At 46.1% G+C, this 72089-nt stretch overlaps 1 protein-coding gene across 1 annotated transcript; it reads left to right on the forward strand.

Moving 5' to 3' along the window:
* Positions 1-13335: 13335 nt before the first annotated feature.
* Positions 13336-44747, forward strand: LOC115465046 (cytochrome P450 1B1). Its single transcript, XM_030195447.1, has 3 exons — positions 13336-13544; positions 13975-14976; positions 42792-44747. The coding sequence occupies exons 2-3, from the start codon at positions 13982-13984 to the stop codon at positions 43414-43416; spliced, it is 1620 nt and encodes a 539-aa protein (XP_030051307.1). The 5' UTR covers positions 13336-13544; positions 13975-13981; the 3' UTR covers positions 43417-44747.
* Positions 44748-72089: the final 27342 nt, after the last annotated feature.

The raw sequence follows: 72089 nt of genomic DNA on the forward strand, positions 1-72089 counted from the left end.
GCAGAATGGTTCATTATCTGTGCAGCACGGAGAGCACAGAACCACTGCTGGAACGAGAGAAGAATATTCCTGCTGTGGGTATGTGCAAAAATAGACCGGGGGGGGGGGGGGGGGGGGAGAAATTTTTAAATGCCTAATGCCAGTACTGAAGAGTGCCAGAGGGCCCATACCAAAGACTATATTTGGGATCGCTTGACATGGAGTCAGAGGAGCCGGAAAACAACGTGCCCATCACTATCTGGGACGTGGGTGAACAGGACAAGCTGCGGCCCAGCTGGAAGGATTACCCGCGACCCAGCCAGCAGCAAACAGCGACCAAGGAAGGGGGAGGAGTACTCCTTCCCTGCCTAGGAATCGCTGGAGACTGGCTGCCAAACTAACGAAACAACCGCACACCGACGCACCACCTCCATTATTCGAAAGGCATCCACTCTATCTTCAACAGAAATGCAAACTAATAATACAAAACAAAGAATACCCGTTTTCTCACGCAGCTACAGGTAAATCCCCACCCCTTCCTCTTCCCCTTTTGCCAAAGCGGCCGTGCCCAACCATCCCCAGCCTCAGACAAGCCGTCTCCCACCTCGGGGATTCCCCGAGCACCCGGAAAAAGACAGCACAGCTTCCCGCAGCGCATGTTCCAGCATTCCCCTGCAGCCGGCCTGAAATGGACCAAACATACTGGATCACCACCCGATGGCCCGAGACCGTGCTCCTCTCCCTTCTGCCAACTTAAAACAACCATCCCCGTCCTCAGGCAAGCCGTCACCCACCTCCAGGATGCCCAGAACCCCAGCCCAATGGAAAAAGATGGCGCTGCTTCCCACAGCACATTTCTCTTCCAGTGTTCCCCTACAGCAGCCCTGAAATGACCAAAAAATACCGACAGACCAAGAACGTGCTCCTCTACCTTCCGCCCATCTAAAAAAACACTGCTGCCTCAGCACAACACAAAAAAAAACGGAAAAAACAATCCACCACTCAGCAAAGGCTGACCCCCCTACAACCACATTTACATTTCACCAACAGAAAGACCCCCTCCACAAACCTCCTTGACAGACAAAACCACACACACACAATAAAACAGACACACACCCTCAAAGCCACACACCAATCCATCCCACTTTGCCAGCATAGCACAGCACATCCCCCAACCCAAGCAAAAAAACAAAACAAAAAAAAAGACACACATCAACAACCTGCACACACACACCCCACCCTCACACACTCACACACACACACACACAAAATAACTCTGTGACATACACACACACACACACAAAAAAAACCACATGCTAGCGCCCGTTTCATTGGTTTCGGAAACGGGCCTTTTTTACTAGTGTTCAGATATAGCAGAATTAGAAAAGGTTCAAAGAAGAGTGACAAAATGATAAAGGAGATGGAACTCCTCTCATATGAGGAAAGGCTAAAGAGGTTAGGGCTCTTCAGCTAGGAGAAGAGATAGTTGAGGGGGAGATATGATTGAGGTCTACAAAATCCTCAGTGGGCAATAGAATGGGCAAAAGTGAATCGATTTTTTACTCTTTCAAAAAGTACAAAGACTAGGGGACACTCAATGAAGTTACATGGAAATACTTTTAAAACAAATAGATTAAATATTTTTTTTTCACTCAATGAATAGTTAAGCTCTGGAACTCATTGCCATAGGATGTGGTAACAGCGGTTAGCGTATTTGGGTTTAAAAAAGGTCCTGGAGGAAAAGTCCATAGTCTGCTATTGAGAAAGGCATGGAGAAGCCACTGCTTGCCCTGGGATTGGTAGCATAGAATGTTGCTACTATTTGGGTTTCTGCCAGGTACTTGTGACCTGGAAGTAGGATACTGGGTAGATGGACCATTGGTCTGACCCACTAAGGCGATTCTTATGTTCTTATGTAACTGTCATTCTGGTCCTTTCCCACAGCTAACCAACAAGCTTCAGGACCTTCTGGAGAAGAAGGTGCAGTCCTGTCCCTAGTTCCCAATCCAAGGAGGTGGAAGAGGGGCTGGAGGAGGAAGGCCACCAAAAGAGGAAGCAGAGGCTACTGCAGTGCCATCTCTCCCAATTGATTTACACCATCCCTCCCAATTATCCTTCACTAGAATACCCTCCCGCGGGAGGTGGTGGAGATGAAAACGGTAACGGAATTCAAACATGCGTGGGATAAACATAAAGGAATCCTGTTCGGAAGGAAGGGATCCTCAGAAGCTTAGCCGAGATTGGGTGGCGGAGCCGGTGGTGGGAGGCGGGGCTGGTGGTTGGGAGGCGGGGCTAGTGCTGGGCAGACTTCTATGGTCTGTGCCCTGAAAATGACAGATACAAATCAAGGTAAGGTATACACAAAAAGTAGCACATATCAGTTTATCTTGTTGGGCAGACTGGATGGACCATGCAGGTCTTTTTCTGCCGTCATCTACTATGTTACTATGTTACTACTCCCTCTACCTCTGCACCCCCTCCCTGTCAACCATCTTGCTCAGCTTCCTCTGCCCCCTATCCTCCCTACCCATTTCTGACTGTCCTGCTGTGCTACCCCCAAAAGAGGAGGTTGAGGATCAGGAATCTGTGCTCATTTAAGATAGTGAGGGGATGCAGAGCCCCCAGAAAGCTCCCATCTCATTCCCCTCATGCAGCCAATGCACCATCCTTTGTGGCAGCTCATAAGTACATAAGTAATGCCACACTGGGAAAAGACCAAGGGTCCATCGAGCCCAGCATCCTGTCCACGACAGCGGCCAATCCAGGCCAAGGGCACCTGGCAAGCTTCCCAAACGTACAAACATTCTATACATGTTATTCCTGGAATTGTGGATTTTTCCCATGTCCATTTAGCAGTGGTTTATGGACTTGTTCTTTAGGAAACTGTCTAACCCCTTTTTAAACTCTGCTAAGCTAACTGCCTTCACCACGTTCTCTGGCAACGAATTCCAGAGTTTAATTATGCGTTGTGTGAAGAAAAAGTTTCTCCGATTTGTTTTAAATTTACTACACTGTAGTTTCATCACATGTCCCCTAGTCATAGTATTTTTGGAAAGCGTGAACAGACGCTTCACATCCACCTGTTCCACTCCACTCATTATTTTATATACCTCTATCATGTCTCCCCTCAGTCGTCTCTTCTGCAAGCTGAAAAGCCCTAGCCTCCTTAGTCTTTCTTCATAGGGAAGTCGTCCCATCCCCGCTATCATTTTAGTCGCCCTTCGCTGCTCCTTTTCCAATTCTACTATATCTTTCTTGAGATGCGGCGACCAGAATTGAACACAATACTCAAAGTGCGGTCGCACCATGGAGTGATACAACGGCATTATAACATCCTCACACCTGTTTTCCATACCTTTCCTAATAATACCCAACATTCTATTTGCTTTCCTAGCCGCAGCAGCACACTGAGCTCAGTCTGCACTGGTGCAGCAGGAGATGGCATACTAGCTGCACTGGTGCAGGAGATGACTTGGCAGCATGAGTTCCTGCACCAGAGGCTAGGAGCCATATAGATCACTGTGTGATTATGGATCACTCTCTAAGACATGTCAGGGACTCTTGTGAACCTGATATTTGCCTTAGAGAGCACTGGCATCGTTCCTATACACCTTTCTCACGTCTCCTAGGTCCTCCACCTCTTGATGTCTGTCCTCCTCTACATTACAATTGCGGGCCTCTCTCCTTCCCCCCACAAGTATATTTTATTAAAATAAAAATGTTAAAGTTTGTAATCAGAGTTGTCAATTGTCTCTATTGGTAGCTAATGATACCCCACTCTCTCTGCCATGTCCACATGCACGCACTCTAGTACAGAGCATTAATGATGGAATGAGACCCGTGGGACCTGAGGCAATTCACATGTACCGTAGTCCTTCCCTCTCCAAAATATTCATTCAAGCCCCTTATGGCACTCCTTTCTAGAGCTCACCTCTGCCGAGGTTCACATGACTCTGGGCATAGGGAGAGTAAAAAGAAATACTATCTCTGAACCCTCTGTAATGCTTGCAATGCACAGCTAATACTCATCACCCCAGTTCACAGACTGGTGTATCCTGTGGTGCCTAACCACAAGAGCTTATATACTGTAGATCTCCAGAGGGAAGCTTTCTTTGGCACAATGTAAGTTCTACAGCGACTGTTAGCAGCAAATTTGAGAGACTGAGATCAAACTCCCAGTGGCGTACCAAAGGCAGGGCGGTGAGGGCGGTCCGCCCTGGTTGCATGCTGCAAGGAGGTGCAGGGAGCAGCCACATGGCTGTTGGCTCTGCCGGTTACCTGCTCCCTCTGACGTTACTTCCTGTTCCAGGGCAGGGAACTGGCGGAGCCGACAGCCACGCGACTGCTCCCTGCACCCCCAGGAGGTGATGCGCTGGGGGAAGGTGATGTGCAGGGGTGTGTGATGCTGGGGGGGGGGGGGGGGGGGTGCGCAGCAGCGATCCACCTCAGGTGGCAGCCAACCTAGGAATGCCACTCGGATACTCCACATGCCCTGATGTAGGATTGTGGTTTATTCCTGTCATGGTATGTCCAAAACTAACCCATTTGGAGAAACTGCTCCCAGATCAGCCTCTGGGTGCATGGTGAGGCTATGGTGTGTGAAGGCAGCACCTATATCTTGTGGCAGTGCAACACAAACTGATTTATCTGTACTGTGATTGCACAACCCACAGCCTATGTAAGCCATGGCCATGGCACCATTATCACCCCTTCATTCATCACCGTCCATGATGTGGAGGGGCATTTTCGAAGGACGTCCAAGACAGAAAACTGATGTCCGAGTCAGCACTTCCCAAATGGACATCCATTTCACATGTATATTCGAAAATACATGAGATGGATGTCCATATGCTGGAAACATTCAGCATGAACATCCATTTTACAAACTGGAACATCCAAATTATGAACAGGGAAAACAAGGGACATGTCTGTAATGCAGCATTCTTTGAAAATGGCCACACAGACATCCACACAGAACAGAGAGTTGGCCTAATGGTTAGTGCAGTGGATTGCGAACCAAGGGACTCAGGTTTAAATCCCACTTTAATTTGTAATTATGAGCTCTCCAGGAACAGCTACTTTACCTGAATGTACACCACTTCTATAGCCTTTAGGCTTGTATGTGGCTTATATGTAATGCCCCCTTGCAGGGCGCGCCTGGATCCGGGGCCCAAACTAGCTGGAGCCTCCCGAAGGCAGTATCCATTGGTCCCTTACTCACTTGGCGCTCAGTGCCTCCACCTGGGGAAGAAAAGTGTTAGCGGGTGGGATTACCCTCTTCTCTCCCCAGGAAAAATCCAAAAGACGGCTGTGAACAGGGCTGGCTAATAAATTAAACAGGTTTCATTGAACTATTTACTCTGTATACATCCTATGCATCTAAGGAATGAGGATTTCTTATCACATCAATTTAGTTATCATAAACAAACACCAACAAATTTCAACAGTCTTAACCCAGTACTTACGCACTTAAACCAACAGCATTAGTCTATAACTCAGATCTTTACAAACAGTACATTATAGTCTTTCACACCTTTCAAACCCTTTCAGTCTTGCTTACTAACAGGGGCGGCCCAAGGCAAGATGCCACCAGAGGCAGTGCTGAGATGCCGCCCCTCCCCACAGGCCAAGTTCTGGCATCTTCCTCCTTCCTTCTTCCAGCCCCTTCCCCAAGTTTGCCTTCTTTCTCCATTAGCCTGCGGCAGAGGTAGCAATTTCCATATGCTGCTCTGCCACTGGCCTCGTCTCTACTGCATATGCCTCTCAGTGTTGCCAGGTGGAAAATTTTTTTCCCACCCAATCCAACGTAAAAACAGCCCAAAACCCGCCCAAACTCAAACCTCGCCCCTGACACCCCCACCCCCGCGTCATCACCCCGCCCCTGCCGTCATCAACCCCGCCCCCGCCATCACCGGCCCCGCCTCCCCCGTCACCGGCCCCGCCTCCCCCGTCATCAGCCCCGCCTCCCACGTCATCGGCCCGCCTCCCCCGTCATCGGCCCCGCCCAAAACGTCACTAACCCCGCCCCCCGCGGCCGAAAAAACCGCCCGAAAAACCGCGGAAAAGAAAAAAAGAAGCCCAAAAAACTGCGACCCGCCGCGGGCAAAAATTTCCTGCGGCGGGTCGCGGAAAACCGCCCAATTGGGCGGGAAAACCGCCCATCTGGCAACACTGATGCCTCTGAGGAAATAGGAAGTTACATCAGAGAGGCGGGCCGCAGTAAAGAGAAGAGGCGGGTGCCGGTAGCAGGCAGCATATGGGAATCACTGCTGCCGCCACCTTTAAAAAAATGTAAAAAGAAGGTAAACTCAGGGAACAGGGTGGAGGAAGGAAGGGGGAGATGCCGCTCCTGAAGAGTGCTGCCTGAGGCCTCCACCTCAAGTGGCCTAATGGTCAGGCCGCCCCTGCTTGCCAAAGTAATAGCTGTAAGCAGAGCCGTGGTACCCATCCCTACCCGCTCCCCCACCCCACCCCGCAAATGTAACTATGTTCAAAAAGCCACATTCCTGTGCAACTCTACTAAGGCAGGCAAACTGTCAGTTATGAACTCAGAAATAATAAACCTGTTTATGTTTTAAAGAACTTTAACATGATTTCTTTTCTCTCCTTATTCTCAATAAAACCCATCTAAAAGTGTGTGTGTGTGTGTGGGGGGGGGGGGGGGGGGGGTCATAGATATTTAGGTATAGTAGATATTTTTCTGTTTCTGAAGGACTCACAATTACATTTAAAAAAACAGTTAAATTGGGATTTGACCCTGGGTTCCTGGATTACAGACAGTCCACTACACTAATCACTAGGCTACTCAGACTTGCTTGTGGTCTTGTGGTTTTGTTAAGAATACCTATAATACGTGAAGCTCTCATAGAGCCTGGTATCCCCTTTCAGATTCACTTTCAGGGGAGAGGGAGCAGGATATCAGCCACTGGAGGATTAAGGAGGTGTCATGCCTCCAGTGCACAGCTGCTCAATCAGGGTACCTCTTTGTACCCTGAATATGCCTGAAACAGGTCTAAATAAGGATGTTTTTCTTCATAGACACAGACATTTCTTCCCCTTTGGTAATCACTCTTGGATGTCCAGATTTCAGACCCTCCCTAATCCCGCCCAAAACATGTCCACAACATGCCCCCTTGCTATTTAGACGTACTGCAGTGTTGGATGTTCCTTTTCTGCCTTTGCAAAATCGATACTTGGATGTTTCAAGCACATGGATGTCCATTTCAGCCTTTTGAGATGTCCATATGCTTCAAAATAAAATGCCATAGAGGGGCATAATCGAACGTGAACGCCCATCTCCATGGGCGTCTATCTCCAAGAACTGATACGTGAAGGGGTGGGACAGACCGTATTTTCGAAAAAAATGGGCGCCCATCTTTTTTTCGATAATACGGTTTATGCCGGGCAAATGCATCGGATTTGAGCTGGGCGGTTTCGTTTTTCAGCGATAATGGAAATCAAAGGTGCCCAGCTCAAAAATGAACAAATCCAAGGCATTTGGTTGTGGGAGGGGCCAGGATTCGTAGTGCACTGGTCCCCCTCACATGCCAGGACACCAACCGGGCACCCTAGGGGGCACTTGTAACAATTAAAAAAATAAAGTAAAATACCTCCCAAGTCCATAGCTCCCTTCCTTTGGGTGCTGAGCCCCTCAAATCCCCCCCCAAAACCCACTGCCCACAACTCTACACCATTACCATAGCCCTTATGACTGAAGGGGGGAACCTAGATGTGGGTACAGTGGGTTTTGGGGGCGGTTTGGAGGGCTCCCATTTACCAGCACTAGTGTAACAGGTAGGGGGGATGGGCCTGGGTCCACCTGGCTGACGTCCACTGCACCCACTAACAACTGCTCCAGGGACCTGCATACTGCTGTGATGGAGCTGGGTATGGCATTTGAGGCTGGCATACAGGCTGGAAAAAAAAGTTGTTAAAGTTTCTTTTTTGGTGGGAGGGGGTTAGTGACCACTGGTCATCCCCGATTCCCTCCGGTGGTCATCTGGTCATTTAGGGCACTTCTTTGAGACTTCTTCGTGAAAAAAAATGGTCCAAAAAAGTGACCTAAATTCGCGCTAAAACGCCTTTCTTTTTTTGATTATCAGCCGAGGGCGCCCATCTCTCCTTGGCCGATAAACACGCTCCAGTCCCGCCTTCACCACACCTCCGACACGTCCCCGTCAACTTTGCCCGTTTCCGCGACAGATTGCAGTTGAAGACGCCCAAAATCGGCTTTCGATTATACCGATTTGGGCGCCTTTGCGAGATGGGCGCCCATCTCCCGATTTGGGTCGAAATATGGGCGCCCATCACTTTCAAAAATAAGGCCGATAGTATCTTTCCCATATACAGGCTGTGTTCCAAAGTAAACTCCACTAAACGCGCCCCCATCTACAATTCTCCAGACCTGTGGACACACTGGTTACATTGGTCCAAGTGAAAGGAAATGTTTGTGAAAGAAACAGAGAAGAACCCTTACATAAGTGCAGGGGTGGCCCAAGGCAATCTACCGCCTGAGGCAAGGATGAGATGCTGCCCCACCCCTATCTGGTCACGGTCTGGCATCTTTCCCCTTCCATCCTCAACCTTCTTCCCCATGTTTACCTTTTTTTTTTTTTCAAAAGGCGACAGTAGCCTTTAAAGGTAGATGGGGGAGGGGGAGGGAGGAAGGATGGTCTGAGAGACCCGTGTATGGAAAGAAATAAGCTGGAGATGTGAGAGACACTGCCTCTAGCCAAAGGAGCAGGCTTTGGCTGCTGCAAGGGAGCAGGTGAGACAGGCTTTTTTGGTACCCTTGAGGCTTTGCACCCTGAGCCAGTGCCTCACTTGATCTATGCCTTGAAGTGGCCCTGACCAGCAGCACAACACATCATGCAAAGTTCCAGGTCAAAAGACACACCTTTGCTATTTAGGTGTAATTTCTTGGCACATATTTTACACATCATCCACATGTGCCATTTATGGAATAAGTTTTACGTGAGTGGATGACAGACCCACCTACCCACCCTAAATATGCCCTCTTTCAGGGTGCATACATATACACAACAAACTGCAGATACATGCACCTGTGTTATCTTTAGAGAATACTGCTGAGCGCATTTCTGGCTTTCAGGCACCCTGATGTTGGTTTTGGGTACGCAAATGGTGGCTCACTTATAAAAGCATATTTGTGCACCCAAAATAATGGGGATAATGATCTGGAGATAGGAGTGACAAGTGAAATGATAAGTTTGAGGACTACACAAATATATTCAACATTCTTAAAATGACAGAGGATTGTGAGGATTTGCCAAGGATCTTAAGAGGCTAGGAGAATTGTGCATCTAAATGGAAGATGTAATTTAATGTGGACAAATGCAGAAAGAGAAATACAGGGGAAAATGATCTCAACTACAAAAACAAAATGCTGGGCTATGAGTTAGGAGAGGGTGGCCTAGTGTTGCCAATACCCCATCTCAAAAAAGGACATATAGAGGCATATTTTCAAAGCACTTAGCCTTCCAAAGGTTTCTATGGAACTTTGGAAGGCTAAGTGCTTTGAAAATGAGCCCCATAGTAACTAGAAAACAATTAGAGAAGGGCACGAAAAATGAAAAAGGAGATAGAACACCTCCTTTATGTAAATAGGCTACACAGGGTAGGGCTGTTCAACTTGGAGAATTGACACTGAGAGAGGATATATTAGACGTTTATAACATTATAAGTGGGGTGGAATGGCTAAATAGTGAGCAGTTGTTTTATCTTTCAAACAACACAAAATCAAGAAGGTACTCCATGAAAGTAATGAGCAGCAAATTGAAAACAAATCATAGAATTTTTTTTTCACACAATGTATAATTAAACTGTGGAATCTGTTGCCAGATTATATGGTCAAGGCAACTAACAGTGGGGTTCAAAAGAGGTTCAGACAAGTCTAAGTCCATAACAAATTATTAGCCAGATAGACTTGAAAGAGCCATTGCTCATCCTTGGAAATGAGTTATGAGAAAGAGATCTAAATTTTGGAATCAGTCAGAGTCTTGTGACCTGGACTGGCCATTGTCTGAGATGGGATGCTTAACTTGATGGACCTTGGTCATACCCAGACCCAAAAATGAGCCCAGGCCCACAAACAACACCCCCACCAATGACTCTCCCAGCCACTAGTGCCAACTATTGTCAACACCATGTCTCATCTAAGTCCCCAGTTACAAGAAATAGAGAAAACAAACTGAGTTAAGTGCATGACTTTTCCTGTTTTACATTTGTCTATAAAGATTATTTTGCAAGACTATTACACAGATGCCACTGCATGGTTAAAAGAGTATGATTTTGTGGCAAAATCAAAAAAGTAAAAACGAAGAAAAAAAAAATCATTTTTACAGAGGACTAATAAACTAAAAAGTAAAATAATTATTAAAATAAAAAAAATGTTATGAGTTTTTTTAGACCAATGATGAAGGCCACAACCCCAGTAAAAGACGCCGAAATCATAGTAAGCGTTTGGGTGTTTTGAGGTCTTTTCCTCGTTTTTTACAAAAATTAGTACCATATATCTTTGTATCAGTACTGGACTCTTCATTATTTTGTTTGTTCATCTAAGTCCCTGCCATCAACCATTCCCAAACTAAGACCTCCCCAAGCCACCAAACCAGCCTCATTCAAGACCCCATATAACTTACTAATTGCACTGCCACAAGACTCCCTCATCTACTAATCTCACTCCCAATCTTCACCTATTAACTGTATGTCCACTAAAGCCTCATCAATTAATCTCTTCATTCACTATCCCACCCCCTACTCAAGCCTCCCATTTGATGTCAATTTTGTCAACATCAAAGGTAAAAGGAATGGCACAGATTGAACTCTTATGGTACAATGCCCTGCAATATTCAGGGCACAGACTCACATGAGTCCAGCTCAACTAGCTTCATTTTGAATATTGTTATCACTGAGGCAACAGGTAGCTGGGCTTCCTCCTGCCTCTAATGCTGATATACAGAGATCAGAGAGGTATGTTCAGGGGGGAGAGGATTGAAATGTCTTCTGAAAGAAAGTATCTTGGGGGCTTGAGTGGGGAGGGAGCTTGATTTATGATGGCAGGTTAGTGGAGCTGCTGATTAGGTGAGGGAGGGTTTGAGTGGGAGGTGGGTGGTCATCTGATAGGAGGTGGGGATGAACTGGTTGCTGGGAGAGCTTGAGCTTAATGGGTCAGTAGGATTGACAGAAGGGTTCCTGTTTTTGAAACTTTGAGTGGGAGTAGATTAGGAATGGATTAATATACGGGGAGTTTTAGTGTGGGATAGATCTAGAGGGTGGACCTTCTCTGTTGTGGTGGGCCTTTGATCCAGGGCTGTTGGCTCTGAACTGAAGGTGTTGAGTCTGGGGCTTTTGAGTGGGGACCAAAGGGCTCTTAGAGGGGGGTGGAGATAGTAGGTAGGGGATATGGTTATTGGTACATAGAGTCTTCAGTGGATGTCTGGAATAGGGGTAGAGTTAGTGGATTGGGGTGGGCGGGGGCTTGTGAAGTAACAGGTTCTTAAATATGATGGGTAGGATTATGTGGGGTCCACTGAACCCATTTAGTAAAGTGTAGGAGATTATTTGTTTGCATTGCCAAGCCCAATTTTAAATGCAATTGTGTGTGGGGTGTATGTGTGTGTGTGGAGAAAGGAAGAAAGAAAGGAGTGGAAAAGGTTGTCCTGTCACTAAGTCTATGCAAATCTTTGTGTATAAAGGATGAGATTTCAGGTGGGCATCAAGCTCATGATAAATTATATTGTGCATGGTGGGATGTTTTTTGCTGGGCTGCAAAGCCTCTTTTTTTGGAGAGTGAGAGGAGGGAGTTTGTATGGATTCCTGAGTTTGTATAAATGTTACTGAGTATTGGGGATAAGGAGTATCTTCTGGGCTTCTGAGGAGTCTTGAGTATATAGTTTCAGGGCCAGGACTGTGAAATCCCAGATCTATGGTTCTTGGATCTAGGGGTCTCGAGTCTTTTGGGTTTAAGGCTCTGAGCCCAGGGTTCTTCTGCCTAGGGGGCTCTGTGACTCAGACCTCAGGGATTTGGGTCTGAGGCTCTGGGAGTCACAGGTCTAAGGTCCAGCCTGTGCATATGGGGGCTCCCAAGTCCAGGGCTTGCTGGTTTGGAAGACCTGGATCTCAGGGCCAAGGATCTGGACCTGGGACTCTCAGCTCCAGGTATTCCAGGACTCAGGGTTCTTGGACTGTGGGTCCCTGTGGTCTAGAAATTTCTGACCCCAAAACATTGGACAATCCCTATATCTGAAACATCTGCATCCTAGAAACTTGTTCCCCCACACATTTTAGTACATTTTCTTCAGGATCAAATAGTCATTAGCTTACTGCAAGGATAATAAAGCTAATTTTTTATATACACCATAAGGAAATAGTTTTTCCCAGCCAGTTCACTACAGCAGTACAATCCTTTAATTTATAAGGAGTTTGGAATGGGAACATAAAATTAATAAAGTCTGAAAAATCAGTGCAAATATTTTTTTTAATTTTATGTTTATTGAAAATTTAACATTATTTAATTACATCAACAAAAAGTTGTCCAGAAACTAGGTTAATACAAGGAAATTCAGTACGGCGTAAAAATAAATCTCTAAAGTAACAATAAATGTATTTTTAAACCACCGGGATCAGTCGACCGCGCACTTCAGTCCTCATTTGGGTACCTTTTCTGAGTTCACCCCTATTAAATGTGTTTTCTGGTTTCAACTGCCCTGTTTTGTTTTCTTTGTTCCTAACTGGGGTCATGTAATTTGTGAGCAAAGCGTTTTGTAAGGCTGGAAGGACCAGACAGATCAGCGGATTTCCAGTCTTTGCAGGAGCTCACGCAAGGGGAACTTCGCACGCAACAGGAAAACTCGGAAGCTATAATAAAAGCACTAAGCAGCTGGGGATTGGCAGGGTTTGAACACTCCTGTGATCCTTTAATCACATGTGTATTTGTGAAGGAGCCCCTTCCTGAGACGTTCTCAGGAGGAATCACCTCACGTAAATAAATAGCCAAAGTAGCTAGCTGGCAAGAGGAACGGAGGTTGGGGGAAGATAGGAAGGCAGGAAAACTCTAATCATGAATAATTGCAGCTGCGGCACGTTAACGGATAGCAAGAAGATGCAATACTGAGGACTGGGAGTTGGGCGGTGATTCGTCCTGGGACATTTTACCAGCCTGAGCATTTCTATATAAATGCCGTGGACGTGCAGTGCCATTTGGAGTAGAGTATCTGCGATCTCATCTTTTCCGCGCACTAGGGATGCGGAGAGGCTCTACACACTACTCCCTAAACCTGCGGATGTTGTGGGGAGAAAGTATTCATGCAACCTATGCCATTTTAACTGAAGGAGGGGGAAAAACGGTCCGGGCTGCGCATCAGATGTGCAAAATAAGAAAGTAGTGTGAGCTGCTGCAAGTGTTTGCCGAAGAGGTATTCGTGATGCAGAAGGCGTTTTACTTGCAACCCTCAATGAAGTACTAAATACCAAAGGACACATTTCGGCATTTGCAGTGTTTGTCTAGTTATTGCAGTGCGCAAGTCAGAAGCAGTGGGAAAAAAATTGTAAGTATATTATGGGCTCTTTGCCATACTACCCCCCCCCCCCCCCCCCGTTATTCTCTTTATCAAGAAGTGTGCTATAGGTGCAGACGTTAAACAGTACTTATTATTTTGGAAGAACGCTTCATTTCCACTTTTGTTTCATCAGTTGTGATTACGAGTCAACTTTATGTCTTAAATCACATTTCCACTTCGCTATACATTCTAATTACGCCCAGAATTTCCCGAACAAGCGGCAAATGGGTGGTTGTGGCTCTTCTGCAAACCATTTGCTAGGTAGTCCGGCTGATCTTTTCATCGGTTATAGAAAAGCACCATTTAACGTACAATACTCAAGAAAGCATCAGCTATACTACCTGACAAAACGGTTTGCAAAACCAGTAAAAATGCATGAACTATTTAATACACTAATCTATTTTTTTTCCTGCACCAGATCCAATATGGCCAATGAAAAAGTGTACGAAGAGCTGTCCAGACCAGATCTGCATAACGTTTTGCTATTGTGCCTGTCGCTACTACTGGCTGTCCACGTCTGGAGATGGATGCAGAGGGCAGGGAAGAGAATCGGGCCCCCGGGTCCCTTCCCCTGGCCTCTGATCGGCAACGTCGCCCAGCTGGGCAGGAGCCCGCACATCTCTTTCGCTGGCATGGTGCAGAAATACGGAGCCGTCTTCCAGCTGAAGCTGGGCAGCCGGAACGTGGTGGTCCTAAACGGGGAGCACGCCATCCGGCAAGCACTGATCGGGAAAGCGGCGGACTTCGCGGGCAGACCGGACTTCGCCTCCTTCAGGGTGGTTTCAGGGGGCAGAAGCCTGGCCTTCGGGGGCTACGGCGCGCAGTGGACAGCACATCGGCGCCTCGCCCACGCCACCGTGCGCGCCTTCTCCACCAGCAACGCGCGCACACGCAAAGCCTTCGAGCGGCACGTGCTGGGCGAGGCGCGCGAGCTGCTGCGCATCTTCCGCGCGCGGAGCGCGGGCGGCGCCTACTTCGACCCCGCGCCCAACAGCGTGGTGGCCATCGCTAACGTGATGAGCGCGCTCTGTTTCGGGAATCGCTATAGCCACGAGGATCCGGAGTTCCGCGCGCTGCTAGGGCGCAACGAACAGTTCGGGCGTACGGTGGGCGCCGGTAGCCTCGTGGACGTCATGCCCTGGCTGCGGCTCTTCCCCAATCCCGTGCGCACCCTCTTCGGCAACTTCGTGCAGCTCAACCGCGAATTCTACGGCTTCGTGCACGACAAGTTTGTGCAGCACCAGCGCAGCTTCAGGGACGGGCTGGTCCGGGACATGATGGACTTGTTCATCCAGGCGCTGGCGGGGCGTCCGGGGCTCCTGCAGAGGGAGTACGTACCGGCCACCGTCACCGACATCTTCGGGGCCAGCCAGGACACCCTCTCCACGGCGCTGCAGTGGCTCATCCTCTTCCTGGTCAGGTAAGATCTACATGAGGTTCAGTGCCAGTTCTGGACTGCGAAAAGATCACCCCTGCCTCCCCAATAAAACCACTTGTAGATCGTAGGTACCAACAGTTAAAAAAAAAAATAAATAAATGGGGCGTTCCAACTTCCAAACACGGTACGAACGTACCCCTTTCCTGGACAAAATGAGGGCGCTTGCGGCTTGCTAATTAATATTAAAGCTGCTCGGGGCGTAGCCAGACACCCAATTTTGGGTGGGCTTGGGCCCAGGGAGGGTGGGCAGAATAACTTAGCCCTGTCCCACAAGTGATTTGGTCTCTTCCTTTCTCACCTGCATGCCATTTGGTCTCTCAAACATCCTCCCCCCCTGGCATACAGCAACTAATACACACTGCTCATGTTGGCCCCACAGCCTTCCCTCTGATGCAACTTCCTGTTTCCGCATAGGTGGGAATACATCAGAGTGAAAGCTGTGGGGCTGGGGCGAATAGTATGTATCAGTCGCTGCAGGAGAAGATCTGCTATTTACAAGGTATGCAGGAGGGACAGTTGTTGGGAGTTTTTGGCTGGTGAGGCTTAGGGATCCCTGCCAGCCACATCATAGGTGTGCTTCTATTGGGTGGACCTGAGCCCAGAGTGGGTGGGCCTGGGCCCATCCAGGCCCACCCTTGGTTACACCATGAGTGCTTAGCATCCACTGAGCTGTACATTGCCCTTTTTCTTAAATCGCGCTCCTTAAAAAGAACAGAGAGCTTCATTAGCATTGGAGTGTGTGAGGCTGCCTTTTTTAGGTATACTACTGTGGCGTGATTGTTGTTGTTGATCATAGTGGATGGAGCACAGACCCAGAAAGCTTGTTTTTTTTTTTTTTTTTACGTTTGCTAGAGCACCTGTTGTTTTTTTTTTTTTTTTTACGTTTGCTAGAGCACCTGTTGCTTTTTTTTTTTTTAAATGAGAATACACTTCTTCTAGCTTAGAGATGAAATCTCACAAAGATATGTGAACTGTCAAAAATAAAAGTAAACTGATCTGAGGCACAAAAACCACGGGGAAGAATTAAAGTTGGTGGCTGCTCTTTTCACTCATAAAGCCTGATTGCAGTTCCTCCTCATATAAGCTTAAAGCAGGCAGGTTAAGAAGTCCTGGTGGTACACTTTGCTGCAGCAAGAATGTCGATTTTTTATTTTGCATATACTAACCCATCTAAACCTTACATTTTAATACTCTTTGCAGTTTTCTGGAAATATACAATAAGGGGACACTTGTGTGACAAGTCCAAAAAGGCACTTACATTATATAAAGTTAGTATAGGTGTTTGGCATTATAAAATAAGCTTCCAGGTCTGCCCTTGACTTCTCCAAATGGGGTGCATAGACATGCCTGTTGCCTAAAAATATGTACATATATCACACCCTGCTGCCACTCAATCCATACTGCACTCCAGGATTCCTTTTGCATATGTTTAAGGCCATTCAAGTGCTGTGGGTGTGTAAGTGTAGAGGGGCATAAACATGGGTGTGGCACCAACTTGCCGTATTCTATAACTTAGAGTGAAACATACTGGCAAATAAAGGCCAAATGGCCCATGATCCTCTGTAACCACTAACTCTTCCTTTTCCTAAGGGATCCCACATGCCTGTCCCACGCTTTCTTAAATCCTGACAGTCCTCGTGTCCACGACCTCCACCGGGAAGCCATTCCACTCTTCCACCACTCTTTCCGTGAATGAATACTTTCTTAGATTCCTCCTAAGCCTATTTCCTCTTATCTTCATCATATGACCCCTCATTCCAGAGTTTTCTTTCATTTGAAAAAGGCTCGCTTCCTGTACATTAATGTCCCTGAGATATTTAAACGTCTGTATCGTATCCCCTCTCTCCTTCCTGTCTTCCTGCATATATCTGTTGAGGTTCATAAGCATATCCCTATATGTTTTATGTCCAAGACCACTTACCGGTTTTGTAGCCGCTATAGGCAGTGTAGAGGTTCACCAAATTTCAGCACCAAAACCTAAAACTCACTTCCCTGCCCTGGTGGTCTAGTGGTCTCTTTAGGGGCAGGAACCCCACTTGGTCCTGCCCATTGCTGCTGCTTCTCCACATAATAGCTGCCAAGACTGCTGCTAGAGGGCCTGTCAAGTTCACTCCTGCCCCCAAAGAGACCACCAGGTCTTCCTAAGATAGCCCAGGGAGGGCCTATGAGTGAGTGGTTGAGTTGGGGGGGGGGTGGATTCAGGAGGGGGGGCTTTTTGATCAGGGGGTAGTTTCATTTAGTTTGTTTCTGCCGAAAGCATCCAATTTTTGTTACACATTTAGTTTTGGCAGAAACCAAAGATCCTGGGTTTGGTCGGGCTCTAAGGCAATGGTGTACTTAAGTGTGCCAACAGATGTGAGCCATGGACCTGGTGTAAGTGGTAGGGTTTAAATGTAGGTGTACCAGTGTGCTCAGTGTAGAGATGCCAGGCTATAGAATGTGAAACAAGCTTTACATGTGAAAAAGTTGGTGTGTGTGTATGTGTTTTTTTATATATAAAATTACCCCATTAGTGATACTTTCTTCTTAAGTAATCCCTATAATACAACTGTTTGAATCAGTGGCGTAGCTACGGGGGGCCACAGGGGCCTGAGCTCCCCCAAACTGGATCTGTGCCCCTGGTTTGGCTAGTGGGGGTCCCCAACCCCCGCCAGCTGAAGTGTTTTTTCCAGCGCTGGTCTCTCTCTCTCTTCCCCTCACATCATGTCTAGCATGCTCGTTTTTAATGAGATTGAGCAGCACATGCTCAGTCTCATTGAAACGGACATGACGTGAGGGGAAGAGAGAGGGCAGGAAATGCGGCGGCGCTGGAGACCAGCGCTGGAAAACATGCTGCTGCTGCTGCTGGCGGGGGTTGAGGAGGACCCCATCAGCCAAGGCATGTGCGGTGGCAGCGATGCTTCTGCTGGTGGGGGTTGGGGACCCGTCAGCCAAGGTATGTGCAACAGTGGGGGGGGGGGGGGGGGGGGGGGGTGGCAGAGAGGTGGACCAAAATGTGCTCTGGCCTCCTTCCACCTCGAGGTCTGGCTACGCCCCTGGTTTATATAGTGTAGCTAGTTAACATCTGCCAGATGCAGTATAGGAAACTTCTCTGAGGATTTGATATTGGGTTTGTTGGATCAGCTAATTTTTTTTTTTTTTTTTTAAACTTCAGAAGCAGAGCAGTATTTTTAAAAAATTTTTTAAACCAAAAGAAATTTAGATCATTTCCTCTTTTAAACGTAATCCCTTCTGTGATGGGATTTATAGAACACTGCCCCTCACCCTTAAGAAAGCTCTCTTTATAACTAACTAGGGCCACCTTAACAGCACAGGTCCTGCTGTGGGAGGAAGTGAGCCAGGTGGGGCGGAGTTGAAACAGGGGAGTTTGGAGGGAAGGGCCAGGCAGATGCAAGGGAGGCTCAGGGGAGAAAGAGGAGAAGCCCCAAGGTATGCCCTGACAAACATCCACATACTGTGATGGGGCTGAGGTTACTAACTAATTGAACTTTGTGAGTTTGCTGGAGGACTGGCCAGAGCTAGACCTGACAAATCAAAGAGAACTGCAAAGCAGTGTTTGGGGTGTGGCAACCCCGCAGCCATGGGGTGTGTTTGAGCCGCTGCCAGGAGCTGACTTACTGCTGTTTCCTGAATCGCCAGGGTTTTCCCCATTCTGTGTCTCGGGCTTTGTGAAGCAACAGGCCCGAGATAGTATATGACAATAAATACCAATAACTTTGCTCTTGAACCAAAGGGATTTACCCTTGCTACTACTGCTCGGCTCTGTGAAGAAACAGGCCAAGGAATTTTGTTTCTTGTGAATACATTTTTCTTTTTGCATGTTACCCTTTTTGTGCCCATGCCCAGGGTCTCACAAGTTGTGCCAGTGGTGCAATTCTGCACTTGTCCTGCAGAAGGAAGCTGGATCCTGTCCTCCGGAGTTCTGGCCCAATTGTAGATCTCGCGGAACAGGCAAAAGTCAGGGGAGGACGTTTAGTTAGCGCCAGACAGGCAGGTTTTTTTAGTTTTGTTTTTGTGTACAGTTTGGGGCGAGCTGCTTACAGTAAACCATGGAGAAATTACTCCAGGTCTTGATGGAGGGCCAGCAGCAATAACAACAGGTACAGCAGCAACAGCAACAATTTATGTAGGCCCATTTCGAACAGAGGCAGCAGCAACAAGAAGTCCAGCAGCAAATGTTTTGAAGCTAATAGAGCTACAACAAGGCTCTCAGGCCCAAGCTGGGATAAGCACCGAGTCACCCAGTTTATTGGCAGTTCCTCCAGTTTCCATGTTGAAGAAAATGGTACTGGAAGATGATCTGGACTACTTCATGACTAATTTTGAGAGGACCATCAGCTTTGCTGGTTGGCTGGAAACGTCATGGACAGCAAACGTCAACCGGAAGCAGCCAGATGGTGTTCTAGGATGCTAATACCATGGGAACAGCTACCTATGTGGCGGTGAAAGCAGCTATCCTGGAGTGGGCAGGCTGTACCCAGAGGCCTATCTGCAGCAGTTCCGGAAGGGTTCCATGCAAGCTAAAGAAAACCCCAGGAATTTCTTTTGCCACCTCAAGGAGTTCGCCTGGAGATAACTGCAGCCGGTGGGAAAGATGGAACCGGAGATCGCAACAATCATCCTCCTGGAGCAGTTCTGGATGGATTACTACGGACCATGAAGCAGTGATTCGGCTCCCAACCTGTCCCCCCAAAGTGCCTTAGAAGCAGCTGAGGCTGCCTACCAAGCGCAGCCCAAGTCAGAGCCTGACAAGGAGAAGAAGCAAGCTGAAAACCCTGTGAGGAAACAGGAGAGACCCGGACCAGACAATCCAAGGGTTCAGAGGCCAGGCCCTAGCCAGGGATCTCCAAGGAAGGGCTTAGAGTGGTGGAAGCCCTTATCCCCATGAACATACTGTGGGCTGTGAATACCATGGGCCCTATTCACGGTTACTACTACTACTACTACTATGTAGCATTTCTATAGCGCTGCACAAACATAGAAGAAAGACAGTCCCTGCTCAAAGAGCTTACAATCTAATAGACAAAAAATAAATAAAGTAATCAAATCAATTAATGTGAATGGGAAGGAAGAGAGGAGGGTAGGTGGAGGCGAGTGGTTACAAGTGGTTACGAGTCAAAAGCAATGTTAAAGAGGTGGGCTTTCAGTCTAGATTTAAAGGTGGCCAAGGATGGGGCAAGACGTAGGGGCTCAGGAAGTTTATTCCAGGCGTAGGGTGCAGCGAGACGGAAGGCGCGAAGTCTGGAGTTGGCAGTAGTGGAGAAGGTAACAGATAAGAAGGATTTATCCATGGAGCGGAGTGCATGGGAAGGGGTGTAGGGAAGGACGAGTGTGGAGAGATACTGGGGAGCAGCAGAGTGAGTACATTTATAGGTTAGTAGAAGAAGTTTGAACAGGATGCGAAAACGGATAAGGGAGCCAGTGAAGGGTCTTGAGGAGAGGGGTAGTATGAGTGAAGCGACCCTGGCGGAAGATGAGACGGGCAACAGAGTTTTGAACTGACTGGAGAGGGGAGAGGTGACTAAGTGGGAGGCCAGTAAGAAGCAGATTGCAGTAGTCTAAACGAGAGGTGACAAGGGTGTGGATGAGGGTTTTGGTAGATTGCTCGGAAAGAAAGGGGCGGATTTTACGGATGTTGTAAAGAAAGAAACGACAGGTCTTGGCAATCTGCTGGATATGAGCAGAGAAGGAGAGAGAAGAGTCAAAAGATGACCCCAAGGTTTCGAGCTGAGGAGATAGGGAGAATGAGAGAGCCATCAACAGAAATAGAAAACGGGGGGAGCGGGGAGGTGGGTTTGGGGGGGAAAATGAGAAGCTCAGTTTTGGTCATATTTAATTTCAGGTGGCGTTGAGACATCTAGACAGCAATGTCAGACAAGCACGCTGAAACTTTGGTTTGGATGCAAGGTGAGATATCAGGGGTAGAAAGGTAGATTTGGGGGGAGTCAGCATAGAGATGGTAGGAAAAGCCACGGTTGCGGGAAGGATACCACCTTGTCTGTTTCGGATGTGGAAGAAAGAGTCGTATGGCCAGAGACTGCCCCGGATATAGGGGAGGGTGCTATGGATGTGAATTTGTTGGTCACTCATGACCTGCAGTTTTGTGGAAGCTGCTCATTGAGGAACCAGAAATTGTGTACTCCCAGTGGACTGGAGCTAGGACATATGTGCCAAGCACTAGTAGACTCCGGCAGTGTCAAGTCCCTTGTCCGGAGAGAGGTACTCAACTGATCATAACTAAACTATGAGCAGATTGTGACCTTGGCCTGTGCACATGGGGACCAGAGGCAGTATCGGACAGCTCAAGTGTCCTGTACAACACCTGTTGGGAAGGCTCATCTGGAGGTAGCAGTTCTAGCATGGCTACCATACCCAGTAGTGTTGGGCAGGGATTTTCCCAACTTCAGCTACATCTGGGTTGGATGATTGATGGTCCAAAGAAGGAGGAGGAGTCTTTCCCAGAGATCTTCCCACTAGAGGACCCTGATCTACATGTGGGAAGTCCAAAGTTGCCCAAACCCCACCACTAGTGGAGGCTGGAGAAACTGCAGAGGTCACTGAATTTAGGAGCAGCTGTTGATGGAGAACCGGAGGAGGACGGGTCGGGAAAACCCCGACCCGTTGGATATGCTACCCGAATGGAGTAGTGAGGGAACTACGGGGAATTTCAAAAGGGTAAGTCCAAGGATGAGTCACTTAGGGCGGCCCGAGCTAGGGTAGTTGCAGTGAATGGGAAACTCATGGGCAACTAGGACCCCTCTGAAGTAGCACCCCCTTATTTTGTGGTAAAGAATGACCTGCTGTATAGGGTGGCCAAGTCCCTGGAAGGGGAAGAGGTGGAGCAGCTAGCCCATAGTCATTTCCTAGGGGGGGTCACGTGGGATAGGAGAAAACCCGGGAAATGGTTTTAGCCTGGTTCTTCTAGCCCAGGGTATTTAAGTAGGTAGAGCTGTTTAGCCAGTCTTGTCCAACCTGCCAGCTGAGTAGTCCTGCGAGGGTCCCACCGGCTCCTCTCCATGCCCCTTGTTGATTCCCCATTTAAACAGATAGCGGTGAACTTTTGTGGGACCTCTGGAACGTACCACCTGAGGCCATAAGTATATTCTGGTCATTTTGGATTATGCCATCCGCTATCCAGAGGCCATTGCATTGCAAAATATGAAAGTTACAACAGTGGCTAATGTGCTGTGGGAAGTTTCTCTAGGATAGGGATTCCGGCAGAGATATCGACAGACCAAGGCACTACTTTCATGTCCAGGGTGATGAAGCAGGTGTGTGCCCTACTCAAGGTGAAGATTTTACGGACCTCGGTCTATCACACACAGACAGATGGCCTGGTCGTGCATTTCAATAAGACTTTGAAACAGATCCTGAGGAAGTTTGGGGCTGACAATGGGAAGAAGTGGGATTCCCTACTCCCATATATATTGTTTGCCATCTGAGAAGTGCCCCAGAATTCGACAGGGTTCTTTCTATTCAAATTGCATTATGGGAGAAGGCCTAGAGGAGTCCTTGATGTAATCCGAGAAGCTTGGGCAGAAGAATCCAGTCGAGGGTAGAACTTGGCTGAGTATGTACTCACCATGCAAGAGAGGCTGAAGAAAGCAGGTGACTCTGCCAAGCTTTGCCTGGAAAAGGCTCAGGTGGGTCAAGCCCAAGCCTACAACCAAAAGGCCATTCAGCGAACCTTCCAGCTAGGGGATAGAGTCTTAGTCCTTCTACCCTCTACTGAAAGCAAGCTGCTGTGTAAGTGGCAAGGACCTTATGAGGTTGTGGAAAAGACTGGGCCTGTCAACTATAAAGTGGCAAGAGGAACAAGATGAATATCTTTCACATCAATCTATTGGTGGGTCCCTATGACAACAGCCCTAGTGCAGAGTGATAACTTTGGCCCAGAAGTCACAAGAGACTCTGGATCCATGCTAGGCCGGACCTATGTTGCTGCTGACGACATTATTACTGAACCCAGGAGTGGTGGTTCGGTAGCATTCCTATCGAATCCCGGAGGCTCGGCAGGAAGCGATGCTGAAGGAAATCGCTGAAATGTTAAGAATGGGATTTATCGAGGAGTCCATAAGTAATTGGGTGTCACCCATTGTATTGGTACCAAAACAGGATGGGAGCATCCGGTTTTGCATTGATTTCTGCAAAGTGAATTCAGTGTCCAAGCTCGAGGCCTATCCAATGCCAAGGGTGGACGAACTCATTGAGCGACTGGGAGGGGCCTGATCTTATTTCAGCTCTAGTCCTGACCAAGGGATATTGGCAGGTACCTCTTACCAGAGCCACAAAGGAAAAGATAGCCAACTGATTCTTCTGTCGGCTTCTTGCTTTTGATATACCTACAAATTTTTTTACTATGTTTTTGCCTCCAACACAATCTTTTGTTTCAAAGTCCCTCTTTGCCTTCCTTATCAGCGCTTTGCATTTGACTTGCCATTCCTTTATGCTACAGTGAAACCTCTGTTTTCGTCGATAATTCATCCGAAAATTATCGACGAAAACCGAGGCAACAAGCAATTTTTCTTTTAAATGAATAAACAAGACTAATGTATATGTTTTGATCTTATGTAACCTGCTTAGACTCTTTATTGATATTAGCAGGATATAAATACACTGAATAGAATAGTACAGGCACTCAACCAGCTGTAGTAGTAGTGTGGCAAAACGACAAAAATTTGGTCAAAACCTAGCAGGGACTTTTATACAGGCACTCAACCAGCTGTAGTAATAGTGTGGCAAAACGACGAAAATTTGGTCAAAAACCAGCAGGGACTTTTATACAAGCACTCAACCAGCAGCAGTAGTGTGGCAAAACGACTAAATTTTGGTCATAAAACAGCAGCAGTGTGATCCCACAACCGGAAACAACATCCCAGAAGAGCGTCCCAGAAGAACGACACGGGAGAATGCAAGATTAGCTGCGTAGGCACACTGATGAAATCCGAGGCGATCGACGAAAACTGAGATGAAAATTTCGCAAAAGAAATCGAAGATAACCGAAACCGAAGTAAACGAAAACTGACGTTTCACTGTATTTCTTATTATTTTCAGTTAGATCCTTTCATTTTTCTGAAGAATTTTCTTTTAGCTCTAATAGCTTCCTTCACCTCACTTTTTAACTGTGCCGGCTGTTTGGCCTTCTTTCCTCCTTTATATAATACACCATTCTTCTCATTTTATCATAGTCCCCTTTTTGAAAGTTAAATGCTAATGTATTGGATTTCCTGTGTGTACTTACTCCAGAGCCGATATCAAATCTGATCATATGATCACTGCTATTAAGCGACTCCAGCACCATTACCTCCTGCACCAGATTATGTGCTCCACTAAGGGCTGGGTCTACAATTTTTCCTCCTCTTGTTGGCTCCTATACCAGCTGCTCCATAAAGCAGTCCTTTGATTTCATTAAGGAATTTTACCTCCCTAGCATACCCTGATGTTACATTTACTCAGTCAATATCAGGGTAATTGATATCACCCATTATTATTGTGTTCCCCAGTTTGTTAGTCTCCTTAATTTCTGATAACATTTCTACATCTGTCCATCCTGGCCAGGTGGATGGTAGTATCACTATCCTTTTCCCTTTTACACATGGATACATGTGTATGTTAATTTGTTTTTATGCTTACATGTTTTTAGGATGTTTGTTTTTGTGGGTTTTTTGCTTATTTTTACTTTCTCCTATCCTATCAATTATGGTGGTCTCTTAATTTTAAATTGGATTGTAAAGTGTATTTTTAAATTGGATTGTAAAGTGTCTAGGTCATACAATGGGCAGTGTAGTAAATTTAAAATAAACTTGAAAACAAATCTCTGACGAGGTGTGCAGGATGGAAGAGAGCTCCATAGGCAGGTTAGTTAGCCCAGAATATGGGAGAAAGGAGCCACAGGAATAGAATGAGTGAAATCCAAGCAGAGTAAACAATTGGGGGAGGGGGAACCGTAGTGGGGTTCACCCCAAGGAGTATGACCTGCTTCTTGGGCATGTGGAATGCTGCTGACAACTTGACAGCTTCCAGGTCTTAGTTGCAAATTCACGTGGTGCATCAGGAAGTCGGACAGTGAATGGGTGACAACAAGAGCTTAGGGAGCATAGTGCACCTATAATCTCTCTATATAAAACGCACCTCCAACGTTCTGAAGCCTCCACAAGTCCCAACGTTTTAAATGCATGGTGGTGAAACCCGGAATTCGCCCATGAGTGTTGGCCCCGCCCCCTGCATCAAATGTCCTGACGTTGAGGGCGGACCAATGACAATCAACCAATCGCATTGCGAACCCGTTACTAAGCGACGGAACGTGACATAAGACACATTGCGAAACAATGAAAACCAGCAGCACACAGTTGCTACGCGACGTCAACCGCAACGCTAAAAGGACCATATAGATCTCTGCTCTCCACACAAACAATGGACACGGAGGGCATAGGAAGGAAGGAAGGAAGGAAAAAAACCCAGTACATACATACACACTCTCACTCTTAACTGGCTATAATGAGCAACTGACCTGCCACTATCACAGGGACTGCTAGCATCTTTCTCTCTCTCACACACACACACGGGACACAGAGGGGATGGAAGACCAGGAACGAATCATTGGGTATGGAGGGGGCGGCAGGGGAGATAAGGCAAGAACTGCCTCAAATGTTTGTGCTGTGCTATGTACAATTATAATGCTGTGTCTTCATTTTGACCCTACCCTTTCACACTCTCTTTCACACAGACGCGCACACACACACTTACACTGTCTCTATCTCACACCCACACGCACCCACACACATATACACACTTTCTCACACAGACACGCCTCAAATGGTTCAGTTGTCCTATGTAAAATTTCACTGCTGTCTCTTCATTTTCACCCTACCTGTGCACACTCTCTTTCACACAGACACACACACTTTCTCTGTGTCACGCACAGACAGACACACATACATATACACACTCTCACTCTCTCTATAGCCTTGCTAGCGCCCATTTCATTTGTTTACGAAACGGGCCTTTTTTACTAGTAGAAAATAGTACACAAACGTAATGTACTGTTATAACATTGATTGCAAAGATCTGTGGGGACTAATCACAATTACTCTGCCCCAGGTAGAGAGCGGGCAATGAGGGAAGGTAATAAGATGACAAAGTAGAAATTTAGAACTCTGTGCCCCATCCATTCCAATCTCCCTCTTACAGATACAAATTCTTTGTCCTAGATAATGCTGAAAAAATTGGACACAAGGCTCAGATATTATTAAAAAAAAAATAGAAAAGCTGGTTTATTGGAAATATTGGCAGCAGTAAACTTATCTTGTAGCAGTAATAGTGTGAGAAACAATTAATTTGTGCAGAATTGCTCAAAATGATAGTAAAGTACTGAGTTTTAAGTACCTGTCTCCCTGGCTAGTAAGTATTTTCTGTCTCCAGCAGGTGGATAGACATGTGCCACAGGCTCCTGGCTTCTGGATAGCTCCTGTTCAGGCTTGGCTGGTTCTGTAGAGCTGGGGGTGCTATGGCTATATGGTTCCACCTTTAGGGGAGGGTACCTGGATTTAAACATGCTGTGCACTGGGGTATGTGCAAGGCTTTGTGCATGGTTAACTTATGCAGAAAACTCATTTTTTGCATGGCGGACCTACAGAATTGTGCACTAAACCCTATAATTCTGTAAGTTGCTAAAAATTGTTTGTGTAAAATTTGGGTGTGCACCCAACTTATGCTTAGTGTTAATTGACTAAAGAGCTAATTATCACCAACAATTGGCTTGTTAAGCCATTATTGGCACTAATTAGATTTAATTGGAACTTACATGCATAAATTTAGGCACATGTCCAAACAAGAGGATGCAGAAATGGGAGGGTAATGGGCAGAATAAGGGTGTTCCCAACATTTATGTTCAGAGTTACAGAATGAGGGAGGATACACGCTTAATTTAGGTATATACATTTGCACCGCATTTCAAGTGGTGCAAATGGCCACGCCTAAAGTTAGGCATGATTCCTGGGCGTAAGTGCTATTCAGTAAATTGCACTTACCTTTTAAGCAGAGTTTATAGAATAGCACTTTTATCGGCATCAATTTGTTTTGCGCTATATGTAATATTCACCCCTAAAGCTGAGTTAATGGTGCATAAAGCTTAGTGCACTCTTCTGCATTGCCTCTCTCCCTCCCCTCACAGATTGGAAATATACCAGCACAGAAACTCATTCCATATTAAGTTTTTAACCCTTATCCCCCCCCCCCCCCCCCCCCCCCCCCCCCCCCCCCCCCCCCCCCCCCCCCCCCCCCCCCCCCCCATTTTATGCTATGAACTGCATTGAACTGTAATACCTGAACCTTTTAGGTGAAATGTTAGCTTTCAAACTTACTTTTTGGCTAGGATCCAGGAGAGACTGCTGGAATGTTAAATGTTGGGATATTTTTCTAGCGGCTTCATCTTGTGATCCACATAGGTTGTCTGTGACCTATTTCTAGGTCCACAGGTTGAGTCATTGCAGTAGAGGGTTACTATTAGTGAACACCAAAGTTCTAGGAAAGCTGCCAAAGAATATATAAGATGGTTTAAAAGAAAAATAAATAACTCCTAACAGAGGGTAGGAAAGGCAATAAAATAGTTGCATAAGAGCAAGGTGAGGTCAGGATCGCAACCAGGATCAACACAAGCCACCAGGTACCTAAGATAAGGAGCCCACATAGTTTACAAACAGCCTTTTTATGCTGTAGCTGTCGTGTTCTTTGGTTGCGTGACTTAAGGAAAACCTAGATAGAATGGGTGTAGCTGCTGAGTAACCAATCTTCCACCCTTCATGCACTGATTTTAGAAGGGGAAGTGGGTTTCAAGATCCAGGAATTTCTGGGTGAGTCTGTGTGGTCTGAGCTACTGAAGTCATTCTTGAAAGCTAATGACAAATGTATGCTGCTACTGTTTGTTGGACTGTCAACCTGCAACTGTTTGACATTATATGTAATTTATAGAAAATTCTGTAACTCCTGCCCAGTGTTCTGCTTGCCAGGGCACATGTGTCCAAGTAGTCGCCCAGAATGAGCCCCGCATAGCACAACTTGAGCAGCTGTAAATGTGTCCACACATGCCTTTTCTAGAATGTACAACTTTGCTCTTACCACCCAGGAAACAACTACTCAAAGATCACAAAAAAAGAGGTGCACTCTGTGTTCTGCTTCTGCATATGTACCCTTATGATTTTAAGAGCTCTCTTGCACATGGAAAGACAGTGCACAAGATGTGCTACTGGTTGAACAAATATTTTATTGTTACACAGCAAATGAACTGTAGATAAGTTGGTACAGGAATGGCATGGACAAGTACCAGCATAATGGTATTCACATACATGTGTACATAACACACATACATAGTAAAATTCTGCCAGGAGCTATTGTAAATGCTTAATTAACAAAGCATGTACAGTGCATTCCATTTAAGTGCATGTCGGATAAGCGCATGCTCTGTTTAACTGCATGCCGTACTTCGGTCCCGATTTTGGCGCCATCAATTTCCATGGGGACAAGCTTCGGTTTAGCGCACCACTGATAAGTGCAAGATTCGCTTATATGCATGGTTTAAGACCGCTCCTCTGCAGGAAAGACTCCGCATAACCTCACGCGTGAAATATGGAAGCCAGTTGGCACGTGACAAAGGGGCGGTAAATTTGAAATCTTGTTGGTTAACTGCCACGGGCGGAAGAAGCGAAAGAATGTTGTTAGAGTGTACACTGGAGTCGTCGTCGCGCAACTGTAAGACTAACACTGGCTGAACAAATAGAAGTTCTTAAAAAATTAGAAAAGAAACAGTCAAGCATCTATTGCTAAAGAATATGGTGTCAATCCCAGTCAAATTTCACATATCTTGAAGCAGAAAGACCAGCTTCTGGAAGACTGGCAAAACAATACAAATCCACACCGGAAACGAAAACAGGAAGGAAAAGCTGAGGAGGTAGAAGATGCTCTTCTTCGGTGGTTTTCTCAAGTTAGGAGCAGACAGTTTCCTGTCAGTGGTCCACTGCTTTTGGAGAAAGCTAATCAGCTAGCTGAAAGTCTTGGACTAACTGAATTCAGAGCTACTGTTGGATGGTTGGAAAGATGGAAGGAGAGGAACAACATAAAATTCAAGAAACAGCATGGTGAAAAACAGGACGCTGATGACTTTGATTCTGAAAATTGGGTTGTTTCAGTTCTTCCTACCATCTTGAACGAGTTTGCACCTTGTGACATTTTGAATTCTGATGAAAACGGTCTCTACTGACGAGCGATTCCTGATGGAACACTTGCATTCAAACAAGCCGAAACTACAGGAAGTAAAACGTCGAAGGACCGACTGATGATCCTCCTTTGCTGCTATATGGGTGGGAGTGAGAAGTTGGAACCACTTGTCATTGGAAAGAGCAAACAGCCCTGTTGCTTCAAGAATGTTAAGCGACTTCCTGTGTCATACGAGGCTAACGCAAATTCATGAATGACTGGGGAAATTTGGAAACAGTGGCTAAAGAAGTTAGACACTAGAATGCGGGCACAAAAGTGTCAGATTTTGTTGCTTTGTGTAATTGTGCTGCACAAATTGATGATGTCAGGCTCTCTGTCAAGGTGGTCTTCCTGCCACCAAACACTACCTCTCTGATCCAACCTATGGATTAGGGCATAATAGCCAATTTCATACAACATTATCGAGCTCTTGTGCTACGTCGTCTTATGAGCGTTATGGCTGACCAGACTGGCAAGGATAAACGTGCTGTTGAACTGGCTCGTAATCTATCACTGTTGGATTCCCTACATATGCAGAAAGAAGCCTGGAATCATACAGGCAACCATTGTGAACTGCTAAAAGCGGGCAAGCTTTGTTAGGGATGTGGAGACAGACAAAACAGATGCAGCTGTTGGAAACGCGTCAGACGAACAGGCTATTGACATCCCAGCCGGTGTTACTGAAAAGGAGTTTCATCACTAAGTAGCTGTTGATTACGATCTACAAACAGCTGACGACAGCACTGATACCGAGATATGTGCCTACACGCAGGCAACGGCTGCTGCTAATGAAACAGATGATGAAATGAGCAGTAAGGCACATGCTGATGAAATTCAACAACCTCCTGTCACTTTTGCAAGAGCGCTGGAGAGTCAACACCATGCGGGCCTATCTGGAGGCCACTGGATGTCAGTGCTATGACAGTTTTTACCATCTGGCAGACGTAGTCTATGGAACTCAGACACAAGAGTGTACAGAGGACTGACTGATTACTTCAAGTAAGCCTAAGTTAACGGAGACTGTTTACTGTACGTTTAATAAATAGTACTGTACATATGTTTATCAGATGTCAAGCTTCTTTGGGTCACAATGGTTACGTGCAGCTCCGGTTAACTGCATGTGCTTCTTTGGGTCACAATGGTTACGTGCAGCTCCGGTTAACTGCATGTGCTTCTTTGGGTCACAATGGTTACGTGCAGCTCCGGTTAACTGCATGTGCTTCTTTGGGTCACAATGGTTACGTGCAGCTCCGGTTAACTGCATGTATTTCTTTGGTCCCAGACCCTTGCACTTAAGCGGATTGCACTATATTTGTAAGGGGGGTGTATACATGGCCAGGGCTCCCACATGCATGTGTAATTTGTACATGTTTAACTTCTCCTGTACGTTACATTCATCTCCAACATCTAGGCATGAACACATAAGTTCTATGGCTTTCATTACTGCTCACACCTAAATTCTTGGTGCATATTTCATCTGTTCACTGCCATTGCCGACTTTTTCAGCTCCAGTCTATTCTTGATCTACTACAATCCTGCTTTTGCCCTCTACACTAAACAGAAACAGCCGTTGCTAAAGTCTCCAGTGACCTGTTCCTGGCCAGATACTCAATCTCCATCCTTCTCAGTCTATCTGCTGCTTTTGTTGCTGATCAGCACCTACTCCATGATTCACTGTCATCACTTGGATGTTGGGGCTCTGTTCTGTCTTGGTTTTCTTCTTCTCGCCCACGATGCTTGTAGTGTACGTTCTGATGAATCCTCCTCCACTGCTATACCACTATCAGTTGGTGTACTTCAAGGCTCTGTCTTGGAACCTTTTCTCTTCTCTCTCGTTACTTGTTTCCTTTGTGTTCTGATCTCCTTCCATGGTTTTCTGTATCATCTTTATGCTGATGACTCCCCAGTTCTACCTCTGTACACCAGAAATTTTAGTAGGAATCTAGGGCCAAGTCTCAGCCTGCATGTTCAGACATTGTTGCCTGGATGTGTCTTTGGTATCTGAAACTACACATGGCCAAGACTGAGCTGCTTCTTTCAACCTAATCCCACCTCTTTCATCCCTTCCCCTCCCCATTCTTTATTGGAGTGGCCTAGTGGTTAGGGTGGTGGACTTTGGTCCTGGGGAACTGAGTTCGATTCCCACTTCAGGCACAGGCAAGCTCCTTGTGACTCTGGGCAAGTCACTTAACCCTCCATTGCTCTATGTAAGCCGCATTGAGCCTGCCACGAGTGGGAAAGCGCAGGGTACAAATGTAACAAAAATAAATTTCCATCAATAACACTCACACTCTCATCCTCATTGTCTCATCAGCTTGAAATCTTGATCATCTTTGACTCCTCTCTTTTTCTGCACATATCCAACTGACTTCTAAAACCTGTCTTTCTTTCTCTATAATATTAATCACCAACATTCATTCTTTCCTTTCTGAGCACACTACCAATATGTTTATCCACACTCATCGCCTCACACTTGGGAGACCTACGAGACGGAAGTTTCAGTAGTCTCACTAAACCATCTCTCCCCTTAAGTCATGCAGCAAAACTTTGAAAATCTTGATCTTCTGCCAGTATCGCCATATCCATGTAACCCCTGCTCTCACTGCATTGGCTCCCTATCCATTTCCGTATAGAGCTAAAACTCCTTGTATTGACTTATAAGTGCATGCATTCTGCAGCTCCTCAGTATCTCTCATGTTTACCCCTCTCTGCGAACACCATTCAACTGGTAAGTATTTTATCTGTACTGCTCTCCTCTACTGTGAACTCCTGACCCTGTTTCTCTTACCTTATTGCACCTTATGCCTGGAATAGATTTCCTGAGTTGATACATCAAGCTTCTTCTGTGCCTATGTTTAAATCTAGCTTAAAGAACACCTTTTTGAGGCTGCTTTTAACTCTTAATTCCTAGTCACCTGTTCAGTACCCATATCTATTTTAATCATTACCACCCCATTTGGTTTGAATAGATGTAAACTCTATCAAGCAGGGACTGTCTTATACGTATTTTGTGTACAGCACTGAGTACCTCTAGTAGTGCTATAGAAATGATTAGTAGTAGTAGAGTAGCAGGGCATGTATTTGTGACCGTGTGACTCTGGGCCAGTCATTTAACCCTCCATTGTCCCAGGTACAGAAATAAATACCTGTATATAATATGGAAACTGCTTTCATTGTACCACAGAAATGTGGTATATCAAATCCCATCCCCTTTCCCTATTTGAGCAATTAAGGGGGTGTTGATTTGTAAAAGGAATAGTATGAAACTAGCAGACTTCTGGCAAACATCTTTGGTGGTCCTCACAAAGGAGTTCTCCATTTGTCCCGTCCACCCCTTTTACCAGGGCTGGTGCTAGGATCTCTAGTCCCCCCCCTCCCAGATCCAGCACCTCCTTTCTCTCGTCTCCCACTCCACACCCTTTTTCAGCCCAGTTCTTTAAAAGGTTAAACAAAAAACTTTTGTTCTTCAACTCAACTGCTTTTTAATTTATTTGAAAGCTTCCCATATGTAGATATAAATATCATGAAATAAAATTGAATATCACTAAAACTTCTTAAAAATTATTGTAGCTGGTGGAAACAACAGCACTAAAAGGGTATATTTTGTGTTCCTTTTTCTACACTGTTCTATACAATACAGTAGTACATGGCCAAATTTCAGTGAGGATATTCTGTTTATGGATGGATTCATCTTAACTGTTGTAATCTGCCTGGAGATTGGAAATAAAATTAAACTCTGCTTTCATTGGGGCACATGGAATCACATCTTTATCTCATCTTTTTTGTACAAATGGATTATTCTGTTTTGAGCATGTTTCAGGAACAAGTGGTTTTCATAACATAATAAAAATAAGTATTTTCTTTCATGCAGATCTCTCATTTGTTGTAATATTAACTAAATGGGCTATGAGCCCCTAATGCAGTCCATTTGTTTTTCTTATATTTTGTCCTTGTGATGACTTATACTGTGCCAAAACCTGTACTCTCCACTGCTGCAGTAATGCTGCAATCCCCCTTCCACATAGTCCTACCTTGCCACCTGCCCTGGGGGGTGTAGTGGCCTCTGAGGCTGCAGGGGTGCAAAAGAATCCCACTCTTTCCTTGCCGCTGCTCTGACTCTGGCGCTCTCCGCTTTGCTCTTCTGTGCTGTGGGCTGCGCAGCCTTGTTTCCCAGAATGGCTGCCGAGACTTCAGCGGCAGTCTCGGCAGCTATTTTTAAAATATAGTGGCGCTGTCCGTGGCACAGGAGAGCAAAGCGGAGACGGTGTATCGGCAGAGGGCAGGGAAGAGTGGGATTTTTTTACTGCCTCCATAGCCATAGAGGCCACACCACCACCAGGGCGGCCTCAAGGATCAAGGTAGGTTTTGTGTGCAGCGGCAGTGACCAGTGGAGCATAACGCATGGATAAGCATGGCAGTTTCTGTTGCTCCTCAAATGTTGGGCACCCCCCCTGCCATGCATACCTTGCTTACTATGTTCTGGCCCTGCCTTTTACGAGGCAGTCCCTCCTGTGGCGCTTAAGCAGCAAATCCAGCTTACAGTTTGACCCTCGCTGGCAGGTGTGAGGAAGCAGGCAACTATAAGGACCAGAATGCACTGCAGCAGCAAGAGAGCCAGAGTCAGGGGGAGGTCTCTAGGCAGGAGAGGGTAAAGCCAGAAGTTAATTGGAAAATTGAACCAGCTGTGAGAGGGTTTGAGGCAGCTTCATTAAGAGAGGGGTGGCAAGCTGTAGGCAGGAGTTGGAGTAGATGGAAATACTGGAGCAGCTCTCTCTGGAAACGCTGACAACTGGAGAAGGAAAGTAAAGACTTCTGTTTGACTGTTTTGAGTTTAAGAAACTGTCTTGAGAAGGGTTTATCTAGCAGGCTCGGAGTAAAGGGCCCTTTTGTTGTGTTTGAGTTAAAGAGAAAATGTTAGTTAAAGAAGCAAGAAGCCATAAGGAGTGTGTTAAATGGCCATTAACAAAAAACCCTTAACTCTCTAAGAAGCCTGGTGTTGGTGAACGTTTATGTTGAAGAGAAAAGAGGAGGCAGCAAGCTCCCCAGTGTGTGAGGCCGAGTCCTGGTGTGTGGCTGAGCAGGAAGAGCCCAGCAGTGACTGTCTGTGAGAGAAGCTAAGCAGGGTCAGCCCTGGCCGGGTCCTGGAAGGGTGACCAGCTTCAAACAGGATACACATACACACTCCACCCAAAAGCCACAGACACACTTATGGCCACCAAACACATGGCTATTAGATACCTTAGCTGTTTGCTGGACTGTGCTGGACTTCTACACTGATTAATTCCTTTTGCAGCCTTACAGTAATAACTAGCTGTTTGATATTCAGCCTGCAGTGAAACTCTGACTACCACAAGCAGAAATATCCCAGATATTCAATTCTCGGCCATGTCTGGGCACCCACACTGAATATTCAGGGCTATTTCCGTAGGTGCTAGCCGTTGGGTCTTATGCAGGTCATGGCTGATATTTAGTCGATACCCGCATAAGTGTCTTAGGTGGGTCCCAGCTCAATATCAACCAGGACCCACAGAAAATTCAGCCCGGGTCCTGTCTCCTCCCCCCTCCACGGACCTACCTTGATGGTTCATAATGGTCTAAGAGGGAAACTGGCAGGAGCAATGCCCACTTAATCCTGCCTGGCATGGCCTGCTATTGAAAATGGCTGTTGTAACCTCTAGCAGCAGCCTCGCAGTACTTCAGGTACAAGGCTTGATCTGTATAGCATGCTGACCAAGGCATATAGGAAACTGGATGCATGGGGAATGGCCACACTAGCGCTGGTTACTTTTAAATTAGGATAACAAGGCTTTGTAATTCTTCTGATACCCTGGTAATTATCTCATTGATTGTCCTCCTTCCACCAGGTCTCTACTATGTCTATTATATCTGCTTCATCATTTAGTTCTATATACGCTTCCCTTTCTCGTTTTGTAGGCTTCTAGCATTTTTGTATAGTGGTGGGGAATAGGGAAATTGACGAGAAGAGACAAACCAGTTCCTTTATTTCGCTCTTGACCCATGAATCAGTACTCTTCAAGTGTGTATTTAAGGTAGCTTCAGTTTGAGGCAATGTAGGTTTAAGCCGAACATGTCCCTGTATTGTAGAATAGAGGGGCAAGTATATAGAAAGCAGTTTCCCAAGTATCGACCATCGCATTTGAGGATCGCCAAGAGAACAAGCGTCCATAGGAGAGCTTCAAACAAAGGGAGTGCAAACCAATCCTCATAGCTTGGATCATGGGAACTAAAATCTTGAGTTTAATTCTGTAGTTCATTGGGAGTCGATACTGGCAGAAGAGTGGTATGACATGATCCTAGTATCTGGAATGGTGGAGAAGATGAACAGTTGTGTTCTGGATTAGTTGAAAACAATTTAAAGTGCCTTTACAAACTCCATTTATTGAGGACGTTTTAGGAAATTTTTTTTATATTTTTCTATGAGTTTTGTTCCCTATTTTTGTGCCTTTTTAAAGACTTGCACTTGAAATGTTACTTTGTTCTTTCCTTTCTTACTTAAAGGAGCTTTCCGTAGTGTCACTCTACAGTTAGATGTAGTCTGAATTTGGAACACAGAAATTCAGCTCGAGGGGGGTATGGTGTCAAAGAACATAAATGCCATGCTGAATCAGACTAAAGGTCCAAGCTCAGTATCCTGTCTCTGAGTAGTGGCTGATCTGATCATAAGTACACAGGAGGACTCAAAGTAGATCTTACTTTTTGATCATACCCAGAGAAGTGGTCCCTTTCACTTGTCCACATGGGTAAATAATGGTTTAAGAACTTTCCACCTGGAACCTGTCAGAACTGAAGTACGCTAATTGCTTTCACCATATCTTCTGACAAAATTCCACAGCTTTAACTGTGTGCTGAATGGAATTTTCTCAGCTTTTATGGAGAAACATCATGGAAAATAGCAGCAGATAGACCATTTGGCCTGTCCAGTCTGCCCAGCTATACCATCTACAATCCTTTCCTCTCCCACACATTTTCTTCAATTCAGGTAGTCCCGGTCTCCACCACCTCTATGTGGCTTGCTTTTCATAAAGAAGTATCCCTTTTGTTAATCCTATATCTGTCTCCTTTCACCTTCATCCTATGCGCCTTCATTATAGAGTTTCCTTTCATTTGAAAGACTTGCCTCCTGTACATTTATTCCATGGAGATGTCTCTCGTATTTCTTCTTCGCTCATCGTTTTTCCAAAGTATACATATTGATTTTTTTGTCTCTCCTGGATATACTTTATGATGACTACTGACTATCTATCCAGCCAAGATCAGGGCACAGACTATAGAAGTCTGCCTAACACTGGCTTTACTTCTTAATTACTGGTGTCGCTATTATTATTATTTATTACATTTGTACCCCGCGCTTTCCCACACATGGCAGGCTCAATGCGGCTTACATAGTAACAGTATAAAGAATTACAAAGTTGTAAAAAGAGTAAGCAATATGTAGTAAATGCAATATTAATGGGGTTAACGGATAAATAAATTGAACATAGGAGGAATTGGGTGCAGAAGGAAATGAGCATTGGGAGGTAGGTGTAGAAAGATGGAGAGGAATGGATATGGGGTAGCAATAAGGATAATGGGAAACATGGTCAATGTAAAACAATCGTCAATAATCATGTGGGCAGGCTTTGGTTAGGTTGAATCGTTAGGGTAGGCTATCTTGAAGAGATGGGTCTCCAGTACTTTTCGGAAGGGCAGAAGGCTGTTGATGGTACGGATGAGTCTTGGTAAAGCATTCCAAAGCTGGCTACCTGAAAAGGAAAAATTGGATGCATAGAAGGATTTGTACTTAATACCTTGCAGTTGGGGAGGTGTAGATTAAGGTAAGTACGGGAAGACGTCAAACTGTTCCATGCCGCTAAGCTTGTTTGGTTCCATGCCTTCCATACAGGATTCCTTTGGGTTCATCCTATGCATTTTTGAATTCTGTTACTGATTTTATCTCCACCTCCCATGGGAGAGCATTCCAGGCACCTACCACCCTCTCCATGAAACAGTACTTTCTGACATCATTCCTGAGTTGGGCCCCCTGCAACCTCAATTCATGTCCTCTAGTTCTACCACCTTCCCTTCTCTGGAAAAGGTTTGTTTGTAGATAAGACATTCAAATATTTGAAAGATATTTCCAGTGCTTTTTTTGTGCCGGTACGCGCTGGTATGGCGTACCGGCAACTTTTTTCTCAGGGCCAGCTCACCTGGCTGCCCTCTGCTCCCTGAGTTTCCATTCTTTCCGCTCTGCGTTGAAATCTTTTATTTTACCTGAAGTCACAACGGCGAACCAGCAGTGAAAGCAGCAGGCAGGCTTGCCTCCAGCCTTCGCTTCCCTCTCAGTGTCCTGCCTTCCTCTGATGTAATTTCCTTTCCGCAAGGGTGGGACGCTGAGGGAAAGGAAGCGAAGAGGCGAGCCTGCCTGCTGCCTTCGCTGCCGCTGCGACTTGAAATAAAATAAAAGATTTCAACGCAGGAACGGAAAGTCGGGGAGCTGAGGCTGGGGTTGGAACGAACTCAGGGGCAGATGGAGGCTGCAGGTGAGTCGCTGGACATGGATGGGAGGGAAGGATAGGGGCAAACGAGAATTGCTGGATTGGGAGGGGAGGGCAGGGGAGAGAGGAGAATCACTGGACATGGGAGGGAAGGAGAGGGGCAAAGAAGAATCGCTGGAAATGGAGGGGAGTGTAGAGGAGAATCGCTGGACATGGATGGGAGGGGAGGGCAGGGGAGAGAGGAGAATCGCTGGATATGGAGGGAAGGGAATGGGACTTATTTCTGTGGTTTTTCCAAATACATTCAAAGCGGTTTACATATTATATACAGGTACTTATTTGTACCTGGGACAATGGAGGGTTGAGTGACTTGCCCAGAGTCACAAGGAGCTGCAGTGGGAATTGAACCCAGTTTCCCAGGATCAGAGTCCACTGCACTAACCACTAGGCTATTCCTTGGATGGGGGCAAAGGAGAATCGCTGGACATGGAGGGGAGGTCAGAGGAGAATCGCTGGACATGGAGGGGAGGGCAGGGGAGAGAGGAGAGTTGCTGGACATGGATGGAGGAGATGGAAGACAGGAATGAGATGCATATGGATGGAGGGGACAGGAGAAATGCTGGACATGGATGGAGTGGAGGGCAGGGAAGAGAAATGTTGGAGGGAAGGAAAGACTGAGGAAAGAGATTCACACGGATGGAGAGGAAGGGAGAGAGGAGAAATGTTGGACATGGATGGAGGGGATCAGAGTTCACCCCTATCTCGACGACTGGCTGATCTGCATGGATTCAGTGGAAGAGAGTCTGAAGACTACTTCTTGGGTCATTTTGCTCCTAGAGTCCTTGGGCTGGGTGGTCAATCTTCAGAAGAGCCACCTTGTTCCATCTCAGATTCTGGATTACCTGGGTGCCCGCTTTGATATGGCCTAGGGTCGAGTCTTCTTGTCCAAGGACAGGAGGTTCAAGATCCATTCTCAAGAGTGCAGCCTGCTGGGGGTGATCTGTCCTTGGGCCTGGGACTATGTTCAGGTTCTAGGCTCTATGGTGGCAACCCTGTGTCAGGAATGCCAACCTTTCGGGCTGGGGAGCCCATTGTCTGCACCATCATGCTCTGGGGCAGTGGATGATCCAGGAAATGGCATGGCCGATCAGTCTTCTGGAACTTTGTGCAGTGATGAACGCCTTGTTAGCCTTCCAGGACCTTTCGTTCAACAAGTCAGTTCGGGTTCTCTTGGACAATACGACGGCGGTGGCATACATCAGTCGTCGGGGATGGAACCCAGAGTCAGGCCCTGGTGGCTAAGTCTTCCCGTCTCATGGAGTGGGCCGAGAACCACGTTCTTGGTCTGTCGGTGGCTCACATTGCGGGTCATTGCAACATGCGTGCGGACTTTCTCAATCGGCATCTTCTAGATCTGGCGGAGTGGGAACTGTCAGTGGCAGTGTTCCGCCAGATGTGCTGCTGGTGGGGAACATCGGAGGTGGATTTGATAGCGTCCCATCTAAATTCCAAAGTGCCCAGGTTTTTCAGTGAGTGCAAAGAAGTCAGCTCCGCAGGGCTGGATTCTCTGCTTCAGCCCTGGCCAGAGAAGGGCCTTCTTTACGTCTTTCCTCCTTGGCCTCTGATTGGCTGGGTCATTTTCAAATCACATGCCAATCAGAGGCCGAGTTATTCTGGTTGCTCCAGATTGGCCAAGATGCCTCTGGTATGCAAACCTCATTCGGCTGCGGGTGGCTGTTTCTTTTTCTGGTAAGTCCCAACCTTCTTCACCAGGATCCAATAAGTACATAAGTAATGCCACACTGGGAAAAGACCAAGGGTCCATCGAGCCCAGCATCCTGTCCACGACAGCGGCCAATCCAGGCCAAGGGCACCTGGCAAGCTTCCCAAACGTACAAACATTCTATACATGTTATTCCTGGAATTGTGGATTTTTCCCAAGTCCATTTAGTAGCGGTTTATGGACTTGTCCTTTAGGAAACCGTCTAACCCCCTTTTAAACTCTGCCAAGCTAACCGCCTTCACCACGTTCTCCGGCAACGAATTCCAGAGTTTAATTACATGTTGGGTGAAGCATTTTCTCCTATTTGTTTTAAATTTACTACACTGTAGTTTCATCGCATGCCCCCTAGTCCTAGTATTTTTGGAAAGCGTGAACAGATGCTTCACATCCACCTGTTCCACTGCACTCATTATTTTATATACCTTCATCATGTCTCCCCTCAGCCGTCTCTTCTGCAAGCTGAAAAGCCCTAGCCTCCTTAGTCTTTCGTCATAGGGAATTCGTCACCATCCCTGCTATCATTTTAGTTGCCCTTCGCTGCACCTTTTCCAATTCTGCTATATCTTTCTTGAGATGCGGCGACCAGAATTGAACACAATACTCAAGTTGCGGTCGCACCATGGAGCGATATAACGGCATTATAACATCCTCACACCTGTTTTCCATACCTTTCCTAATAATACCCAACAATCCCTCCTGCTTTGATCTTACGGGGCCTGGCTCTTGAGAGGTCGCGCTTGAGGAAGAAGGGTTATTTGGACAAGGTGATAGCTACCTTACTTCAGGCTCGCAAATGTTCTACTTCTTCCGCATATGCTTGCGTGTGGAGGACCTTTGAGGTGTGGTGTTTGGCCCATGCCTGGTCACCCTTGCAGGCTTCTGTGCCTCTGTTGCTAGCCATTTTGTAGGAAGGATTGCACAAGGGTTTGGCCTATAATTCTCTTTGAGTGCAGGTGGCTGCTTTGGCCTGCTTCCAGGTGCAGGTGTCGGGCTCTTCTTGATGTGGTGTGATTCTTGAGGGGAGTGCCGAGATCATTTCCTGCAGTTTTCGGAATCTAGCGTGACTGTGCGTATGGTACTTTTGCTCCTCCCTAAAGTGGTTTCGGCTTTTCATCTTAACCAACCTCTGTTCCTTCCTGCTGAGTTTGCGGTTCTCCGTTATTTGCGGATGTCGAATGATTTCAGATGTTCAGATCATCTCTTTGTCCTCTCTGGGCCCTGTCGGGGTGAGGTGGCGTCTAAAGCGATGACCTCTTGATAGATCAAGCAGACGATTGTTTCTGCATGCATTTTATAGGGTTGCGCCTGTCCGGAGGCGTTGGCGCATTCCACAAGGCTGCAGTCGGCTTCGTGGATGGAAACCAGTGTGTTTTCACTAGATGTGACTTGTAGGGTAGCTAATTTGGCCTTCCTGCATATCTTTTCAGCTACGTAGGCCTCTCTGCATACCTTTTTGAAACCTTTTAAAGTTGATGTGGCTACTAAGTCGGATGCTTCCTTTGGTACTGTGGTTCTGTCCCGTGGGGGGGGGGGGGGGGGGGGCAGCAGCTTCCCACCCTCTTTAGGATTGCTTTGGTACATCCCACCAGTTCCTGAATTCATCTGTTGCAAAGGCTAAGGAAGATAAAGAAAATTATCAGGAAGGCATAATTTTCCTTTACTAGCAGCAGATGAATCCAGGATTCCGTGGTAGTTTTGTCAGGGTGTTTCCTCCTAGTATTGTTTAAAAAAAAAAAAAAAAGGAACAACAAATGAATGACTGCTTCTTTCAGATCTAGTAGGGAAAACAGAAGAGAAGGTCCTTTTGGACCTATTTGTTATATATCGAGGAGACATGTTCCTGTTTTAGTTCATTGCTGAGGAAGGCTTACAATTTTTTTTGTTACTTGTTGATGCTGCTTTGTGATGAGACATATACTGACTGAAGGAGGAGCTGGCCTTCTGATGTCACTGCCTTCAGCTTTGTAATCCATCTCCATGGACACAACCCACCAGTTTCTGGATTCATCTGCTGCTAGTAAAGGAAAGAAAATTTATCAGCAGATAAGGCATAATTTTACCTTTGGACTGACCGGTCCCTTTCCGTGGCACTTAGCCAGTTAGCACTGCTGAAAACGTCTGGTTACATTACATTGATTCCGCAACTACCCTGAGAGTTCAGTATGGAAGAACAGGCATACCCTGCGAGCAACCATGCAAAATCAAATACAACATACACAATTATAAAGCTAAAAATTTCTTTAAAAGAAATGCTTTTAGACATTTTCTAAAAACAGCATAATTAATAATTCTAATATTTAATGGAATTGAATTCCAGATAGCAGGCGCCTGATATAAAAGACTAGCTGCTATCCTACTCCCAATAGACCAGTTTTTCAAAGTTGGAACCTATCTCGGATGCCCTTCGTTTTAGTAGCAGTTTGGACCCAATGGGACTAGTAGGCTGACGCTAACCCTTGGAAGATCTTAACCATCGTGCACACCTTGAATTGAACACGCACCTCCATTTGCAACAAATAAAGGTGTAACTATCACTTTTGTAAGCCAAAAAAATCAAATGAGCTGCTGTATTTTGGATTGTTTAAATTTTACTCATTTGACTTTTTTTGACAGCCTACATAAACACTATTTCTATAATCCAAGGTTGAGAGAAGTAAACTTTGCACAAGTCTAAATGTATGGGTTTCCAACCTATTGTGAATTTTGTAAGCTTTCTTTAGTAAGAAAAGAGACTGCTTAAGATTAACTTGTGATTCTAACATAAGAGAACCAGATAAGATAATTCCTAGTATCTTAATATTTTCCTAAGTGAAAACTGGTTGTTTAGGGGCCGTTCCAGGGGTGGAGTCAGCACTTGGCCAGTTAAGTACCGATATTCAGCACTTAACCGACCAAGGTAACCACATAAATAGGACTGACTTATGCAGTCCTATCTTTGTATGGTGCTCCATAGCCATTTAACTACTGAATATTGCACTTAACTAGCTGTGTTAGCTGGCTCCACAAATCCAGAAATTCAGAGCTGAAGCCCGACCATAGCTCAGCATTGAATTTCCAGGCACAACGCCAATGGCAGCAGCTGGCTGAATTTTCGGCCCCTCCAAATGAGTGATTTGTGAAGTCTTCTGCACTCGGAAGAATGAGGGAAAAGGATACCTGAACTTATATTCAAAATGAATAAATAATATATAGCTCAGACGTTTAACCCCATAACTCCAAAAATAAACTTACAAAAAAGTAACATGTTTTATTTGTTATTTTCTCAACAGGTATCCCAAAGTCCAGGCTAAAATGCAGGAAGAAGTGGATAGGATCGTGGGCAGAGATCGACTGCCATGCATTGAAGATCAGCCCTCCTTGCCCTACGTCATGGCTTTCCTTTATGAACTAATGCGTTTCAGCAGTTTTGTGCCTGTGACGATCCCTCATGCTACCACAGCTGACACCTCTTTGCTGGGCTACCATATTCCCAAGAACACAGTTGTGTTTGTCAACCAGTGGTCAGTGAACCATGATCCTGTGAAATGGCACAACCCAAAGGACTTCAATCCATCCAGATTCCTGAATGAGAATGGGTCCTTGGACCGAGACCTTGTGAGCAGTGTGATGATCTTCTCCATTGGCAAACGGAGATGCATCGGAGAGGAGTTATCCAAAATGCAGCTCTTTCTCTTTGCTTCCATCCTTGCACACCAGTGCACTTTTATTGCTAATCCAGGTGAGGATCCTAATCTAGAAGCTGTCTACAGTCTGAGCATCAAACCCAAACCTTTTACAGTTAACATGACGCTTCGGGATAATATGGATTTGCTTGATAGCGCTGTGGGCAGCATGCCAACAGAAAGGGCAACCAGTGAAAACCTGGCACTACATTTGAACACTGAAGGGGAATAAAGTTGATGAAACTTAAAGCCAGGCATGTAAATAAGCCACAGTATTTCCAGGGTGAGTCGAAAGTTGAATGGTTTTCAAGGCACATGAACTCAATTCAAGATAAGTTTGAGCTACAAGCCTGCAGTGACTTTATTGCAACACATCGTCCTTATCATCACTGTAGAGTAGTTAGTATTTACACTTCATTGTTTCTCAGTGCTGGAAAGCTTTGCTTTCAGGAAAGTATTAATGGGCTTTGGCACAAAGTTCTTGCTAAACTAAAACCAAAGCATTTAAAATGATGTAGCAGACTTTTATTTTAGGTTTGCACATAGCCTCTGAGCTCTGTTCCAGTTTAGTGTTGGATACATTATTACAATTAAGTTTTATCGCTTGCCTCAGTCCTCCATAGGCTGCAAAATAGGGCCTTTCTGTAGAGCAAATCTATAAACTACAGCATGTCTTCGGTTACATACGTAGTTTTGTAGAATATTGTAAGTCATGCATGCCACTAGGTGCATTTAAGTGCACCAACTTATGCCTGCTATTGACATGGTGTAAGAGGGCATGCCTGAACATGGGCATGTCATAACTATTGGCATATGCTGCTATTCTCTAATGAAATTTTTGACATCAAGATGTCAAAATTAGAATTTTTGTTAAGCGCATGATATTGGGGCACCAGTTTATAGAATAGCCCTGTAAGCCACTGATGTGGAAACATGAAAGGGTAGTCAGTTTTTGGTACCCAGTCCAGCAAAAGGTGAAATTTCAGGTTTTGTTTTCCAGCCTATACTTCGCAACTAGTGTTGCGATCTGATATCTGAGATTTTGCCCTTCATGTAACATCCCGTAACCCAGTCTCATACCTAGATATAACAACACAAGGCCTGAATCCAGCCACTGGCTGTTGCCCTCAAACAATGAACATGCTTGTCTCTAGGGCTGTGAACACTGAACACTGTGTCCACAGGATTGCCAAACCACCTGCTTGGCACTTGCAACCTGTGACTGTGCCAACCATCTTTTCTCTTAGTTTGAAGTTCATTTTATAACAGTTGCCTAGGTTAATTGAGTGGGACGGTGCCTATTTTGACTCTTGTTTATAAGGAAATAGAGGTGCCCATGTCTTCGATCTCTACTAGCAGACATAGCACCTAGATTGAAGGTGCAGACGCTTATAGCTGTTAGGGAATCACATACCACTCATGCTAAACTCCATCATGAGCACACCTACTGTACAATATATAAATACAATATATAAAAAGTTGACCAAACTTTAAAAAGAGACCTAAATAGTTTAAATTTATCCTCATTTCTCAAGAATACTATGGGGCTCATTTTCAAAAGAGAAAAACATCCCAAAAGTGACATAAGTCTGCATTTGGACGTTTATCTCACAAAAACTTCCAAATCAGAATTTTCGAAACCTCTTTTTAGATGTTTTTCTCTGAAGTCCATCAGAAGGACGTCTAAATCAAGGGGGCGTGCCAGGGGCATGTTCAAGGCGGGATTTAGGCGTTCCTAAGACTGGGACGGCTTTCAGCTATAATGGAACAAAACAAAAACATCCAAGGCTAAAACTTAAACATTTTGAGCTAGAGCTGTTTTTATAACGAATACTTGCAGTGGGAATTGAACCCACTACCCCACTGTACTAACTACTAGGCTGCTACTCCACTCCACACAAAAAGATGCCCTTACTCCCACAGTGGTCACTAACCCCCTCCCACCCCCAAAAAATGTGATTAAAAATATTACTTGCCAGACTCTGATGTTATACTCAGGTCCATTAGAATAGCATGCAGGTCCCTGGAGTAGTCTAGTAGTGGTGCAGTGCACTGCAGACAGGTGGACCCAGGCTTTTACCGCCCCCTACCTGTTACACTTGTGGAGGAAACTGTGAGTCCTCCAAAACCCAGAAACCCACTGTATCCATATATTGGTGCTCCCTTCACCTGTAAGGGCTATGGTAGTGGTGTACAGTTGGGGTAGTGGGTTTTGGGGGGCTCAGCAGACAAGGTAAGGGAGCAATGGTGAGATGTGTACTTGGGTCATTTTATAAAGTCCACTGTAGTGCCCCCAAGGATGCCCTATTGCTTTCCTGGGATGTCACTTTTCCACTATTCTGATGCTAAGCTTTCTATTTTTTTTAATATCATCTGAGCCTTGTGTCTAAATCAGTAGATTTGGGCTTTGAATTCAGATTAGATAAAAAGCAGGTCTCATTATATATATCTAAATACTAGAGTGCTATTTTTCCATACTTCATAGCAAGAGTGTACATTCCCTAATTACCTGTCCCAATACAACTGAAGCTTTTACCTCCTCAATGCATGTAAATGGTTTCATCCCTATGTGGATTCTTTGATGCTGCGTCCAATCAAAGCTTTTATCACACTCAGGACATGTAAATAGTTTCACTCCTGTGTGGATTCTCTGGTGCATTGTGAGGTTTACTTTCTGATCAAAGCTTTTACCAGACTATATATATATATATATATATATATACAAATGGTTTCTCTCCCGTGTGGACTTTCTGATGCACTTTGAGATTTACATTACAACCAAAGCTGTTACCACACTTAGAACATGTGAATGGTTTCACTCTATTGTAGATTTTCTTGTGTATTTTATACGTTTTGCATTTGGATGTTTTTGTTTGAAAATGGACCAAACAATAAAACGTCCAAATTTTGCAAACAGCATTTTTATAAGGAAAAGATAGACTTATTTTTGTAGAAAATGACCTTTCCTGTTCTGATTTGACTTGCCCAAAGACACAAGGAGCAGCACTAGGAATTGAACCCATATTGCCAGGATCAAATCCCGCTGCACTAACCATTAAGCCACTCCTCCTCTGTGCTGGATGTTTTGCATTTGGACGTTTTTTGTTTGAATATGGACCAAAAAAACCCCCATCCAAATCACAAGACGTCCATAGTATTTTAGAACACAAAAGATAGACGTCTATCTTTTTCGAAAATGACCTTCAAATTCTGATTTAGACGTTCTATCGAAAATGCCCCTCTTTGTAATCTGGCTCCTGTGCGTGTTGGGTGAATTTTAAAGATTTAGAAAGGAGAAAAATGTTCTGCAAGAATGCCTTTTGGAGAATGGGTTTACTTAAAGTTTCTAAATATGGCAACATATTGGATGCTTTGCAGGTATGGCTTTACTGAAGACAGAATTTCTTGTCTGAGGAAAGGACCTTGTGATCTTGCATATTGCACTGCAACTTTTTCAGTGGTCCTTTAAAGGTATCACCATCTGCTAAGACTTTTTCATAGGTATAAGATCTCAGAAGATTTGAGTATAGCACACATACACCTCTTTGAGTTTAGATATAAAAGTCAGTGGGCTCAGGACTTCAGATGCTTTCAAGTGACTAAACAGAGCAGTGTAGCCTTAGAACAATGCTGTGAACATGTAACTTTCTTATCCATCCCCCTCTGAAGTGAGTGAATACATAGGCTTACTATAAAGTAGGAATGCTGGTCAAATGTGGTAACTAAAAATTAAAATGTCCATTCACCAATTCAGCCAGTTCAGCTTCTTATGACCATAAAAAATACACTTGCTTGACTTTAAAATTGTATGTTGAGGATTATTTGGGGGATTAACTGCTATTCCTGGAAGGGTGGGTACAGGTTCTCAGGACTGCTTCCTTACTGCAGTGCCATAAGGCTTGGTAGTGGGTGCTTAGGGTTTTTGGCCTTATGGGCATTGCTATTGTCAGAAAATTCTTCAGGTGACTTCTAGACTGCCTAAAATTCCTTTATGTTTCAGAACTTAGCAATCATCTGTGAAACAAATGTTTGCATTTAGATCTATGTTAGATCACACTTGTATGCCACTGTTCATTTGTGTGCTTTGCGCAGTGTAATGTCTGGGTAGCAACTGGATATCAAGCAGTCCTATAATTAGTAGAAGGTGACCTTTCCTGTACACTTTAATCTAGAACTTCTTTTTCCTTGTCATCTATACCAGACCAGTCCAGACTAATGGGTTGTGGCCATCTACCAGCGGAAGGAGACAGAGAAAATAGTTCCAAGTAAACCGCCCCTCAAGGGTATCATGCAGCCTGAAATGTTCAGTATTTTCTCTGTCTCCTAGCGGATGGTGGACGGATTGTGCAGCTGCTCTGGATTGCTGGCTGGTAGCTCTTGTCCCAGATTCTTCTGATGACAGTGGAGCCAGGGGTGTGCTGGTAGCCATGTTGGGGCTAGTTTTAGATGATACTCAGTGGTCCTGAGTTCCTCATCTGCCAGCTAGGGTGATATCCAGTGACCCTGGTTCCCTCCCCTCCCCTCCCCTGGCTGTCTTTCTAGCAGGGTGATGGTTGATTGTGGCATGGAGTAACTTGTCTCCCCTGTGGGGTTCTTCTCTTCTGTGGTGGTAGGTATATCTGAATTTTTGCCTCAGAGGTAAGCTTTTATTTATTCCTGTCACTAGTGAACAAGGTTATTTAAAAAAAAAAAAAAAAAAAAAAAAGGAAACTTTGTTTTTCCCTCCTTTTCTGCCTCTGAGGTAAACCTTTATTCTTGTCACTAGTGAAGAAGGTTGTTTAAAAAAAAAAAAAAAAGAAGAAGAAACTGTTTTTCCTTGTTTCTCTTGCCTGTTACCTGATTTATTTTCCTGCCTTTGGCAGTGTATTTTAGGGGGGCGCTTGGCGTCTGATTCTGATCTTGGACCCTTCCAAGCTGGTACCAGTTGCTTTGATTTTTTGGTGAGGCATGGCTCGTGTCTAGATCATGAAATTACAGATATTCAGGTCTCTGCTGCTTCTGGCATCTTGCTTGAGACGCCCCTGCTATTTGATTCTTGTTTTGGCAGTAGTTTTTCCTCCCTTCCTTAAGGAGGTTCTGGTTCTCTCGTCCCCATGGATCCCTCCTGTCTGCTCTGGTTTGTCTGCAGGTACTTTCCTTCTGGCGGGGGTCCGAGTTGCCCTTGGTGTGCAACTGCTAGCTCAAATCCCTCTTCTGAGTGCCCTCGGGAGCACCATTCTTGCCAGTCTTTTGCTTGCACTCAGTTCAGTGTCTCTTTATGGGAATGTGCCTTTTTAAGACTAATTTGCCACAGCTCTTCCTTGCTTCCCTTGCTTTCGGGCCTCTCTCCTGACACATTTGGCACTCCTTCCTTTTTCTGTAAGGGGCACAGTTCTTTCCTGCTGAGCAGATCTATTGCTGTGCATCTGGATTATCACCTCTTAGCTCTGCACTTTTCTCTACTTTTCTGCAGGGAAGTGGTTCTGTTCTAGGTCTGGAATTTGACTTTCCCTTAGCTGGTTTTTCCTCAGTTTGGGGTTAGTGGCCAGCTTCCTCTTTGTTCCTGGCCTGGCGAGAGCTTTCTTCCTCACTGCCTTACAGCTGCATTTTACTCCCTATGGTCTGAGGATTCCAGATCTGTGATGCTTACCTCCCTCTTGGTGGGAGATTTTTCTCTACTTTGATTGCTGCTCTGTATCTGTTGCCTAGGAGGGCAGTCATTGTGGCTCATAGACCACTTTGGGGACCGAGAGTGTCTCTTGGGGCACAGGGCTTTCTCTTCTTGTAGTTTTAGTCCCTCTGGGCCAGGGGAGTGCAGCGCCAGGTCTGCATTTCCACAAGTTGTGCTCCTTTCCTGTTGGCCTCCTGGCAGCACCTTCTTCTCTAGCTGTTCCGCCGGGGCTCCATTTATGCATTTTGCTTGTTGAGCACAGCTCCATCGCTGCATGTTGAGCACGGCTCCATTGCTGCATGTTGAGGACAGCTCTATCATGGCATGTTGAGTGAAGTTCCTTCGCTGCTTGTTCTGCAACCTTTCATCTCTGCATGTTGAATGCAGCTCCATTGTCACATCTTGAGTGTAGTTCTTTGCAGATCTCAGTGTGGGGCACAGTCCTGTGTCTGCGTGTAGAACACAGCTCTGTCTGCCTGTGAAACGTAGCTTCTTGTCTGTGTGTGGCATGCAGCTCTCTCTGCGTATGGAACACAGCTCCCTGTCTGCATGCAGAGCGCAGCTCCACCGCCTGCTGAGTGTAGCTCCATCTCTGTGTGTTTAGCACAATTCTTCTCTGCAAATTGGGCGAAGTTCCAGGGTGGTATGTGGAGCACACCTCTGTAACTGCAGGTGCTACACAGCTTCATGTCTGCGTAGGAAGCATAGCTCCTTGTCTGCGTGTGGAGTGCTGCTCCTTATGTCTGTAGCGCAGCTCCTTGTTTGCATGTGGAAAGCAGCTCTTTGCATTTTATACACAGTTCCATCGCTACCGCAGCTTCAGTTCTGCAGGTACCTCTAATATCCAGCTCTTTCAGTGGGGCACCGCTCATCCTCTGTCTGTTACTCTCAGCTTTTTCTCTGCTTGTTCAGCGCATTTCTATCTTTGCCAGAGGTGTGCAACTCTTTCTCTGCCCGTGGTGCATGGCTCAGTTTGTGTGCTTTGAGTGCAAATCCGTTTGTTCTCGTTGAGCACGGATCCTACTCTGCCTGATGAGTGCAGCTTCATTTCTGTCCCTTGAGCACAGTTAAGTCTCTGACTGTGGAGCGTATTTTCACCTTTGCCTGTTGGGCACTGTTTCACCTTGTCGGTCAACCCCAGCTCTTTTCTGCGGGTTGGATACAGTAACTTCTCAGCAGCTGTGGCATACCGCAGTTTAGATTGCTAGACAAGGCTGTCTTGTCTCCTGTTAGCTATCATTCCTGTGGCACCTTTTCTTGCCGTAGCCTCTTGGTGGCTGGTGAGAAGCTTCTCAACTGCTGGAGTTTGAATTCGTCTCTGCTCCTTTTGTGGTTACCTGGCACCTTGGGGGTCTTTTCTCCACAGTGTGGCACTTGACTCTCTCTTTCTTTTTGTCTCCTTTTGTTCTCTTGGCTCTGTTCTCTCATCCCTAAGTCCAGAGCGAGCTGGTTGAGGAGTACTCTCTTTCTACGGTTGAACCCTGATATGCTGCTGCCCTTTTCTTCATGGTTCTCCTGAAGAGACTAGCACTCCAGTTAGTTGGTTCTCTCGACTCTGGAGTCTCTTCTTGTTCTGTGGAGTTTGATTCTCTCACTTGGCGCGGATCTGGGTGGTTCCTGGGCCTTGCTTCCTTTCTTCTATGATGTGTGGCGCACTGTTTGGGGTTGTGTACTCCTAGTACTTGTTAGGGTCGCTTCATCTGACCATCTTGGACTCTAGGCAGACTGACAGGTTTGGGAGTTAGTCCTGCCAGGGTTCAGAGAAGTGAATCCCGGTCTAGGAGAGACAGTTCTACTCCTTGTTGCTCGGATACGACTATTGCCTTCCTTCCAAGGGGGGGGTCCTTTGGCATGAGTATCTTTTGCTACTCTTGGGACAGAGGTACATAATTTTTCTTTTGCTCAGGACGTTTGTTTTACGTCCTACGGCTTCAGTTCCTTTTCTAGTGTCTATCTCTGTTCCATTTTGGTAGCCTGGTGGTTCGGGTATTCGAATCCTTTTCTGCTGATCAGTTGTTTGCTGTGTGTATAGCTTTGTTGGTTTTTCTACCTTCATTCTCCTTTTCTCCCCCCTCCCCCCCCCCCCCCCCCTCTTTGGGAAACTGCTTTGCTACATCCCATTAGTCTGGACTGGTCTGGTGTAGATGACAAGGAAGGAAAAACTATGTTCTTATCTGTTAATTTTCTTTCCTTTAATCATACCAGACCAGTCCAGATGCCCTCCCTGGCTAATGTCTGTCAAGTGTTGCTTCCTTTAGGTATCCTTGGCTGTTCCACGACACTTCAATACAGTGGGATGTCCTACAGCACTGCCTACTTCATCTTCTCTATTCAATCTCCTGCCACTTGTTGTTGTGCCAGCTCTGTATGACTCCTGTTACTTGGGATCACGGAGTTCTTTCCCCGGATTCAGGGATAGATCTCTATGTGCTTGGGCAAGCTCAGTATGGACCATTCCCTCCCGCTTACTTTACTGTGAGGGGAGGATGCAGTTGCCTTTGGCCAAGCAGGAACAGTGAGGTTCTGCATATTGGCTCCAAGAGTTTGCCTGTTTGGTATTAACTGTGTTTTCTTCTAGACTTCAGAGCACCATTGCTTGGCTATTCGAAATACTGAACATTCCAGGCTGCACGATACCCTTAAGGGGCGGTTTACTTGGAACTATTTTCTCTGTCTCCTTCCACTGGTAGATGGACACAACCCATTAGTCTGGACTGGTCTGGTATGATTAAAGGAAAGAAAATTATCATGTAAGAAAATAATTTTTCCTTAGCTATTTCATTTAAGATTAAATTTGCCCTGCTTGTTCATACATACTATGTATATATTTTAAAAACAGTAATCAGTGTAATTAAATATTTTCAAACAGTATAGAAACTATGCAACTTTTGGACATATTAAACTTTTTTTACATATATTTTTGGAAGCCAGATCAATTTGTAGTTAACTGTTGTATTGGACTTGTATGATTAACTTGTTAAATAAAAACCTTTTCTACAGTGTCTTTTTTTTTTTTCTAACAAAAAAAAAAAACAGTGTCTTGGCTTTTTTGTGAAATAGAGAATTGCACGGGGACAGAAATCTTAACCATCCCTGCCCATGGCAGTTTTCAGTACCAGGCAGGAGCGAGTGGCCTTTTGTTCCTGCCCCCAAAGAGACCATTAGACCATGGCTTCTTCTTACGGAAAGCCGGGGGGGGTGGAACCCAGATCTGGATTTCATGTCGGCTTGTGTGTCAAAACTGAAATTTGCTAAGCCTCTAATTTCAGTATCACAATATTTTGACTCTTAAGGGAAGCAGGATAAGTTTTAAAGAGGCAATATTCAGCTAGCAGCAGTTTTTTTTTTAACATTTAGACACCGATAATATGGGCTATAAATGTCATAATAATAGTATACAGTGCTGACCTCTAGTCAGGTATTGGCACCAAATATCCAGGTCTGTGGTAGCCAGCAAACGTTACTAGGTACTACCCAATATGTTCAGTGACAGTACCTTGATAGCAAACTAGTTAGTTCATAGCAAAAATGCCGTCTAAAGTTATCTGGGTACTGCCACTGAATATACTGTTAATGCCCAGATAACTCCATCTCTGTTCCCAGAATACCTCAGCAATAGCAGCAAGTGCCACAAGGGTCAGCAGATATTCAGTGGACTCTGATATTGTTGGACTCTGATCCCAGCCCAGATATCTCTTGGTTAAGCAACACTAAGCAGTGATCCTTAAATTTAAACAATATATGGAGGTAATAGTTTAACTTAAATAACTGTAGCCAAGCACCTCTCCTATGTTATAGTCCCCATTACACAGGAGAAATTTTATACACTCATGAAGAAAATAGTTTTATTGTTTTCCAAAATAAGAGTAAATTCCTCATTAAAAATGGGATGGGAAGGAATACCACAAGGGTACAGCAGCCCCTGAAAAGGCTCTTGTCAACTTTTTAATCAGCTCCTTCCAGGATTTAGCAGTTTTGATACCTGATAGAATTTGAATTCCAATTTCATTCAATTCTGTTTTTTTTTCTGAAACTATTTAAAGACTAATTTCCATAAAGAGCCTGAAACATTACATTTGATGGATAAAAGGATTTGGTAGCCAGTGAATGGAAATTAGCACTGGGGTAAGCCTGTAGCTGGGTTGTTTTTGTTTTTTTTTTTGACTGGGTAGTCACACAGTAGTTCCCAAACCTGGTCCTGGACGCACCCCAGCCACTCAGGTTTTTAGGATACCCACAATAAATATACATGAGAGAGACTTGCATGCAGTGGAGCCAATATATGCAAATGTCTCTCATGAATATTCACTGTGCACATCCTGAAAACTTGAGTGGCTGGGGTGCCGCCAGGACCAGGGTTGGGAGTCACTGGGCTAGTGTATTTCATTACAACAGGTAAGTGCATGACCACTATAGCCTACATTATAGTGTTAAAACTCTGCACAAAGACACAACTTCCTTACTATCTGAGGCTGACCAAAGGCCTCTATTTTTTTCTAGTCTTGACAGTGTTGGCAAGAAATGAATACATAAAGGCTAAAAATATCTGGGGCCAAACAACTCTTTGAAAATGTAATGGAACTACATGTAGTATAGGGAGGGGGGAGGAAGCATCAGGAACCAACTACAGTGGTGGAAATAAGTATTTGATCCCTTGCTGATTTTGTAAGTTTGCCCACTGACAAAGACATGAGCAGCCCATAATTGAAGGGTAGGTTATTGGTAACAGTGAGAGATAGCACATCACAAATTAAATCCGGATTTAATTTGTGATGTGCTATCTCTCACTGTTACCAATAACCTACCCTTCAATTATGGGCTGCTCATGTCTTTGTCAGTGGGCAAACTTACAAAATCAGCAAGGGATCAAATACTTATTTCCACCACTGTAGTTGCCTTGGCTCCTATTTTTTTGGGGTGGGGGCGGGGGATAGGTAGGCATTTTTTTGGGAGAGGGAGTACAAAAGTGTATGCTTCAATTTATCTATATTTCTATACCACAACTGTTATGGGGTTGCTTTAAATACTGCCCCTACCCTCTTAGGCACAGAGGGAGTTGGAAATTATTCCACAGTACATACTTTTCCCCACCATGCAGGCCCTTCCCTCTTGCTGAGCTGAATCTTGGTGATTTAGATGTTTTATTTTCTCCTGAATTCCACTGTTAAACTAGTGAATGAACTGTATAGCTTTCTTAACTGTTGCTATAGATGGTGACTGAGCCATTTAGTTTGCTACTGGTTCAGAGGCATAGCCAGACCTGACATTGGGGGGGACTAGGGGAGGGTACTACACATATAGATATGAATAGTGCTTGGTATACTAAATAATACCTTAGAGATTTCTAAGTAAGCAGTCTGTCTTGCATAAAACACATACACACTTATGGAAACTTGAAAGTTCACTGACATTTTTAAATAAAGTCGCATTATCCCATAACTAAAACTTTGCTATTGTAGTACACTTGCTTCTGGTCAACATCTCAACACACATCACAGTATCCTGCAAAATAATTACCACAATGGCACATATTTTTCTTTATAACAAATATATATGTTTTATTCCCTAGGAACTCACCATACAAAAAAAAGTTCTGATTGTGGTGTAATTTCTGTAAAAATATAAACCCTCTCCAGTCCCAAGCATAGTGTGACGTACCTGTAATACAAAACCTACAAAAATCACGGAGGACCTATAGAGCTAATCTAATTCTCTTTTAGAAATGAGCCCAATAGTGAAGGACGCCCATCTTTCGACATAAATCGGAAGATGGATGTCCTCCCAGGTTTGTGCAAATCAGTATAATCGAAAGCCGATTTTGGACGTTCCTAACTGCACTCCTTTGCAGGGACAGACAAAATTCAAGGGGCGTGTCAGAGGCATAGCAAAGGCGGGACTTTGATGTGCCTAACAAAAACAAGGACGTCCCTGACACTTGGACGTTTTCACCTGGACGTGTTTTTATTACAAATAAGGCACAAAAAGGTGCCTGAAATAACCAGATGACCACCGGAGAGAATCGGGGATGATCTCCCATTACTCTCCCAGTGGTCACTAACCCCCTCCCACCCTAAAAACAATTTTTTAAAATATTTTTTCCAGCCTCTATACCAGCCTCAAATGTCGTACCCAGCTCCATGACAGCAGTATGCAGATCCCAGGAGCAGTTTTAGGGGGGTACTGCAGTGCACTTCAGGCAGGTGGACCCAGGCCCATCCCCCCTCCTGTTACACTTGAGGTGGTAAATGTGAGCCCTCCAAAACCCACCACAAATGCACTGTACCCACATGTAGGTGCCCCCCTTCATCCCTAAGGGCTATGGTAGTGGTGTACAGTTGTGGGGAGTGGGTTTTGGGAGGGCTCAGCACACAAGGTAAGGGAGCTATGCACCTGGGAGCTTTTTCTGAAATCCACTGCAGTGCCCCCAGTTGGTGTCCTGGCATGTCAGGGGGACCAGTGCACTAGGAATTCTGGCTCCTCTCAAGACCGAAGGGCTTTGATTTGGTCGTTTCTGAGATGGGCATCCTCGGTTTTCATTATCGCCGAAAATTGGGGACGACCATCTCTAAGGTCGACCTAAATGTGGAGATTTGGGCGTCCCCCACCATATTATCAAAACGAAAGATGGCCACCCATCTTGTTTCGATAACTTGGGCGTTCAATTATGCCCCTCTATGTAATATCCATTGGTAGGTTGGGTGACTTACAGTATCTGGATAAATATGTTTTATGTTTCTAATGGAATTGAAGATTTACTGTTAAAATCTTGTATAGTATTTGAAAATTGGAGGGTGATCTATTTTTAAAGAGTGTTCCATGGTGATCTGGGAGCCTACCATCAGTTCTGGGCAACATACAAAGAACAAAATTCCTGAACACATAGACAGCCGTGGTTTAATGGGACAAAGTTAATGTGGATTTAGGCAAGGGAAGTCTTGCCTCATCTATCTGCTACATTTTGTGAAGATGTGGATTCATCAGTGCCAAGATCTCCTGCTGCTGCACAGTCTAAGACCATAAGAAAACCAAGCTGAGTCGGAACAATTTCCATCAAGCCCAGGGTCCTTCTCCTGTCAGTGGCTTATCTGGGTCACAATTATCTAGCTGACCCCAAAGAATAGATCTCTTCCAGGGTGAACAATAGCTCTGTCAAGTCTACCTGGCTAACAGTTTTTATAGACTTTTCCTCTAGGAGCTTGTCCAATTCTCTTTTGAAATATTAGTCACCTTGACTATATCCTTCTGTAACAGATTCCACAGCTTAATTACAAGTTGCATGGGAAAAAAAACTTTCAGTGACTGAAAACCAGTGCTTTTTTTGTGCTGGTACGCAACAGTACGGCGTACTGGCACCTTTTTTTTTGTCCCCCCCCCCCCCCCCCCAGGGAGTCCTGCACTTCCTCTCAGTCCCCTACTTCCTTTTTTTTTTTAAGGCTCAGCAGTGCGAATGGTGCAGGCAGTGATTGAAAGAGGCTGTCAGCGTCGGAGCTTCCCTCTACGAGTCCCGCCTATGTTGTTTCAACTTCCTGTTTCCACATAGGCGAGACTCGCAGGGGGAAGCTCCGACGCTGACAGCCTCTTTCAATCGCTGCCTGCACCGTTCGCACTGCTGAGTCCGATGCTGACAGGCAGTGGAGAAGGAGGATAGGCTGGAAGAAGAATCACTGGACATGGGAGGGGAGGGCAGGGGAAAGAGGAGAATTGCTGGGCATGGAGGGGGAGGGCAGGGGAGAGGAGAATTGCTGGACATGGAGGGGAGGGCAGAGGAGAGAGGAGAATCGCTGGCCATGGATGGGAGGGGAAGGCAGGGGAGAGAGGAGAATCGCTGGACATGGAGGGGAGGGCAGTGGAGAGGAGAATTGCTGGACATGGAAAAGAGAATCGCTGGACATGGATGGGAGGGGAGGGCAGGGAAGAGAGAATTACTGGACATGGATGGGAGAGGAAGGCAGGGGAGAGAGGAGATTCGCTGGACATGGAGGGGAGGGCAGCGGAGAGGAGAATTGCTGGACATGGAAAAGAATCGCTGGACATGGATGGGAGGGGAGGGCAGGGAAGAGAGAATTGCTGGACAGAGGGGAGGGCAGGGGAGAGGAGAATTGCTGGACGGATGGGGGGAGGGCAGGGGAGAGGAGAATCGCTGGACATGGAAAAGAGGAGAATCGCTGGACATGGGAGGGGAGGGCAGGGGGAGAGAGGAGAATCGCTGGACATGGAAAAGAGGAGAATCACTGAAAATGGAGGGGAAGAGCAGGGGAGAGAGGAGAATCGCTGGACATGGAAAAGAGAATCGCTGGACATGGATGGGAGGGGAGGGCAGGGAAGAGAGAATTACTGGACATGGATGGGAGGTAGGCAGGGGAGAGAGGAGAATCGCTGGACATGGAGGGGAGGGCAGCGGAGAGGAGAATTGCTGGACATGGAAAAGAGAATCGCTGGACATGGATGGGAGGGGAGGGCAGGGAAGAGAGAATTGCTGGACAGAGGGGAGGGCAGGGGAGAGAGGAGAATTGCTGGACGGATGGGGGGAGGGCAGGGGAGAGAGGAGAATTTCTGGACATGGAAAAGAGGAGAATCGCTGGACATGGGAGGGGAGGGCAGGGGGAGAGAGGAGAATCGCTGGACATGGAAAAGAGGAGAATCACTGGAAATGGAGGGGAAGAGCAGGGGAGAGAGGAGAATCGCTGGACATGGAAAAGAGAATCGCTGGACATGGATGGGAGGGGAGGGCAGGAAGAGAGAATTACTGGACATGGATGGGAGGGGAAGGCAGGGGAGAGAGGAGAATCGCTGGACATGGAGGGGAGGGCAGCGGAGAGGAGAATTGCTGGACATGGAAAAGAGAATCGCTGGACATGGATGGGAGGGGAGGGCAGGGAAGAGAGAATTGCTGGACAGAGGGGAGGGCAGGGGAGAGAGGAGAATTGCTGGACGGATGGGGGAGGACAGGGGAGAGAGGAGAATCGCTGGACATGGAAAAGAGGAGAATCGCTGGACATGGGAGGGGAGGGCAGGGGGGAGAGAGGAGAATCGCTGGACATGGAAAAGAGGAGAATCACTGGAAATGGAGGGGAAGGGCAGGGAAGAGAGAATTGCTGGACATGGAGGGGAGAGAGGAGAATCGCTGGACATGGATGGGAGGACGGGAGAGAGGAGAATCGCTTGACATGGAAAAGAGGAGAATCGCTGGACATGGAGGGGAGGGCAGGGGAGAGGAGAATTGCTGGGCATGGAAAAGAGGAGAATTGCTGGTCATGGAGGGGAGGGCAGGGGAGAGATGAGAATTGCTGGACAGGGAAGGGAGGGCAGGGGAGAGAGGAGAATCGCTGGACATGGATGGAGAGGAGAACAGGAGATAGAGGAGAATTGCTGGACATGGATGAATGGAGGGGTTGGCGGGGAAAGAGGAGAAATGCTGGACTTGGGTGGAGGAGGGGGAGAGAGAATTATTGCTTTATATGGACACAGGGGAGGGAAGAGAGGAGAAATGCTGGACATGGATGGAGGGGTGGAAAGAAAAAAGAAGATGCACATGGTTGGAGATGAGGGAAAGAGAAGAAAGGAGAAAAACTGCACATGGATGGAGAAAATAGGCAAAAGCTGGATCCGTGTTATACCTCCTCCAGTCAATTCCATGGAGGAGGACCCAGCTTTTACTTATGGATGAATGGCAAAAAATGAAGAAAGGAGGAAAGTAAAGAAATAAATGGAAAGGAAGCTCTGGAAACTGGGTTAAGGGAACAGATAGAGAGCAGCAGAATCAGAGACTGGGAAGGATAGAAAAACAAAGTCACCAGACAACAAAGGTAGAAAAAAATCATTTTATTTTCATTTTAGTGTTTGAAATATATCCAATTTGAGAATTTATATCTGCTGTCTTATTTTGCACTGGGTATACTGGAGCTGTAACAGCTTACAGAAATTATTTCTGATGAAAAAAAAATCACGTTATTTTTTTCTCCTATACTAGTATAATATTTTCAATGATGTCTGTTTATATGCGCCATAGCTGGTATAAGGGGTGTGGCTATCATAGGGGTGGAGCCATATGTGGTGACTCCACCCATAATGAGTACCACACCTTTTTTTCTACAAAAAAAGCACTGCTGAAAATTGATAGACTTGGCCTTAGCTTCATGGAGATTTTCCTTATTTTTGTATTGTTTGAAAGGCTACACAACTGTTCCACCCCAGTCATAACTTTATAAACTTCGATCACTTCACCAGGTTCTAACTTCTACCTCTCGCAGGAGGGAAGTGCACAGTGGGGATCCCCAAGGGTCAATCCTGTCCCTGCTATTATTCAATCTCTATTTAAGTTCTCTGGCTGCACTTATTCAATCATGGTTTATCTGCTTCTTTCTATGCTAATGATATTCTATTCTACCTGCCTGACGAGTCAGGGTGTTGATTCTGCAGGCTCTTGTGTTCTGTGTCTAACTGTCCTCCTGCTGGAGATTCTTGATGCTTCAAGAAGAATTTTATCAATGTACTTCTCAGCCTCGCTAACTCCTCTCTTTGTTCCTCCATTTGTTTCATGAGGGATTCAACCTAGAGTCATCTTGCACATAACATCTCCTCCCTTTGGATCATGCTGTTTATCTGGATGAAGGCAGAAACTGTAATGGGAGCAACAGATAGAATGACAACGTTTCCCAGCCATACTTTAGTTATAGGAATTTTGGTACCTTTGAAAGAAAAGAGAACAAGATTTACCAAATCCCTACTTTTTCCTCTGCTTCCTATTAATCCAAAGAAGCAGATAGCCTTTCTATGTGAGATCTAATACTTCTTTTGCTGTGTGTTGTCTTGGTGGTTGCTTGCTCGCCTGTTATTGGGGTATGCAGCAGTTTCTCTAAACTCTTCAGGCATTAAAAATGTGTTTTATGTATCTGAGGTGTGAAAGTGAAATCTTGTATGTGTCTTTGTAGACTTATCATAAAGATTTGATACGATACTACTAATCAACTAAGATGTGATCCATTTACCTCCTTGATTTTCCTTTTCATCCAATACAAATACTTCTGTCTAGTTCAAATTAGTTAATTGGTGAATAGTTCTATTTAGTAAGATTTGGAGGATAGAGTGGGTGGAAGTTGGGAGTCAGGAAACTAACACCTTCAAGCACTGGGATTTTAAAGAGAATAATTAGCTTGCCTCACCCTTTGAACTAGAGGTAAAAAGGAAAACCCTAATGCAAGCAAATAAGCTCCTTAAAAAAATTCCCTTCACCTACACACATACCACCAGGCTGCGCATTTAAAGATTATAGCGGTGTGGTTGCAGAAGGACTGCAAACTGGGCGGAGAACTAGAGCATGGGTGGCGGGGAGAGATTCTGCTGCGAGCAGGGCCATGGGCACCCAAACAACTACTAGGAGACTTAATAAAGCTTAGCCCGCCCCTCCTACGCTGGCCCTTGGAGACATGGAGAACAATAAGAGAAAAATTCTTTCCAGACCGTAAATACTTTACACATGTGTGTCTTAGATTTGCACCAGACTTTGGCCCGGAGTCAGTGGACGGGGCATACATACAATGGGAAGAGATGGGTTTGTGTGAACTAAGCCAAATGCATGAACAAGGGCACACGATCCCATACACGGAGCTATGTCAGATCCATGGGCTCTCTCTGCAGGCGTATCAGTATCTTCAGGTGAAAGATTTCATCAAACGCAACCTCGGAGTCATCTTCGACTCCTCCCTCTCCTTCTCTGCGCATATCCAGCAGATAGCCAAGACCTGTCGCTTCTTTCTCTTTAACAACAGCAAAATTCGCCCTTTCCTCTCTGAGCACACCACCCGTATTCTCGTCCATGCTCTCATTACCTCTCGCCTTGACTATTGCAACCTACTCCTTACTGGCCTCCCACTTAGCCATCTATCCCCCCTTAAATCTGTTCAGAACTCTGCTGCACGTCTTATATTCCGCCTGAACCGATATACTCATATCACCCCTCTTCTCAGGTCACGTCACTGGCTTCCAATCAGATACCGCATACAGTTCAAGCTTCTCCTTCTTACCTACAAATGCACTCAGTCTGCAGCCCCTCATTACCTCTCTACCCTCATTTCCCCTTACGTTCCTGCCCGTAACCTCCGCTCACAGGACAAATCCCTCCTCTCAGTACCCTTCTCCACCACCGCCAACTCCAGGCTCCACTCATTGTGCCTCGCCTCACCCTATGCTTGGAATAAACTTCCTGAGCCCTTACGCCAAGCCCCCTCCCTACCCATCTTCAAATCCTTGCTCAAAGCCCATCTCTTCAATGTTGCTTTCGGCACCTAACCTTTATACCTTTCAGGAAATCTAGACTGCCCCTATTTGACTGACTGTACATTTGTCCTTTAGATTGTAAGCTCCTTTGAGCAGGGACTGTCCTTCTATGTTAAATTGTACAGCGCTGCATAACCCTAGTAGCGCTTTAGAAATGTCAAGCAGTAGTAGTAGTAGTAGCTCAACCTCACTGAAACACGATTGGAACAGGGTATGATGAGGGTCGGAGGCCGAGGGGACTCTCCAGACTCTATAAGGCGTTGCTGCTACAGGACAACCCAGTGGTATATTACACAGCTAAATGGGAGGCGGCAATGGGGAGGACACATGAACCCGAGCAATGGTGTAGGGCGTTTAAATCCCTGCTCCAGGCCTCCACCTCGAGTGCTATGATGGAGAATGGATATAAAATTCTCTACAGTTGGTACTACACGCCCTATCGCCTGATGCAAATGTATAAGACTGGGTTGGGGCTTTGCTGGAGAAACTGCGGACTACAAGGGGATATGGCTCACATTTGGTGGGAATGTAAAAACGTAAAAATGTTTTGGAGGGAAATTGTAACATCTGAACAAAACAATGGAGGTGACATATCCAGTAACATTAGACAGCTGTTTAATGCACTTCAAACCGCAGGGAATTAAACCGGATACACACCGGTTTGCCACACAGCTGTTTGTGGCTAGCAAGCTAACGATAGCGGCAGCATGGAAAGCACCTATGCTTCCAGATATACAAAGAGTTTTGTTGAAGCTAGATAATGTACGTCTGATGTCAAAATTGACTGCTATTCGAAAAGGCAACTTGGCCCAGTATCACAAAGTGTGGGATATATATGAGGCACAACGGTCATCAATATAGTGCAAGATGATTTTTCTTTGAATTTCTGGATAACCACTGGAGGGAAGGGGGGGAGAAGGGAAGATAGGTAAGGGGGGGGGGGGGTTAGTACACAAGAATAGCTCTGGGGACAACTGCGATGTTTATTAGATTTTATTACTGTATTACTATTATGATGTTGTAGTAATGATGATCACTAATGTACAGAATGGTAGTGTCTTTACCACTTACTGTTTTGTTATATATTGAAAAAATTTCAAAAATAAAAGGGGAAAAAATTCCCTTCTAATAAAGCAATGGCAACAACAACAATAACAACCCCCCCCCCCCCCCCCCCAATATTTATATAACCCAGCAATTTAAAGTTATAATATAAAATCCCTTTCTTAAAGAAATCAGGCAGAACTGGATCCTGAGGAGGAAGAATCAATGGTCTTTCTTCTTTTTATGCCTTGCTCTTGTTTCTACCTGGGGCCTCTTCTGATCACTGGACTTTCTTTAGCCTGGACTTGGACCCTATGCTCTTCCTGCCCCTCTGTCTGTGGCTACAACCTCGCTTCCTCCAGGTAAATAACACTTTCTCTTTTTTTTTTTTTTTTTGGTCTACTGTTTATAATAATCTGTGACTTTTCAAAGGAGTCATGTACCAGCAGATCAGGCATTGTGCAATACTTGGCATGTGTGTGTTTTATCTTATGCTGCTTTGGCATCTCCAGCTTCATTGTTAGTGTTGGCCTATTTACCACCAGTGCCAAAAGTATCACAGACTTTTAACTCTCGCACATGTGATGCTCTGCTAAAGAAGATCACCTGAACGTACGGACTTAACAAAGCTATGGAATTATCTTGGGAGGTAAGACCTCAATGTTTTTGATCTTTAAATTGAAAGAGATGTTCTGCAGTTGTGCAATCTTCTGTAAGCTCTCAAAAATGCAACACACAGTTGATTTTTTTTTTTTTTTTGGGGGGGGGGGAGGGAGGTGGAATCAGTGCCTGAACCTGAGACACTCGCTGGCAGAAGCTAAAAGGCATGTTGTCTGAAGTTCTGCTTATAATGTGGAAATAGTGGGATCTAAGTGAAGGCTGCTAATTCGCCAATCAGAACATGGGATTTGAAAGTACAATGTTATATCAGGCTAAGTGGGTTCCAGTGCAACCTTTGTAAAACAACTTCCACGAGCAGAGGAGAATTTACTGCAACAGAAGTTAAAAAATAAAGGCACAGTAATTCATTCAGAAGTCTGTAATCTTTTTACCAAGCTTTTCTGATAAATGGATTTGTTAGGGGAAAAAAAAAACACTTGTTCCTTGGAGTTCAAGCTACAGAATTTTTTTTTTTTTTTTTGGGGGGGGGAGGGAGGGGAGGGGAGCAATGTGAATAATGATTCTGTCAGCATGGTGTGATATACACTGTGCTTCCTGCTATATTATCTGCCCTATTTGCTCTTTTCTACATAATATAACTCAAATAGATAACCACATATTTTTCATAAATAGGCCTTCTGTTCTTAGGTTTAGAAATTGTTTATTTAGCTGTTTATTTTCATTCTAATTAGAGGTTCTTTAAGGGTACAAAACTTGATGTTTATTAGTGTTTTTGAGCCATGGTACTAGGGATTTTTTCCATTTCAATCACATACCATATGTATGTGTCATTTTGAGACTGAGAATACAGAACAGAAGAACATAAGCATTGCCATACTGGGACAGACCGAAAGACCATCAAGTCCAGTATCCTGTTTCTGACAGTGGCCGATCCAGGTCACAACTACCTGGCAAGATCCCAGAATAGCAAAACAGATTTTATGCTGCTTATCCCAGAATATGCAGTGGATTTTCCCAAGTCCATCTTAATAATGGCATATGGACTTTTCTTTTAGGAAATTAACCAAACATTTTTAAAACCCTGCTAAGCTAACTGCTTTTACCACATTCTCTAGTAACGAATTCAAGAGTTTAATTACTCATTGAGTGAAGAAATATTTTCTCCGATTTGTTTTAAATTTACTACTTTGGAGCTTCTTTGCGTGCCCCCTAATCCTAGTGTTTTCGAAAGAGTAAACAAGTGATTCACATTTATCTGTTCCACTCCTCTCAGTACTTTATAAACCTCTCAGCCGTCCTTTCTCCAAGTTGAACAGCTCTAGCCACTTTAGCCTTTCCTCATAGGGAAGTCGTCCCATCCCCTTTATCATTTTTGTCACCTTTCTCTGAACCTTTTCTATATCCAGGGCCGTGCCAACATGGTAAGCGGGGTAAGCACCGCAGGGGGGCGCCTGCCTTCAAGGGTGCTGCTGCGGTGCTGCCCCGCCATACCGCTTGTCCTCCCTCCCTCCCTCCGGATCCGTCCCTCACCGCCCTGTCCTTCAAATTCTTCGGGGCAGGCAGTTTTGCCTGCCCGCTGCCAGCACTGACTCTCCCCCGTGCCGGTTTGCACTTTAAAAATGGCTGCCGAGACTTCCAGAGGCGGCCTTGCGAGACTTCTGCTGAAGTCTCGGCAGCCATTTTGAAGTGCGAACCGGCAGGGGAGAGTCAGTGCTGGCAGCGGGCAGGCAAGACTGCCTGCCCCGAAGAATTCGAAGGACCGGGCGGTGAGGGACGGATCCGGAGGGAGGGAGGGAGGAGAAGAAGAAGTCGCCGCTGAACAACTCGGGAGGGGTGGCAGGGGAGAGAAGGGAGTCCCTGGGCATGGGTGGATCATGGAGGGGAGAGAAGGGTCGCTGTATTTGGGTGCATGCAGGGCAGGAGAGAGGAGGGTCACTGCTGGACATGGGTGGATGGAGGGCAGGGGAGAGGAGGGTCACTGGGTATGGGTGCATGTAGGGCAGGGGAGAGGAGGGTCGCTGAGTATGGGTGCATGCAGGGGAGAGGAGGGTCACTGGGTATGGGTACATGCAGGGCACGGGGAGAGAAGGGTCGCTGGACATGGGTGGATGGAGGGCAGGGGAGAGGCGAGGCGCTGCCTGCAACTCAGCTTCACAAAATGTTTTTTAAAGGTAGAGTGGTGGCAGGAGGGGAGGGGAGGGGGCAGTGGTGTAGCAAGGGGGGCTGCCATCCAGGGCGGAGCGGTTCGTCATTGCACCCCCCCCGGGTGCAGCACGATGACACCCCCCCTCGGCGCATCGACACCCCCCTCCCGACCCAGTGCCTACCCTCCTCTGTGCAACCAGCTCCCTACCTTTAAAAAAATATCGGGAGGCGAGGCACAGCGCCTCGCGCCTGCACGTAAAAGAAATGTGGACCGTCTCATCGGGCCTTCCCGCACTCTGTCTGTCCCGCCCTTGCGGAAATAGGAAGTTGTGTCAGCGGAGGGCGGGACAGATAGAGCGAGGGAAGTCCCGATGAGATGGTCCACATTTCTTTTATGTGCAGGCGCGAGGCGCTGTGCCTCGCCTCGGATTCCGATATTTTTTTAAAGGTAGGGAGCTGGTTGGACGGAGGAGGGTAGGCACTGGGTCGGGGGGGGGGGGTGTGTCATCGTGCTGCACCCGGAGGGGAGAGTTGGCAGGGACCACCCCCCCTGAGCTGACACCCGGGCGGACCGCCCCTTCCGCCCCCCCCCCTTGCTACGCCACTGGGAGGGGGTTCCCAGATGGGAGGAGGGATTTTCAGATGGGAGAGGGGTGTTGGGGAGAGGGTTTTCAGATGGGAGCAGGGGACTGGGGTAGGTAGGGGGTTCTCAGATGGGAGAAGAGGTGGGGTGGGGGTTCTCAAATGGGAGAAGGGGGCTGGAACTGGGGTCTGAGAAGGGGTCATGAGGGAAAATGGCATCATTAGGGAAAATGGGGCATGCCTGGGTCAGGTGGGAGAATGGGTTGGGCTGAAAAGGGGGGGCCCTAATGCAAGGCATGTGGATGAAGGGGGCTGAAAAGGAGGGTAGGTGGGATAAGGGGGCTAGTACTGGGACTGGGGGCTGAAAAGGGGCAGGGGCTGAAACTGTGGGGACTGGGGGCTGAAAAGGGGACAGGGAGAAGTGGCTGGGGGCTGAAGCTCGGGACTGGTGGGAGAAAAGGACTGGGGCTGAAACTGGGGACTGGTGGGATAGTGGGGCTGGAACTGGGGGCTGAAAAAAAAGGGCAGAGAAAGGGGACAGATCCTGGATGGATGGGAGAGGGAGGGCAAATGGTGCATTGAAGAGGCAGAGAGAAAGGGCAGACAGTGGATGGAAGGGATAGAAAGGGCAGACAGTGAATGGAAGTGGGGGGGGGGGTTGAGAGGGCAGACAGGGGCAGATGGTGGATGGAAGGGGCAGAGAGAGAGAGGGCAGACATTGGATGGAGGGGACAGCAGAGAGGGCAGACACTGGATGGCAGAGAGAGAACAAAGAGATGCTGGATGGAAGGAAGACAGTGAAAAGAAGATGAGGAAAGCACAAACCAGAGACAACAAACTGTAAATAAAATATATATTTTTATTTTTTTGCTTTAGGATAAAGTAGTATTGTACTTGTGTTAATAATGTTTATAATAAAACATGTAAACAAGGTAATATTTTTATGGACTAATTTTAATACATTTTGGTTAACTTTCAGAGAACAAAACCCCCTTCCTCAGGTCAGGATAGGATACTGTAACAGCCACTATACTGTATTGACCTGAGGAAGGATGTTTTGGCCTCTGAAAGCTAAATGTATTAGTCCAATAAAATGGTATTATTTTATTTTCTATATTTGTTTTATTTCTATTTGTTAATTTGTAAAGTGGTGATTGGTACTTGTTAGTTTTTTCAAATTTACATCTGCTGTCTTTATATTTTGCACAGTATGGTATTTTGGTATTTATGGTATTTTATGCTAGACGGGGGGGGGGGGGGGGGGGCGTCAACTGATAGTCTGCAGGGGGGCACCAGAGACCCCCTGTCTATATCTTTTTTTTGGGATGCAGTGACTAGTACTGCAAACAGTATTCAAGGATCGGTTGCACCATGGAGCAATACAAAGGCATTATAACATTCTCAGTTTTGTTTTCCATTCCTTTCCTAATAATTCCTAACATTCTATTTGCTTTCTTAGCCACCGCTGCACATTGAGCAGAGGGTTTCAATGTATCATCAATGGTGACACCTAGATCCTTTTGCTGGGTGGTGACTTCTAACTGGAACCTTGCATCAAGAGGTTTGGGTTCTTCTTTCCCACATGCAGGACTTTGTACTTGCTTATATTAAAAATCATCTGCCATTTGGAAGCCCAGTCTCCCAGTCTCATAAGTTCCTTTTGAAATTTTTCACAATCATCTTGCAATTTAACAACTTTGAATAACTTTGTGTCATTAGCAAATTTAATTACCTCTCTAGTTATTCCCATTTATAGATCATTTATTATTGTTAAAAAGCAGCAAACCCAGCACAGACCCCTGCGGAGCCTCACTATCAATCCTTCTCCATTGAGAATACTGACCATTTAACCCTACTTTCTGTTTTCTGTCTTTTAACCAGTTTTTAATCCACAATAGGATATTGCCTCCTATCCCATGATATTCTGATTTCATCAGGAGTCTTTCATGAAGTACTTTGTCAAATGCATTTGAAATTCCAGATACACAATTGGGCTCATTTTTGAAAGAGAAGGGCGCCCATCTTTTGACACAAATTGGGAGATGGGCGTTCTTCTCCCAGGGTCGCCCAAATCGGCATAATCGAAAGCCGATTTTGGGCACCCTCAACTGCTTTCCATCACGGGGACGACCAAAGTTCACGGGGGCGTGTCGGAAGCATAGCAAAGGCGGGACTGGGGCGTGCTTAACACATGGGCATCCTCGCCAATAATGGAATAAAGAAGGGCGTCCCTGACAAACACTTGGCTGACTTTACTTGGTCCTTTTTTTTTTTTTTACAAAAAAGCCACAAAAATGTGCCCTAAATGACCAGATGACCACTGGAGGGACTCGGGGATGACCTCCCATTACTCTCCCAGTGGTCACTAACCCCCTCCCACCCTACAAAAAATGTTAAAATATTTTTTCCAGCCTCTATGCCAGCCTCAAATATCATACCCAGCTCCATGACAGCAGTATGCAGGTCCCTGGAGCAGTTTTAGTGGGTACTGCAGTGCACTTCAGGCAGGCAGACTCAGCCCCCCCCCCCCCCCACCTGTTAAACTTGTGGTGGTAAATGTGAGACCTCCAAAACCCACCACAAACCCACTGTACTCACATCTAGGTGCCCCCTTTCATCCCTAAGGGCTATGGTAGTGGTGTACAGTTGTGGGGAGGGGGTTTTGGGGGGGCTCAGCACACAAGGTAAGGGAGCTATGCACCTGGGAGCTTTTTCTGAAGTCCACTGCAGTGCCCCCTAGGGTGCCCGGTTGGTGTCCTGGCATGTCAGGGGGACCAGTGCACTACGAATGCTGGCTCCTCCCACGACCAAATGGCTTTGATTTGGTCGTTTCTGAGATGGGTGTCCTCGGTTTCCATTATCGCTGAAAACCGGGGATGACCATCTCTAAGGTCAACCTAAATGTGGAGATTTGGGAGTCCCCGACCGTATTATCAAAACGAAAGATGGCCGCCCATCTTGTTTCGATAATACGGGTCTCCCCGCCCCTTCGTGGGGACATCCCCACGGGCGCCCCATTCGATTATGCCCCTCATAATTGACTGGCTCACCTTTATCCACATTTTTATTCACCCCTTCAAAGAAATGTAGTAGATTGGCGAGGCAAGATTTCTCTTCACTAAATCCATGTTGGCTTTCAGGCTTTATTTTTGAAAGAGAAGGGCGCCCATCTTTCGACACAAATCGGGAGATGGGCGTCCTTCTCTCAGGGTCGCCCAAATCGGCATAATCGATAGCCGATTTTGGATGCCTCCAACTGCTTCCCGTCGTGGGGACGACCAAAGTTCACGGGGGCGTGTCAGAGGCGTAGAGAAGGCGGGACTGGGGCGTGCCTAACAGATGGGCATCCTGGAGAGATAATGGAAAAAAGAAGGGTGTCCTTGATGAGCACTTGGCCAACTTTACTTGGTCCATTTTTTGTTACGACCAAGCCCGAACTGACCAGATGACCACCGGAGGGAATCGGGGATGACCTCCCCTGACTCCCCCAGTGCTGACTAACTCCCACCCTGAAAAATGCAACTTTAAAAACTTTTTTTGCCAGCCTCAAATATCATACTCAGGTCCATCGTATGCAGGTCCCCGGGGGCGGAGATGTGTGTGTCAGCGGAGGCTTAGCGAAAGCGTGGACGTCCTTCTTTCAAACATTTTGGATGTCCTGAACTGCCCCCCCCCCCCCCACACACAGGGATGGCCAAATTTCAAGGGAGTGGAGGAGTGGCCTAGTGGTTAGAGCATGGTTAGAGCACTGGTCTTGCAATCCAGAGGTGGCCGGTTCAAATCCCAGTGCTGCCACTTGTGATCCAAAATATAAATTAAATAAAGGGGGTGTTGGAGGCATAGCAAAGGCATGGATGTCCTTCTCACAGAAACATCCACATTTTTGACATCCTCAACTGCCCGTCGCAGGGACGGAGGCATAGCGAAGGCGCCTAACACTTGGACGTCCTTCACCCATACTAAAAAAAAAGACTTTCCTGATGAGCACTTGGACATTTTCACCTGGACTTGTATTTTTTTTTAAGGTTGTAGATGGGTATTATACACGCAGCTTGTCTTCGTATATGAAGCTGTCTTTGGGATGCGAGGAGCAGCCACACATAACTCTTGACTGCTCTGCACTGGCTTCCCCTCCTTAGGAAGGAAATCGTGTGGAAATGAGCTAACAGTGAATAGCTCATTTGCATGCGATTTCCTTCATGCATGCCCGTTCCTTTCCGAATCGCTAAGGTATTGGTAAGGGAAGGGAAGGGCTTTTTCCGTTCAGTTACTGCATCAGTTAGTCCACTGCAGTGCCCACTAGGGTGCCCGGTTGCTGTCCTGGCATGTCAGGGGGACCAGTGCACTATGAATGCTGGCTCCTCCTATGACCAAATAGTTGGATTTGGTCGTTTTTGAGATGGGCATCCTTGGTTTCCATTATAGCTGAAAACCGGGGCCGACCAGTGGTGTAGTTAGGGTAGTTGACACCCGGGGCCAGTCATTTTTAACATCCCCCTCCAAAATCCAGTACTAGGCATACCAAGAATACAAAACACTCAGGATCTCCAGAACAATTTTACCATACCATAAGCAGTAATTTCTACGAGTCACATATGGAAAAGGAAAGCATCTTAAACACTACAGTGAGCACTAGAAAATCAATTCACTTATTGTAAAACGTAACCAGACAGAATAGTACAGATCGTCGATCCTGCACAGTCAATGCCAACTGAAAGCTGTGTCTTTTTCACAAACACAGATAAACCCTAAACCACTATAGAATAAGTAATCAAACTTTCTATTTAGACAAAAATTAAACTGAACCCCCAAGAGGCCAGACTGAGCATACAATGCAACACCACAGAAACAGAAAATAAAATAATACCATTTTATTGGACTAATACATTTAGCTTTCAGAGGCCAAAACCTCCTTCCTCAGATCAGTACAGTATAGTGATTTTACAATATGCTATCCTGACCTGAGGAAGGGGGTTTTGTTCTCCGAAAGGTAGTGAAATATATTAAAATTAGTCCAATAAAGATTACCTTATTTCCATGTTCTATTTATAAGCATTTATTAACACAGCTACAATACTACTTTATCCTAAAGCAAAAAAAAATAAAAATATATATTTTACTTACAGTTTGTTGTCTCTGGTTTCTGCTTTCTTCATCTTCTTTTCACTGTCTTCCTTCCATCCAGCATCTGCCTTCTCTCTCTCTCTCCCTGCCATCCAGTGTCTGCCCTCTCTCTCCTGTCCCCTCCATCCAAAGTCTGCCCTCTCTCCCTGCTCCTTCCATCTAGGTTCTGCCCTCTCTCCATGTGCATCTCCTTCCTTTGTGTTTCCTTCCCTCCATCCTTGTCCAACATTTCTCCTCTCTTCCTCTCTTCTCTCTTCCATCCATGTGCATTTCCTTCCTGACTTTCCTCCCCTTCATCCATCCATGTCCAACAGCTCTCCATTCTCCCCTGCACTCTCCTCCATCCACCCATATCAAGCAAATTTCCTCTCTCCCCTGCCCCCATTCATCCATCCATATCCAGCAATTCTCCATCTATGTCCAGGAACTCTCCATTCTCCCCTGCCGTCTCCTCCATCCACCCATATCCTGCAAATTTCCTCTCTCCCCTGCCCCCATTCATTCATCCATGTCCAGCAATTCTCCTCTCCTCTGCCCTCTCCTCTACCCATCCATATCCAGCAAATTTCCTCTCTCCCCTGCCCCCTCCATCCATCCACGTCCAGCAATTCTCCTCTCTCCCCTGCCCTCCCCTCCTCTCCAGTGATCTCTTCTCTCCCCTTGCCCTCCCCTCCCATCCATGTCCAGCGATTCTCCCTGCCCTCCCTCAGCTCCCCGACAGCCCTCCTCTCCATTCCTTCCTGCCCTCCCCTCCATTCCTTCCTGCCCTCCCCTCCATCCATCCACCCACGTCCAGCAATTCTCCTCTCTCCCCTGCCCTCCCCTCCTCTCCAGCGATCTCTTCTCTCCCCCATGCCCTCCCCTTCTCTCCATGTCCTGCAATTTGTTCTCTCCCCCTGCTCTCCCCTCCCATCCATGTCCAGCATTCTCCTTTCTCCCCTGCCCTCTCCGTTCCTTCCTTCCTTCACCTGACTGCTGCCCCCACAAACGTAGGGCTAGCGCTGCAGCAAAGCAGCTCTGCTCGCTTTAACAGTCCCTGTGAGTCCTTCCTTCCCGCCCACGGCAGCCCTCCTCCTCCTTTCTCCCCCCCCCCCATGTCATAACCCTTTTACTTCCTGTGGTGGCAGCGACGTCAGTTACGTTACGAAGAAGGCACTGCAGGCTCCGCTCTGGCTTCAGCTTCTCCCTCTTCACACAGTGAGTGTCCCGCCTTCGCGATGACGCATTTCCCGTTTCCATGAAGGCGGGACACTCACTGTGTGAAGAGCGAAGGGAGAAGCTGAAGCCAGAGGGGAGCCTGCAGTGCCTTCTTCGTAACGTAACTGACGTTGCTGCCACCACGGGAAGTAAAAGGGTTATGACACGGGGGGGGGGGGCGGAGAGGAGGAGGAGGGCTGCCGCGGGTGGGAAGGAAGGAGGAGGGTTATATGAGGCGCCTATGGGGGGGATTTTGGGTGCGGGGG

Source organism: Microcaecilia unicolor, chromosome 3, assembly GCF_901765095.1.
Source record: "Microcaecilia unicolor chromosome 3, aMicUni1.1, whole genome shotgun sequence".
In the NCBI taxonomy this organism is placed as follows: Eukaryota; Metazoa; Chordata; class Amphibia; order Gymnophiona; family Siphonopidae; genus Microcaecilia; species Microcaecilia unicolor.

Coding starts and splice junctions, on each gene's coding strand:
- LOC115465046 (XM_030195447.1), top strand. CDS start 13,982: ATGGCCAATGAAAAAGTGTACGAAGAGCTGTCCAGACCAGATCTGCAT. Junction 14,977..42,791: donor CTCATCCTCTTCCTGGTCAG/GTAAGATCTACA, acceptor TTTTCTCAACAG/GTATCCCAAAGTCCAGGCTA.